Source organism: Somniosus microcephalus, chromosome 25, assembly GCF_052327205.1.
Source record: "Somniosus microcephalus isolate GS21.2 chromosome 25, FLI_Smic_1.0, whole genome shotgun sequence".
Lineage (NCBI taxonomy): Eukaryota > Metazoa > Chordata > Chondrichthyes > Squaliformes > Somniosidae > Somniosus > Somniosus microcephalus.
In genome coordinates this window covers 21,865,178-21,936,489 of record NC_141011.1, presented here as the reverse complement: position 1 = coordinate 21,936,489, position 71,312 = coordinate 21,865,178, and the positions used below count along the sequence as shown (strand labels likewise).

Here is a 71,312-nt window from a genome sequence, read left to right as displayed (position 1 = left end):
AGACACTCAATTTGTCACCTCAAATAGCTTACACTATTCACTTTTATGGGATGTGGGCGTTGCTGGCAAGGCCGGCATTTATTGCCCTCGAGAAGGTGGTGGTGAGCCACCTTCTTGAACCGCTGCAGTCCGTGTGGTGAAGGTACTCCCACAGTGCTGTTAGGGAGGGAGTTCCAGGATTTTGACCCAGCGACGATGAAGGATCAGTGATACATTTCTAAGTCAGGATGGTGTGTGGCTTGGAGGGGAACTTGGAGGTGGTGGTGTTCCCATGCGCCTGCTGCCCTTGTCCTAGGTGGAAGAGGTTGCGGGTTTGGGAGGTGCTGCCGAAGAAGCCTTGGCGAGTTGCTGCAGTGCATCTTGTAGATGGTACACACTGCAGTCACGGTACACGTTTAAGGTGGTCGATGGAGTGCCAATCAAGCGGGCTGCTTTTTCCTGGATGGTGTGGAGCTTCTTGAATGCTGTTGGAGCTGCACTCACCCAGGCAAGTGGAGAGTATTCAATCAAACTCCTTACTTGTGCCTCACTCCTTACTTATTACCACAACCGAAAGACTCCAAGCCCAAGTTCGGAAGATAAAACCTAGAACAATACCGCTGGCTGGTCTCAGATCACATGGACATTTCACACACCTCATTAACAATATTTTTCATACTTTTTATTCTAGCTTCATTTTCCTTTGTTACAGATCTGTAAGTCTTACTTCAAACCTATTTAAAATAATGAAAATCAATCAGGTGTAAACTTGAAAGATTATCTTGATAACAGCTGTCAACATGGATTCAGAAACGGAAGATTCGGCCTCATCAATCTCCTTGACTTCTGTGAGGAAGTTACATCCCAAGTGGTAATCCCTACGATGTGTTCTACCTAGACTTCCAGAGGGCAAAGTTCCATACTTTTAGTTAAGCTCAAAAATATGGGGATTCAGGGTAAATCTCAGGTACGCATTAAGAAATTGGCAATGGAGTAGAAAATGAGTACTTTTTAAGAAGAGTTACATCAGGTTGGGGTGGGTGGGGGGGCTGTAGAAAGAGTACCGAGGGAGATGTCCCAGAGATTGTTTTCAATTTACATCAATGATTTCGACTCAGAAACCCAATGCAAACTGGTTATATTTGCAGACAATACCAAACTAAGAGGGTTAGTGGAATCAGAGGAGACAGATCAGGAATTACAGAATGAGCTGGTCAAAATATGCAAGTGGGCGGAATACTAGACAATGACATTTAATACAGACAAATGTAAAACATTACATATTGGTAGGACAAATAGGTAATGCACGTACTCACTCCATGAATGGTATTGAAATAGCCAAGAGTGAAGTTGAAAAAGACCTAGGAGTTAAGTAGAACCAAAGTTCGACATGCTCAATCAATAAGAACATAAGAAATAGGAGCAGGAGTAGGCCATACGGCCCCTCGGGCCTGCTCCGCCATTCAATAGGATCATAGCTGATCTGAACCTAGACTCACGTCCACTTCCCTGCCCTCTCCCCGTAACCCCTAATTCCCTTATCTGCTAGGGAAATGTCTATCGCCATTTTAAATGTATTTAATACAGAGGAGCAATAGAAGGTTGAACTATAGCAGAAACAGTACAAGTCAGAGGAAGTCAAACTGCAGAGAGCTCTGGTCAGACCACACCAAGTACCATGTCTAGCTCTAGTCACTGGGAGACAAGGACATCCACGCGCTGGAGGCAGTGCAGAGAAAAACCACAAGGCTATCCCCAGTCTTAGAGGTCAGAGTTATGAAGACTGCAGAAACTTGGGCTCTTCAGCCTTGAAAGGAGGTCTGAGAAGTGACCTTACAGGTGTATACAATAGGAGAGACTGAATTAAACGGGGTAGAACAATTGATCGCAGGTTTAATCTAGCAAAAGGGAAAGTTAAGACCGACACCAGAAAGTCCTGACGAAAGGTCATCGACCTGAAACGTTAACTCTGTTTCTCTCTTCACAGATGCTGCCTGACCTGCTGAGTTTCTCCAGCATGTTCTGTTTTTATACCAGAAAGTCCTTCTTCATTAAGAGCGATTAGCATAAGGAATGAACTCCCACATACAGTAATGGAAGGGAAAAACCCTGCATAATTCAAGAACTAATAGGATACGGCAATGAAAAGACTCCACTCTCATCCTGGATGGATGAGCCGAGATGGGCTGAATTACCTCATTCATCCAAAATGATCTTATGAATGACCTCAAGTGGCTCCGACCACCATTTGTGGGAGACTTATAACCAAAAGCATTTCCCCAGATTGTTACACAGTCCAAAATACTCTCTCTCTCGCCCCCCCTCGCTCGCTCTCTCTCTCTCTCGCCCCCCCTCGCTCGCTCTCTCTCTCGCCCCCCCTCGCTCGCTCTCTCTCTCTCCCTCCCTCGCTCGCTCTCTCGCGCCCCCTCGCTCGCTCTCTCTCTCGCGCCCCCTCGCTCGCTCTCTCTCTCGCGCCCCCTCGCTCGCTCTCTCTCTCGCGCCCCCTCGCTCGCTCTCTCTCTCGCGCCCCCTCGCTCGCTCTCTCTCTCGCCCCCCCTCGCTCGCTCTCTCTCTCCCCCTCGCTCGCTCTCTCTCTCGCCCCCCCTCGCTCGCTCTCTCTCTCGCCCCCCCTCGCTCGCTCGCTCTCTCGCCCCCCCTCGCTCGCTCTCTCTCTCGCCCCCCCTCGCTCGCTCTCTCTCTCGCCCCCCCTCGCTCGCTCTCTCTCTCCCTCGCTCGCTCGCTCTCTCGCGCCCCCTCGCTCGCTCTCTCTCTCGCGCCCCCCTCGCTCGCTCTCTCTCTCGCGCCCCCTCGCTCGCTCTCTCTCGCCCCCCCTCGCTCGCTCTCTCTCTCGCCCCCCCTCGCTCGCTCTCTCTCTCGCCCCCCCCTCGCTCGCTCTCTCGCCCCCCCCTCGCTCGCTCTCTCTCTCGCCCCCCCCTCGCTCGCTCTCTCTCTCGCCCCCCCTCGCTCGCTCGCTCTCTCGCCCCCCCTCGCTCGCTCTCTCTCTCGCCCCCCCTCGCTCGCTCTCTCTCTCGCCCCCCCCCTCGCTCGCTCTCTCTCTCGCCCCCCCTCGCTCGCTCTCTCTCTCGCCCCCCCTCGCTCGCTCTCTCTCTCTCGCCCCCTCGCTCGCTCGCTCTCTCGCGCCCCCTCGCTCGCTCTCTCTCTCGCGCCCCCCTCGCTCGCTCTCTCTCTCGCCCCCCCTCGCTCGCTCTCTCTCTCGCCCCCCCGCGCCCCCTCGCTCGCTCTCTCTCGCCCCCCCTCGCTCGCTCTCTCTCTCGCCCCCCCTCGCTCGCTCTCTCTCTCGCCCCCCCTCGCTCGCTCTCTCGCCCCCCTCGCTCGCTCTCTCGCCCCCCCTCGCTCGCTCTCTCTCTCGCCCCCCCCTCGCTCGCTCTCTCTCTCGCCCCCCCTCGCTCGCTCGCTCTCTCGCCCCCCCTCGCTCGCTCTCTCTCTCGCCCCCCCTCGCTCGCTCTCTCTCTCGCCCCCCCCTCGCTCGCTCGCTCTCTCGCCCCCCCTCGCTCGCTCTCTCTCTCGCCCCCCCTCGCTCGCTCTCTCTCTCGCCCCCCCTCGCTCGCTCTCTCTCTCTCGCCCCCTCGCTCGCTCGCTCTCTCGCGCCCCCCTCGCTCGCTCTCTCTCTCGCGCCCCCTCGCTCGCTCTCTCTCTCGCCCCCCCTCGCTCGCTCTCTCTCTCGCCCCCCCTCGCTCGCTCTCTCTCTCGCCCCCCCTCGCTCGCTCGCTCTCTCGCCCCCCCTCGCTCGCTCTCTCTCTCGCCCCCCCTCGCTCGCTCTCTCTCGCCCCCCCTCGCTCGCTCGCGCTCTCGCCCCCCCTCGCTCGCTCTCTCTCTCTCGCCCCCCCTCGCTCGCTCTCTCTCTCGCCCCCTCGCTCGCTCTCTCGCGCCCCTCGCTCGCTCTCTCTCTCGCGCCCCCTCGCTCGCTCTCTCTCTCGCGCCCCCTCGCTCGCTCTCTCTCTCGCGCCCCCTCGCTCGCTCTCTCTCTCGCGCCCCCTCGCTCGCTCTCTCTCTCGCGCCCCCTCGCTCGCTCTCTCTCTCGCGCCCCCTCGCTCGCTCTCTCTCTCGCGCCCCCTCGCTCGCTCTCTCTCTCGCGCCCCCTCGCTCGCTCTCTCTCGCGCCCCTCGCTCGCTCTCTCTCGCGCCCCCTCGCTCGCTCTCTCTCTCGCGCCCCCTCGCTCGCTCTCTCTCTCGCGCCCCCTCGCTCGCTCTCTCTCTCGCGCCCCCTCGCTCGCTCTCTCTCTCGCGCCCCCTCGCTCGCTCTCTCTCTCGCGCCCCCTCGCTCGCTCTCTCTCTCGCGCCCCCTCGCTCGCTCTCTCGCGCCCCCTCGCTCGCTCTCTCTCGCGCCCCCTCGCTCGCTCTCTCTCGCGCCCCCTCGCTCGCTCTCTCTCGCGCCCCCTCGCTCGCTCTCTCTCTCGCGCCCCCTCGCTCGCTCTCTCTCTCGCGCCCCCTCGCTCGCTCGCTCTCTCGCCCCCTCGCTCGCTCGCTCTCTCGCCCCCTCGCTCGCTCGCTCTCTCGCCCCCCCGCTCGCTCGCTCTCGCGCCCCCGCTCGCTCGCTCTCGCGCGCCCCCTCGCTCGCTCTCGCGCGCCCCCCTCGCTCGCTCTCGCGCGCTCCCGCTCGCTCGCCCCCCTCGCGCTCGCTCTCGCGCGCCCCCTCGCGCGCCCCCTCGCGCTCGCTCTCGCGCGCCCCCTCGCGCGCTCCCGCTCGCTCGCCCCCTCGCGCTCGCTCTCGCGCGCCCCCTCGCGCTCGCTCTCGCGCGCCCCCTCGCTCGCTCTCGCGCGCCCCCTCGCTCGCTCTCGCGCGCCCCCTCGCTCGCTCTCGCCCTCGCTCGCTCTCGCGCGCCCCCCTCGCTCGCTCTCCCCCTCGCTCGCTCTCCCCCTCGCTCGCTCTCGCGCGCCCCCTCGCTCGCCCTCGCGCGCCCCCTCGCTCGCTCCCCCTCGCTCGCCCCCTCGCTCGCCCTCGCGCGCCCCCCTCGCGCGCCCCCTCGCTCGCCCTCTCGCTCGCCCTCGCGCGCCCCCTCGCTCGCTCCCCCTCGCTCGCCCTCGCGCGCCCCCTCGCTCGCTCCCCCTCGCTCGCCCCCGCGCTCGCCCCCTCGCTCGCCCTCGCGCGCCCCCTCGCTCGCCCTCAGCGCGCCCCCTCGCTCGCCCTCTCGCGCCCCCTCGCTCGCCCTCGCGCGCCCCCTCGCTCGCCCTCGCGCGCCCCCTCGCTCGCCCTCGCGCGCCCCCTCGCTCGCTCTCGCGCGCCCCCTCGCTCGCTCTCCCCCGCGCGCCCCCCTCGCTCTCTCGCGCGACCCCTCGCGCGCCCCCCCCTCGCTCTCGCGCGCCCCCCCGCGCGCCCCCCCCTCGCTCTCGCGCGCCCCCCCTCGCTCTCCCCCTCGCTCGCTCTCTCCTCCCCCTCGCTCGCTCTCTCCTCCCCCTCGCTCGCTCTCTCCTCCCCCTCGCTCGCTCTCTCCTCCCCCTCGCTCGCTCTCTCCTCCCCCTCGCTCGCTCTCTCCTCCCCCTCGCTCGCTCTCTCCTCCCCCTCGCTCGCTCTCTCCTCCCCCTCGCTCGCTCTCTCCTCCCCCTCGCTCGCTCTCTCCTCCCCCTCGCTCGCTCTCTCCTCCCCCTCGCTCGCTCTCTCCTCCCCCTCGCTCGCTCTCTCCTCCCCCTCGCTCGCTCTCTCTCTCCCCCTCGCTCGCTCTCTCTTTCCCCCTCGCTCGCTCTCTCTTTCCCCCTCGCTCGCTCTCTCCTCCCCCTCGCTCGCTCTCTCCTCCCCCTCGCTCGCTCTCTCCTCCCCCTCGCTCGCGCTCTCTCTCCCCCTCGCTCGCTCTCTCCTCCCCCTCGCTCGCGCTCTCTCTCCCCCTCGCGCTCTCTCTCTCTCTCCCCCTCGCTCTCTCTCTCTCTCTCCCCCTCGCTCTCTCTCTCTCTCTCCCCCTCGCTCTCTCTCTCTCTCTCCCCCTCGCTCTCTCTCTCTCTCTCCCCCTCGCTCTCTCTCTCCCCCTCGCTCTCTCTCTCCCCCTCGCTCTCTCTCTCCCCCTCGCGCTCTCTCTCCCCCTCGCTCTCTCTCTCCCCCTCGCGCTCTCTCTCCCCCTCGCGCTCTCTCTCTCCCCCTCGCTCTCTCTCTCCCCCCCTCGCTCTCTCTCTCCCCCCCTCGCTCTCTCTCTCCCCCCCTCGCTCTCTCTCTCTCCCCCCCTCGCTCGCTCTCTCTCCCCCCCCCTCGCTCTCTCTCTCCCCCCCCCCCTCGCTCTCTCCCCCCCACTCACGCTCTCTCTCCCCCCCCCCACTCATGCTCTCTCCCCCCCCACTCACGCTCTCTCCCCCCCCCACTCACGCTCTCTCTCCCCCCCACTCACGCTCTCTCTCCCCCCCCACTCACGCTCTCTCTCCCCCCCCCACTCACGCTCTCTCCCCCCCACTCACGCTCTCTCTCCCCCTCCCACTCACGCTCTCTCTCCCCCCCCCCACTCACGCTCTCTCTCCCCCCCCCACTCACGCTCTCTCTCCCCCCCCCCACTCACGCTCTCTCCCCCCCCCCACTCACGCTCTCTCCCCCCCCCACTCACGCTCTCTCTCCCCCCCACTCACGCTCTCTCTCCCCCCCCACTCACGCTCTCTCTCCCCCCCCACTCACGCTCTCTCTCCCCCCCCACTCACGCTCTCTCTCCCCCCCCACTCACGCTCTCTCTCCCCCCCACTCACGCTCTCTCTCCCCCCCCACTCACGCTCTCTCTCACCCCCACTCACGCTCTCTCTCCCCCCCCACTCACGCTCTCTCTCCCCCCCCCACTCACGCTCTCTCTCCCCCCCCCCACTCACTCTCTCCCCCCCACCCACTCACTCTCTCCCCCCCACTCACGCTCTCTCTCTCTCCCCCCCCACTCACGCTCTCTCTCCCCCCCCACTCACGCTCTCTCCCCCCCCCCACTCACGCTCTCTCTCCCCCCCCACTCACGCTCTCTCTCCCCCCCCACTCACGCTCTCTCTCCCCCCCCACTCACGCTCTCTCTCCCCCCCACTCACGCTCTCTCTCCCCCCCACTCACGCTCTCTCTCCCCCCCACTCACGCTCTCTCTCCCCCCCACTCACGCTCTCTCTCCCCCCCCACTCACGCTCTCTCTCCCCCCCCCACTCACGCTCTCTCTCCCCCCCCACTCACGCTCTCTCTCCCCCCCCACTCACTCTCTCCCCCCCCACCCACTCACTCTCTCCCCCCCACTCACGCTCTCTCTCTCTCCCCCCCCCCACTCACGCTCTCTCTCCCCCCCCACTCACGCTCTCTCCCCCCCCCACTCACGCTCTCTCCCCCCCCCCACTCACGCACTCTCTCCCCCCCCACTCACGCTCTCTCTCCCCCCCCACTCACGCGCTCTCTCTCCCCCCCCACTCACGCGCTCTCTCTCCCCCCCCACTCACGCGCTCTCTCTCCCCCCCCACTCACGCGCTCTCTCTCCCCCCCCACTCACGCTCTCTCCCTCCCCCCCCACTCACGCTTTCTCCCCCCCACTCACGCTCTCTCTCGCTCTCCCCCCCCAATCACGCTCTCTCTCCCCCCCCCCAATCACGCTCTCTCTCTCCCCCCCAATCACGCGCTCTCTCTCTCTCTCTCTCTCTCCCCCCCCACTCACACTCTCTCTCTCGCCCCCCCCGAAGTCAGTCTCTCTCTCCTCCCCCCCCCAAAAGTCTCTCTCTCCTCCCCCCCCAAAGTCTCTCTCTCCTCCCCCCCCCCAAAAGTCTCTCTCTCCTCCCCCCCCCCCCCAAGTCTCTCTCTCCTCCCCCCCCCAAAAGTCTCTCTCTCCTCCCCCCCCAAAAGTCTCTCTCTCCTCCCCCCCCAAAAGTCTCTCTCTCCTCCCCCCCCCAAAAGTCTCTCTCCCCTCCTCCCCCCCATCTCTCTCTCCTCCTCCCCCCCCCCCAAGTCTCTCTCTCCTCCTCCCCCCCGTCTCTCTCTCCTCCTCCCCCCCCCCCAAAGTCTGTCTCTCCTCCTCCCCCCCCCCAAGTCTGTCTCTCCTCCTCCCCCCCAAGTCTGTCTCTCCTCCTCCCCCCCAAGTCTGTCTCTCCTCCTCCCCCCCAAGTCTGTCTCTCCTCCTCCCCCCCCCCAAGTCTGTCTCTCCTCCTCCCCCCCAAGTCTGTCTCTCCTCCTCCCCCCCCCCCAAGTCTGTCTCTCCTCCTCCTCCCAAGTCTCTCTCTCTCCTCCTCCCCCCTCCCAAGTCTCTCTCTCCTCCTCCCCCCTCCCAAGTCTCTCTCTCTCTCTCCTCCCAGTCTCTCTCTTCTGGGCCGCACTCACCGAGCGGAGTTGTCTGCGCGCCGCCTCTACACACACGCTCCACACCTTCACCGCCAGCCACACGAAGCTGCGGAGTCCCATCAGGAAATACTTGCTGAGCATGGTGCGCTGCCGGGCCCAGGAGCAGGGGGCCGGGGTTAGGAGCCGGCGGCCAGGCCGCTCCGCTCCGGGCCGCGCTCCCCCCATCGCCGCGCCGGCCGCCGCCGCCATCTTCCCCAGCGCCCGCTTCAAGGGGCGGGCCCGGCCTCTTAAAGGCAACGTCCACTGCTGTCCGCCGACCCAGTCAGCCCAGCCCCCAGCACTGCCATCAAGCAGCTCAATCATTCCACTGCCCACAAACTTACTCAGAACTGTTCAGTCTCAGGGCTGAGCTCGCAAATCCACTTAACTACATGGCCCTGTTACCATATTTAAAGGTGCCTTCACACTGCAAGTCCAGCATCTGTTTTTTTTAAATTAAAACCTGATACTGGTCCACCCTTTGAGTGTACTCTTCTTGTGCATACCATAAACAAAAAACACTGTAACTAATAAAACATTAAATGAAATTTAACAACTTAAATTAAAATGTGGTTGTCGGTGGTGGTGATAATGCACTCCAGTCCCTCAGCATCAGTGTGGGTCTGGTGGTGCAAACAATAAACAAAAAAAACGTAACTTAACCAAAATGCATCGAATGAAACTTAACAAATTAAATTAAAATTTGGTTGTCGGGGGTGATGATGATGAGGCACTCCAGTCCCTGCGGTGCCCACCGGTCGCGGAAGGCCTCGAGTGTGCCGGCGGACATAGAAACATAGAAACATAGAAGATAGGAGCAGGAGTAGGCCATTCGGCCCCTCGAGCCTGCTCCGCCATTCAATGTGATCATGGCTGATCATCCAAATTCAGTACCCTGTCCCTGCTTTCTCTCCATACCCCTTGATCCCTTTAGCCTTAAGAAATATATCCAACTCCTTCTTGAATATATTTAATGAATTGGCCTCCACTGCCTTCTGTAGTAGAGAACTCCACAGGTTCACCACTCTCTGGGTGAAGAAATTCCTCCTCATTTCTGTCCTAAATGGCTTACCCCTTATCCTTAGACTGTGACCCCTGGTTCTGGACTCCCTGACCATCGGGAACATCCTTCCTGCATCTAGTCTGTCCAGTCCTGTCAGAATTTTATAAGTTTCAATGAGATCCCCTCTCATTCTTCTAAACTCCAGCGAGTATAAGCCCAATCGACCCAATCTCTCCTCATACGTCATTCCTGCCATCCCAGGTATCAGCCTGGTGAATCTTCGCTGAACTCCTTCCATGGCAAGGACACCGCCTGCTCCATCTCCAGGGCCACCCGGGCGTGAACGTGGCCCCGCGGAAGAGAGGCAGGGCAGTCAGGCCGAGCGATCAGCATCAGTGTGACATGTAAACAGAGAATGCTGGAAATACTCAGCAGGTCAGGCTGAATCTGTGGAGAGAGAATCATTGAGGTCATCGACCTGAAACCTTAACTCTGCTCCTACAGCTGTGATCTCATTGAATGGCAGCACAGGCTCGAGGGGCAGAACGGCCTGCTCCTGTTCCTATGTTTTTTTTTCTCTCTCCACGGACGCTGCCTGACCTGAGTGTTTTCAGCATATTTTTGTTTTTATTTCAGATTTGCAGCCTCCGCGGTATGTTTTGTTTTAGCATCGCGTGTGAGACGGTTTCGGCTTCCCGCCGACACTGAACTTGTTCGGTACAAAGCAGATCTTTAAGGCCTGAACACAAAAGTGAAGCAATGTGAAGCTTCTCTGGGGGAGTCTGACTCTGCTTCTCTCTGGTGTCGGATCAGGCCCCAACACCAGATTCTGACTGCATTTAGACTATAACTGCAGTGTAGGTGCGAACTTACAGCTGTAGTGTAACGGTGCCCTTAAAGTGATTTGCATCCAATCGGTCACATTGTCAATCCAAAAATAGATCATTGATGCTTCTGTAACAAGTGGTACCTGACAAGTCTGTACATCTGGTCTTGAACCTTTTGCAATAACAGTCAGAGATTTACAGTGCACGATTAATATCTAACAATTCAATTCCTTAAAATACACACCAGGCATTGACATAGTTAGAGAGCACAACAGTGAAGTTCCACTAGCACCATTGCCACTCCCTGGAATCAGTCCCCAAGGTCACCCACAAACCCAGTCACTCAGTCAAGCTCACCCACTACCACAAGGTACCATGTTTACTATGCTGTGTACACTGTGTTTTATCTATGTAACATATGTCAACCTGTTTTACTCAAAGGAGGATTTGGAATATAAACTCTCCCACTTGAACTTTGAAAGGAGTTCTGCCAACTTTTAAAATATTTCTTAACTGAAATATTTTAATTTTCAGAGTGAGCCTGATCATATTGAATCACAATCATCTAACATATAAATATCAAGGTCTAATATTATCCAAACAATTCCAAAATTATTTATGCTTTTATTAAAAAATTAGTTACCATATTCTTCTTCAAATATTCTCAAAATTAGCCCAGTGGCAGCACTCTCACCTCTGAGTCAGAAGGCTGTGGGTTCAAGCCCCTCTCCAGAGACTTCAGCACATAGTCTAGGGTGACACTCCAGTGCAGTACTGAGGGAGTGCTGCATTGTTAAGTGCAGCACCTCCTCAGCACTGCACGCAACAGATTGTTGAGACGTTAAACCGAGGCTTTGTCTGCATGTTCAAGTGCAGGTTAAAGATCCCATGCCATTATTCGAAGACGAGCAGGAGAGTTCTCCCAGCGTCCTGGCTAAAATGTATCCAGGAACAAACAGCACAGAAAAACAGATTATCTGGCCATTTAGCTCATACTGTTTGTGGCTCCTTGCTGTGAGTAAACTGGCTGCCACATTTGCCTGCAAAACAACAGTAACTACTCTTCAAAAATAATCAATTGTCGGCAAAGTGCCTTGGAACCTCCTGAGGATCTGCAAGGTGCTATATGAATGCAACTTCTTTCTTTATGTACAGTATTACAATACGACACTGATCAAATTAGTGATTACATATTCAAAACAGTTTAACGAATAAATAAATTGCATGCATTTAGTAACATTTGAAAATAAACTTATACAGAATTCTTTCCTGCCTTACCAACAATTTTCTCCACTCCTTTCCTAAAGGTGCTGACCCATTGTGTGGTATCTACTGATATCTCATTGAAGGAGCTATTCTCCCTCTGTGAGCCTAGACAGTGAATATCAACAGGATGTTTAGTTGTGGGGGCCATCAAAGTTCATGCACGCAATTTCCAACAGGGCACTCTAGACACTGACTAGGAGGGGAATCCCTGGTTGATTTTTCCCTTGCCTGCCCAAGGCCAGTGAGACTCATTGGAACGTCATTACTCTTCATAGAATCATAGGGGGAAAAATGCGGTTGCTTTGCACCTCCCATTAGCGCCCTAAGAGGGTGCTAACGGGGCGCAAAGCAACTAGCGCCCGGGCGCCGGCAACGCCTTCCGTGAAATTCAGTGGGAGGTTAGCGGCAGCGGTAACCGGTAGCACCCCGCGGCGCTGCACCGCCGGCAATGACGTCATCACCATGATCTTCGGTAGCGCCCCCTGACTTACCACCAGACGCCATGTCCGACGGGGTCAGGGGGGCCTACCTGCGGCCGGGGCGGCGCTATTTAAAGGCGAGGTGCGGGGCGGACATTTTTGTTGTTGGCTGCCTGCCAGCACCTGCCTCCGCTCCCGTCCCCGGCCTCCTTACCCGCCCCCCCTGCGGAGTACCGGCTGCGCTCCATGAGCCCGGCACTTCTCTTGCGTGCCGGGCTCGTTTGCCGGCACTCCCGATCCCCGGGGGCCCAGCTGGGCCCCGGGTCGTGCTGCGCAAGGTCCCTACCCTTTAAGAAGGGGAGGAAGGCCTGCAATACCGCGGCGCGACGTGCCGCTGCGCCACGCTTCCAGTAGCGTCCCGCTTCCCTCTTGGGGCGCTACCGCTCAATTTCCGTTGCGGGGACGCTAATTTTTACGGGGCGCTAAAAGTAGCGCCCCAGTGAAGTTAGCACCCCAAAGGGGGCGCGAATCAATTTTAAGCTCATAGAATCTTACAGCACAGTAGGAGGCCATTTATCCAATTACTGTAGTCCCACTCCCCTCCTCTTTCCCGATAGCAGTGCAATTTTTTTCTTTTCAAGTATTTACCCAGTTCCCTTTTGAAAGTTCCTATTGACTTGGCCTCCACCACCCTTTCAGGCAGTGCATTCCAGATCACAACAACTCGCTGCGTAAAAAAAAAATCTTCTCCTCTTCCCCCCTGTTTCTTTTGCCAATTATCTTAAATCTGTGTCCTCTGGCTACCGGCCCGCCTGTCAGTGGAAACCTTATTTACTTTATCAAAACCGTGTCGTCCCAGCTGAAAACAGCGAACTAATTGTGGAACCCTCCTTGTCGATCTGGCTCCTTTTCACTCAGGGCAATGCATTGGCCTACTGAGAACTGAGGGCCGTCAGCAGTCGCCATCCTAGTGCTTTTTGGCAAAGTGAAGTGAAAGGAATATGGGCACTGATTGACTTGTGCACTGCAAGTGTAAGTGCTTTACCCAATAAAGAAAAGCATTAGTATCTAAGTGGATGATCAACCTTTGACTGTAATGACATCTGCTCAGCCTTGAGTGCATGACTGCAGTGTGCTATTACTGTTCCATTGGGTGCCCTATCCACAATATAAAACTGAGCGAAAGGGTAGGAACAAAATGCTGGTGTTTTTCATTCCCATCCGTTTGAAAATATCTTGTGGGCATGGTTTGTTATTTTATTCAAGGGCTGGTTTGCTTCCTGATTAGTTGGCAGTGTTCCAGGCTTTCTTTGAAATTCAGCTTCGGAGTTGGTTAAAAAAAAAGCACATACATTTTCAAGGCTGAGGAATGAACCTCCACAGAGCTCCAGGGAGCAAGGAAGGACAGTCTTCCCCCACCAATGGTCTGGCGTAATAGACCCCCCCTCCCCCGTCACCACCCACACCAGTGTGCCCACCCACCAACTTGGAAATAAAATGGAGGCCCAAGAGAAAGGGTACAGCCCATTACAAAGTATTTACAGCACAGAAACAGGCCATTCAGCCCAACAGGTCCATGCCGGTGTTTATGCTCCACACGAGCCTCCTCCCACCCCTCTTCACCTAACCCCATCAACATATCTTTCTATTCCTTTCTCCCTCATGTACTTAACTAGCTTCCCCTTGAATGCAACTATACTATTCACTGAGACAGCGAGTTCCACATTCCAACCACTCTGTGGGTAAAGACATTTCTCCTGATTCCCTATTTGATTTATTAGTGACTATCATATATTTATGACCCCTAGTTCTGGTCTCGCCCACAAGTGGAAACATCTTCTCTACGTCTACCCTATCGAACCCTTTCATAATCTTGAAGACCTCTATCAGGTCACCCCTCAGTCTTCTCTTTTCTAGAGAAAAGAGCCCCGGCCTGTTCAATCTTTCCTGATAGGTAAAACCTCTCAGTTCTGGTATCATTCTAGTAAATCTTATTTGCACCTTCTCCAGTATGTCTATATCCATCTAGAATTTTTTAATTCTTCTTTCCTTTTTTTTTGCAGGCACACCTGAAGATGCTTGCTGAGATACAGTTCCATGGACACCAACAGTCCTCCAGCAATTCTCATAGACAGTGAGTGTTAGACAATGAGTGTTGGCAGGTTATTCAACTGTGTTCAACATCACAGCCAAGCCCGCTCCAGCCCTCACCTGATACCTGCACAGGGTTTACTATATAATGGAAACCCTGGCTGATTTCCCCACTCCCAGCTCAGAAATTCTGGGCCTAATTGCAGCACTGCTGTATCAGCTGAGATCAATCAGCTCACCATGATGAGATCTGGGGCGGGGGGCTCTTGTCTGTAAGACAGTCCATTTGCCAATGGAGCTATCTGGTAACAGGCTCTAAAACGATTATACTTATTTTGACAGGCCTTATCCATTCAACAGGACCCATCCCTACAGGACCAGGGAGGAGGCACCCTTCTTTAAACCAGCAAATATATACTTTTGTTTAAGATATGGGGAATAGAATAGTACTGTTCTAATGAATAATCTTCAGTTGAAATCATAACCTATTTTTCTCTTTCAGATGTTGACCAATTGTGTATTTTCTGTTTTTACAACTTGGGATTGTTACGATAAAGCTCCTTCTATTCACCCAATGACCTGGTGAATTCCAAACTCAGAAAAGCACACTTACTCCACTAGTGTGACATTTTCTCTCCATATGAGACTGCTAACCTAGTACCAGTTTTGTGCCAAATCCTAGTTAGAGCCAATTAACACTGAATTATGGACAGTTTTAGGCTATGCATTTGTGTGCAGCAGGATCTGGGCTGAGATTCCTCAAACGGGTTGCAATTAAAACCTTTACAGTTATTGAGGAAAAGAGTCTTTCATCACATCAGGAGTCAGGCACAAAGATGACAGAATGGTGAGCTAACTTCCAGCTTAGTGTGTAACACTGTTCACACCTTATTAGTTTTCACATGTATCATGCCATTGATAGTATGAAATTGTATATTTACATCGATGGTGAAATGAATAGCAAGAACTTGGATTTATGCAAGGCCTTAGAGAGAGTGCAGAAAAGATTCACGAGAATGATTCCGGGGATGAGGGACTTCAGTTACGTGGATAGACTGGAGAAGCTGGGGTTGTTCTCCTTAGAGCAGAGAAGGTTGAGAGGAGATTTGATGGAGGTGTTCAAAATCATGAGGGGTCTGGACAGAGTAGATAGAGAGAAACTGTTCCCATTGGCGGCAGGGTCGAGAACCAGAGGACACAGATTTAAGGTGATTGGCAGAAGAAACAAAGGCGACGTGAGGAAAAACTTTTTTACTCAGCGAGTGGTTAGGATCTGGAATGCACTGCCTGAGAGGGTGGTGGAGGCAGATTCAATCACGGCTTTCAAAAGGGAGTTGGATAAGTACCTGAAGGAAAAAAAAATTCAGAGCTACGGGGAAAAGGCGGGGGAGTGGGACTAGCTGAAGGCTCGATGGGCTGAATGGCCTCCTTCTGTGCTGTAACCATTCTATGGCCACGATTTTGCCGGCGCTCAGAGTTTGGGTTCGGAGGCGGGTCCGCTGTCAAAATCGAAACGATTGACAGCGGGTTGGGAACCTGCTCCGAACCCGTCTCCATGTAAGTTTCCAAAGTGTTGGGTCTTAGATTTCAGAACAGACCCGACACCAAGCGGCGGGGGAGGCATTTAAGATAGTTAAATGCTTGTTAAGTGCTTGTTTACTATTACTTTGCCAGCCTTTTTAACAGGGTTAAGGCCGTTCGGAGATCACATCAGGTAAATAGGTCGGGTTTTCTATGTCTCCCCATTGCTGTAAATAGGTGACAGCTGCAAAAGTGGTATGAAAGCTACCATTTCACAGCTGGTCACTTCGCAATGTCAGAAGCTTGAGCCTTCAGGACTTGGAAGACACTTTTGAGCTGTATGCAGTTTGGAAGTGTTTGGATTAACTCTATCCACTGTCACCTCCTTGGAGCAAGCTCTCTCACCATTGACAGATCACTTCTGTCATCTCAACTTCAGCTGCCATCTATTCCAGCAACATCGGTGCTGTTAAGTATGTGTATTGTATTGAACAATTAACACAAAGACTTAAACGTATAACTCAAACAGGTCTTTACTGGTTGGAGGTAGGGACTGCACGTAGGTCTTTACTTCATGCCCACAGGCGGGAACTGAGGGGAGATCAGTACCCACAGTACTATTTATACCCCTATGGCCAGGAGTGGTACTGCGTATCACTACGCCCTACAAGTAGTGCAGTCCTGTCCATAGGTTCAAGTAGCACACATATTGCATACACAACATTCCTCCCTTCTTAGCTTTACAGCCATCTCCCCATTTAACATAACGTAATAACATATATACATATATAACTTCAGGTTTACATAACAGAATAACATAGATACATAGATAACTTCATGTCAAAACAGATCACAAATTCAGTCTCTGCGGAAAACAGTTCACAGATTCAATCTCTGTGGTGTAGTCGGTTCACGTTGCTGGAGTGACTCATTCAATAGTCCTTCCATGGATTTAACAGTTTGAACTTCCGAACTGAATTGGCTCCGTTCGGAGGGACCACGTGTGTGATCTGGTAGAGGTAATAATGGTTCAGATGGGTCATCTTCTGTTTCGACTTTTCCTTTTCTGCTTCTTGGAGACTCTCTGGGCTCCACTGTCAGCTGCCAGCTGCATGCGCAGTTCCTCCTTCTCTTCCTTCTTTTTCCGTAGTAGAGCCACCTTCTCCCGATGTTCCGTAGACTTTCGGTGCTCCTCCATGATTTCTGTATGGTGGGAGTCGAAGTTACAAGTTGGGCAGGACAGGACATAGTAATATTCGGTGTCGTCCTGATCTAGGCCAGTGAGAGGGTCTTCTATTTCCTCCATACCCAGCTGGGCGTTAGCCAGCTTTTGTTCCAAGTCCAGACATCTTTCCTGAAGAGACTTCTTCATGCGTACCTCTTCATCCAGCTTTTTCTGGGCTTTCAGCAAGTCGTTTACTAATGACCTCATTTGAGATTTTACTACTTCAACTTCTTTTGGAGATTGATTGATCGGACTATTCAATCCCTCTACCGGAGCAGCTGTTTCAGCGGTCTGTTGTTCTACGTTGACGTGAGTCAGCGTACTTTTGGCATCCAAGGGCTGCTCTGTTGCAGTCATCTCAGTCTGTGTTGCCACCTCAGCTCTTCCAATAACCTTTGAGAGCTCCGAACCCCTTTCGTTTGAATATTGAAGTTCATGTTCAAGTTTTTCCCATTTCAGAGTCCTGTCCTTCAGCATATGCAGGAGTTGGCTGACCGTTAACTCCTCTGACATCAGACGTTTTGTGTGCTCCTGCTCCATTTTCTCCATCAGCTGCTTCTGTTGTCTTTCCAGATTCTCCAACTCTATATCAAAGAACTCTTTCGTTGCATTCAACTCTTGCTCAAAACGGCGAAGCATTTGTTCTAATTGCTGTTGTAGTTTGAAATGGAGTTGAGTTCGAGCCCGGTGTCCCTCAGAAATGGGCACATCAGTAGACTTGCCAGACTCAGAATCCACAGTTAAACTATGTTGTTGTTGCTCAGTGGAATTCTGTGCTGAAACTTTGTCTTTTGCACCTGAGTTGGGCTTACCATCATCCGTTCCAGAGTCTGGGCCGACTATCTTCACCGAGTTCTCACTCGTTATTGTTTGTAGGAAATGCCAGTCCATATTCATTTTCCTAATCCACTCCCGTCCTAGTAGTGGAGGACCTCCTTCAGATATCACATATAAGTCCATTATTTGACTGTCTTTGCCCTTGTGGACCACTGCAACCTCTATTTTCCCGATGGGGTACACTCTTTGCCCCGTGTATGTTTTCAATATAATCCCCGTATCCTGTAGGGGAATATGTTGGAATAACTTTCCGTAATCTTTCTTATTTATGACCGTCAATGCCGATCCAGTGTCCAATTCCAGTTTTACTTGGACTCCTTCTATCTGAAGAGTGACCCAAATTGTCTGGAGGTCTGCACCCTTACCAGCGTTGAGTACTCTTAAGCTAGCCAGTTCATTACAGCTTAAGCTAGCCAGTTCATTACTGCTAGCGTCTGAATCGGACTCCTGTTCGGTCACCTTGTGTACCTTTGCGTATTTTCCTTGCGGTGACTTCTTGTTGCTGGTCTTCTTCCCTGACCTGCATACTCTAGCTATATGTCCAAGCCTACCACAAGTTCTACATTCTTGGTTTTTAAACCAACACTGGTTCTGATCATGCGTTGTCTTTCCACAACGATAACATTTGCCAGAACTCACACCCAATTTGTGTGCACTGAGCTCCGGTGACCGTAGCTGCATTACTGCCGTGCCTCTCGCTGTGGCTTCGTGTGCTGCTGCCATAGTGACCGCCTTCTCAAGCGTCAGCTCATTCTCCTCGAGCAGTCGCTTTTGTGTATCCTGTTTAAATAAACCACACACAAATTTGTCTCGTAGTGCATCTGTCAGTCCCGTTCCAAACTGGCAATATTTCGCTAATTTACGCAATTCCAGCAAATATTCAGCATTGCTTTCATGCTGTAGCTGCCTTCTGTCATAAAATTTAAATCGTTCCGCTAGCATCAGCGGCGTGGGGTTTAGATGATCTTTCAGGACAGTAACAATCTCATCGAACGTCTTATCCGCCGGTTCATCTGGTGATAACAGGTGTTTCAATTGCCCGTATGTCTTCGCACCCATTAAATTTAATAATGTTAGAGCTTTATCTTGGTCACGAATTTTATTGGCCTTACAATAATTTTTTACTCTTTCAACATATATGGCCCAATCTTCGAGGTCACTATCAAAGGTGCTAATATTCCCGTGTTTAGGCATTGTAGATTTGCAATTTCTCAGATTTTATTTTCTTTACTTGTTATCAAAGATGGCGGCTTCCCGCTCTTGCCGTCGTCCTCCGCCCACAAAATGGCGGTTTTCCCGCGCTTGGCGGTCTTCACCCGTCCCCCGACGCCGTCTCCCTTCAGCCCCCGAGTGTGGCCCTTATCTTCGCCGCGATCGCCCGAGTGCGGCCCTTATCAGCGGATGCGATCGCTGGATCGCGAAGTGGCTCCCGACCGAAGCGGCTCTCGCACCTTGAGCTTCTGCAGCCGCCGCGCCTTTCAGTCCGAGTGCGGCCCTTATCTTTGGTCCCGATCGCTGGCCCGCGCTGCGCCTCGCACTTGAAGCGGCTCCCGGCCTCTGGCTCACCCGCTCGCGCGGCTCTTGCTCGCTCCCTCCCGGGCTCTGGCTTACCCATGAGGTTATGGAGGCTTCAGGGTCCTAATGCCTGTCGCTTCCAGTCGCTGGAAGCTGTCAGGATTTCTGCTGCCCTTCAGTTTTGAGTGGGGTGTTGAGGATTGAAACCTCTCTTCAACGTCCTGTCTTTGGACGAAGCCGCCGTGGACTAACTGCCGCAGGGTTCGAACCGACTCGTCGCCAGTGTTAAGTATGTGTATTGTATTGAACAATTAACACAAAGACTTAAACGTATAACTCAAACAGGTCTTTACTGGTTGGAGGTAGGGACTGCACGTAGGTCTTTACTTCATGCCCACAGGCGGGAACTGAGGGGAGATCAGTACCCACAGTACTATTTATACCCCTATGGCCAGGAGTGGTACTGCGTATCACTACGCCCTACAAGTAGTGCAGTCCTGTCCATAGGTTCAAGTAGCACACATATTGCATACACAACAGGTGCCCTTGAAAAAAATCTCACCTTGGTCCTCTGAATCCCTCCACGATCAGCCCCAGCACCAACATCACCAGGCACACCAACATCAACAACAATACCAACCTTCTCCGCAATCACCTGATGCTGCACTGGACACAGGGCATCAGCACCTGACAAAGTTGCTGCCCGGGAGGCCAGGGATGACATCACCATGGCCAGATTTACTTCACTTGACACTGTACACCCTGGCTGCCACATGATGCGCTAGGTTGGCACCACCCCACACCAGCACCATAAAGCATCCCTACAAAGTCCAAGCCATTCCTTTCACACTCATCACAATTGGGGGGTGGGGGGCGGGGAAAGTTCACTGGAACTCACTAAGACACTTGCAAAGGTGAGCACAGATCTGTCCAATAAGGTAAAGTGTTGAAAATATAGATTTCAATGTTTGAGAACACATTAACAGAAACTTCACATGAACATTGGCTAAACCACCGAGGTGTCTACCCTTGTGTGTTGTTAGTTGGTATGCTTGCAGTAGGATGAGGGTGAGTGTGAGGAGTGGCTAGTGAGATGGGGAAGTGATAATGTAAATAGAGAGGGATGGGTGGAGGTGCAAGGTAAGTTGTTGTGAGTAAAGATGTACAGGAGTAGGGTAGGGCAGGCAGAGTGATGTAGATGTGATGAGAGGCACAGCAGGATGAGGTTGAGTGTGTCTTGGCAGTAACGTTTCGTGATCTGCTCAGATCATTGAAAGGCATATGCCACTGCAGCCTGGTCCTCCTGATGACATCCCTGCTTGTGCCCTCCTGTGCAATTTGCAACCAGGCTGCGTTGATCTCCTGGGGAGGTCTCTTCTGCCCATGGGAAGGGAAGAGAACCTCCCTGCGTGCTTTGACTCCCTCCATAAGCATATGGAGGGAGTCATGGGAGAGCCTGGGTGCAGCCGTGCACCCCTGTGCAGTGCTTGTCAGTGTTTGCAGCACCTCAATGCTGTAGAACACTGACAGCAGAACTGTCAAGATCAATTTAGGCATGGCCCCTTTAAGGAAACCGGCTGTTGACGCGTCATCAAATGACGTCACCAGATCCGCTTCCTATTAATTGGCTGGGAACCTCGCAGGGCGGGCTTAACAAGCCCAATCAACGGAAAATCACTTGGTGAGTGCAGGCTGCAGTAGACAGCGGGCTGGGACCGCGACACCGACCCCGGCCGCCCCAGGTCCGCCTCGGTCAGCGAAATCGCGGCCTATGATTCTATGATTCTATGATATGTAGCACTTTTCCCAACCTCAGGCTATTCCAAAGTGCGTAACAGCCAATAAATTACTTCTAAACTGTAGTCACTGATGTTATGTAGGCAAACACAACAGCCAATTTGCATACAGCAAGGTCCCATAAACAGGAAATGAGATCAATGACCAGCTAATTGTTTTAACTACCTTACAACAGTGACTAGACTTCAAAAACTGCTTAATTGGCTGTAGAGCGCTTTAGGACGTCCTGAGGTCGTGAAAAGATAATTGTAATGTATACAACATTGAAGGGACTACTTTGTTTTGCGCATGTACATCCTTAGTTGCGAGCGTATATAACAGACGCGTATCGATTTGTATAGTCAGTGCCGAAGTTCCAGTTAACCAGTAAAGATCACTTGAAGTTACTCTCAGTCTCTGCTGCTTTATTATTTTATAGCTGGAGTGCCCGGCGGTGCCGAGGCTTTTTCGAGGGCATGTTGTTGTTGGAAGAGAGAGAGCGACTGGGGGGGAAGAGAGAGAGCGACTGGGGGGGAAGAGAGAGAGCGACTGGGGGGGAAGAGAGAGCGACTGGGGGGGGAGAGGGAGAGCGACTGGGGGGGGAGAGAGAGAGCGACTGGGGGGGAAGAGAGAGAGCGACTGGGGGGGAAGAGAGAGAGAGCGAGCGACTGGGGGGGAGAGAGAGAGAGCGAGCGACTGGTGGGGAGAGAGAGAGAGTGAGCGACTGGGGGGAGAGAGAGAGAGCGAGCGACTGGGGGGGAAGAGAGAGAGAGAGAGCGAGCGACTGGGGGAAGAGAGAGAGAGCGAGCGACTGGGGGGGAAGAGAGAGAGAGCGAGCGACTGGGGGGGAGAGAGAGAGAGCGAGCGACTGGTGGGGAGAGAGAGAGAGTGAGCGACTGGGGGGAAGAGAGAGAGAGAGAGCGAGCGACTGGGGGGGAAGAGAGAGAGAGAGAGCGAGCGACTGGGGGGAAGAGAGAGAGAGCGAGCGACTGGGGGGGAAGAGAGAGAGAGCGAGCGACTGGGGGGAAGAGAGAGCGACTGAGGGGGGGAGGGGGTGGGGGAGGGGGAGGGGGGCTGGGGGGTGGGGGAGGGGTGGGGGGAGGGGGTGGGGGGGAGGGGAGGGGAGGGGGAGGGAGGGGAGGGGGAGTGGAGTGGAAGGGGGAAGGGGGGGCGGAAGGGGGTGGGGAAGGGGGGAAGGGAGAGGGAAGGGGAGGGGAGGGGAGGGGGGAGGGGGAGGGGAGGGGAGGGGGAGAATGGGGGGGAGGGGAGGGGGGAATGGGGGGAGGGGAGGGGGGTGGGGAGGGAGGGGGTGTGGGGGGGAGGGGGGAGAGGAGGGGGGGAGGGGGGAGGGGAGGGGGGAGAGGGGGGAGGGGAGGGGGGTGTGGGGGGAGAAAGGGAGTGGGGGAGCTAGCAGACCCAATGGCTCCGCGGAGCTCCTTGCCGCCCCACGCACTGACATGGCTCAGCCCGAGCCCTGCCCTCCCGAGCACCGGCCTCCGGAGCCCCGCCCTCCCGCTCTCCGGAGCCCCGCCCTCCCGCTCCCCGGAGCCCCGCCCTCCCGCTGCGCTCTCCCGAGCCCCGAGCCCCGCGCGCGCGCCCTCCCCAGCTCCGCCTTCCCGAGCCCCGCCCCCCGCCCGAGCCAGCTTCAAGACCAGAGAGACGCCGCCGCGCAACCTACCGCGTGAGGCCCGGCCGGACGCAAGTCGCGCTCCGGGCGGAAGATGACGCGGACGCTGACTCCCGCCCCGCCCGCCTTTACTAAGATGGCGGCGGGTGGCGACGCTCGGCTCAGGCCCGCCCCCTCCAGCCTTCACAAAGATGGCAGCAATCGCTGGCCTTTTGTCGATCGCGACAGGAGGCGCCTAGCTCGGGTGTGGCTGGTCAACAGACGCCCAGGCTTTGAGACCTGGAAAAACGGTGAAAGGTAGGAAAATTATAGAGGTTAGACTAGAGATTTACAAATTAATTAACTTTTTTTAAAAACAATTTGTCTTTTAAAAGCAACTTTTTTTTTGCTGGCAATGTAGATTTGAAAAGAAACACGCAGAAAGCGGGAAAAAGAAATGAAAAGTTTGGAATCAAGATGGCGGTGACTCACCTCGGTTCAGAACGATAAGGCCCGCCCACACACGCACCGATTGGTGGACCGTCAGGTCACCGAAGCGTAGGATTGGTCAATCGTCCCGTCACTCGACTGTAGGAGGGCCCGCCCGCACGCGCCAGGAACCCGCCCCCGCCACGCACCGATTGGTCGACCGTTGGGTCGCTCGACCGTACGATTGGTCGACCTCGACGTCACTCGATGCTCATGAGCGGATAATGAGCGGAATGTTGAACGTTTTTTGGATACCACGGGTGCAATTTTTGTCTGGCCGAAACGTAAATACGCTTATGATGGTTCTGGAATCGTAAGCTTTCTTTCGATGTAACACACGTGTAGGTACGCTCTATAACTTTCGAGTTTATTCAATACAGACAGACAGACGGAATGACAGACAGAAGAACCGCTTTATATATATAGATAGATGTAGTTGTGTATAGCGGTACAAACACAACAATAATATAAATGCAAGTCTTTCTTTTAGTACTGTTGGTTGATGGATGAATGAATGAACTAGGACACCCGGCTCTTCTTCAAATAATGGCAATAATGGGATCTTTTACATCCAGTTAAACAGGCAGATGGGCCTCAGTTTAACATCCCGTTCAACAGATGGCAGCGCTGACTATGCAGCACTTTCCCAGCACTACAGCGGAGTGTCAGCCTAGATTATGCGATCAAATCCTCGAGTGGGACTTAGTTCCTCCCCACAACCTTCTGACTCCCAGGTGAGAGTGCTGTTACTGAGCCAAGCTGACACCTCAATGAATGCATGATATATGTACAATTACTTGCACGTACAGACCAGGAGCAGAGCGAGAGGGAGTCGAATCCCAGGTGAACAGGTGTGATATGTGGCAGTAAGGTGAGGTTGGGAAAAGGATGGGTGTGAGGAGGAGGTGCTGGAAGTGCACTATGACAGTGTAGGGAGATTAGTGAACCAATCAATGAGATTCAGTTATCAGAATGATGAACATGGTTAATGCAGATGTGCAGAGGTAGTTTTCAGGAACGAAGTAACCACAGTGATCAAATTTTTTGTTCTATTAATCCAGTTTATTCAGTTCTAATTTAATGGTTAGGATGTGTTGAATTGCTGTTGTCCCACCTTTCAATTACTGGCCATTGTCTAAAAATGAAAGGTATAAGAGGAGATATTAGTAATAATGATAAAAGGTAGAGACATGCACAGAACAGCAGGCTGGAGGGCTAATGCTCTGTGTTTTTACCTCTACTAAGCTTGGATCATAAAGCAGCTGAGGCTCAGAGTGTAGGCCTGTAACCTGTGCTTGGGCCCCACTGATGCTGCTAAGAACCGAATGCCAGCAGCCCATGGGAGCCTTTCCTTCAGCTCCTCCCGGCATCCATGGGGAAAAAATTTGGGTGGAAAAATTCGGTTGCTTTGCGCCTCCCGTTAGCGCCATAAGAGGGCGTTAACGAGGGCGCTAATGGGGCGCAAAGCAACTAGCACCCGGGCGCGGTGCCGCCAATGCCTCCCACGAAATTCAGCGAGAGGTTAGCGGTGGCGCTAACCGTTAGCGTCCCGTGGCGCTGCGCCACCGGCGATGACGTCATCGCCATGCGCATGCCCCACTTGCTACCCGGCCACAATCTTCGGTAGCGCCCCCTGACTTACCGCTGGACACTATGTCCGACGGGGTCAGGGAGGCCTACCTGCGGCTGGGGCGGCGCTATTTAAAGGCGAAGTGCCAGGCGGCCATTCTTGTTGCTGGCCACCTGCCAGCACCTGCCTCCGCTGCCGTCCCCGGTCTCCTGACCCGCCCACCCCCCCCCCCCGCGGAGTGCCAGCTGAGCTCCATGAGCCCAGCACTTCTCTTGAGTGCCGGGCTCTTTTGCCGGCACTCCGATCCCTGGTGGCCCAGCTGGGCCCCGGGTCGCGCTGCGCAAGGCCCTTCCCCTTTAAGAAGGGGAGGAAGGCCTGCAATACTGCGGCACGTAGCGCCGCAATATTCCCTTGCAGCGCCCCAAGAGGGAGGCAGGGCACTTCCAGTAGCGCCCTTTTTCCCTCTTGGGGCGCTACCACTCAATTTCGGCCGCGGGGGCACTAATTTTTCCGGGGCGCTAAAGGTAGCGAAGTTAGCGCCCCAAAGGGGGCGCGACTCAATTTTTCCCCCTTGGCCTCTGTTCGGTAGCTGAGCACATTGGCAATGCTGAGATTAGGAACTCAACAGAACGGACGATGCAACCCCTGTTCCGCCATTCCATAACGCAGCGCATTGTGATGCTCTACAGGATGAAATAGCCCGCTGACACTCACTAGCTAGGCTCATATATGAAGGATGACCACTTGGAATGAAGCTGCCAATACCAATGGAATACCCAGCACGACTCTATGCCTTCAGGAGTAAATGAGAGAAAAGCAGAGAAAACTGGGGGAAAAAACCCAAAACTAAACAGAAAATTTCCCACATTAGTGACGACTTCCCAACAGTCTTATTGTATTGAAAGCATAACACAATGGCAGTGTCGATGCCTCTGTTATATTTTTGGATCTTTTCTATCTTTCTTGCTTTGAGTTTATCATCTCTCATATCTGAGACCAATCCCATAGGTGAGTTCCAACTCCCGGTGCCTTTGAGAGTTTCTTCACTAGCCGTGATAGCTAGATAAGCTTTTGGCATTGTGCCCAAGACAGTGAACATAACAATCATTCAGTTAATTATTTTAGCAACTGGAATTATCCTGGGCCTCCACAGGATCGCTCTCCCATCTTTGACAAGTGGTAGAGCATGACATCAACAGGCCCCGTTTTAGGTTTAAACTATTAAATGAATTTGCTTTTCTTGACTTCTTGTATTTCTTACTACTTTGGGAGCTATGCTAGTCTGCAGTATAGCTATTGGATGTTCCAAACTTCAAGTTTTAATAGCCCCAGTTCCTTAAATATCCCTAAACACAGTTGATGTAAGAAAACTACTAGGCACTTGGTCTAAGCGTTAAACAAAGCTTTAATCAACTGTTTTACAACGTGGAGGCCTAGTTGTGTCCTTCACTAGTTCCTGTTAAGAATGTCCTGCGCAAGCTGGGCCCATGCCTGAGTATTTATACTCTCCCTGGACAGCGCCACCCGCAGGCCGCTCAGTTGATTCATGTCAACAGTTATCTGGACTCTGGATCGACGAACTGTCAACCACACTTGAAAATAATTGGCTGTTCAACACATAACTAAAAAAGAACTGCACAGGGCGTGTTGGCTCAAAAGTAGCTTGACTCTTCCCACAAGCTTTGCAGACAACCAATCCAACCCACAATATTTGTACTGAATGAAGGTTGGAACGAGATTCTGACTGTAGCTAGATTTTGTTTAAACTCCTTGGGGGCTAAATTCGGTTGATTTGCGTCTCCCGTTAGCACCCTAAGTGGGCGCAAATCAACTAGCGCCTGGGCGCTGCGCCGCTAACGCCTCCCACAAAATTCAGCAGGAGGTTTGCGGTGGCCATTTTGTTGCTGGCCGCCTGCCAGCACCTGCCCCCGTTGCTGTCCCCGGCCCCCGTGAAGCCCCCCCCCCTCGCCCCACGGGGTGCCGGCTGCTCTCCGTGAGCCCGGCACTCCTCTTGAGTGCCGGGCTCGTTTGTCGGCACTTCCGATCCCTGGTGGCCCAGCTGGGCGCCGGGATGCGCTGCGCCAGGCCCCTCCCCTTTAATAAGGGGAGGAAGGCCTGCAGTACCGCGGCACGTAGCGCCGTGATATAGGCTCACAGTGCCCCAAGAGGGACGCGGGGTGCTTCCAGTAGCACCCCACCTCCCTCTCGGGGTGCTACCAGGGAAAATCGGCCGCGGGGGCACTATCTTTTTTGGGGCGCTACCCAATTTTTGATTAGTGACTGAATTAAAGGAGTCTCCACGAAGCTAAAACAAGCCAGAATGGCATAATTTTTGTCACAGTCTGCCCATGTTTAATATTTTACTCACCGAATCTATCCAGGAGTTGAAGGCTGATACTCGGGTGAAGACAGTGGGTTTCTTTAGGGTATTGCAGCCCCAACTTGACCCAAAGTTGACAACACCATAAACATACCACAATCCATCAGCACCTCGGCAGTTCAAAGGACCACCAGAGTCTCCCTGAATTAAGAGAAGGATAGAATAGGTCATCCAGTAGCAATATTGGGGATAATAGAGTCATAGTCATAGAGTCATAGAGTTATACAGCACAGAAAGAGGCCCTTCGGCCCATCGTGTCCACGCTGGCCATCAAGCCCAGTTTATTCTAATCCCATTTTCCAGCACTTGGTCCGTAGCCTTGTGTGCTATGGCATTTCAAGTGCTCATCTAAATGCTTCTTGAATGTTGTGAGGATTCCTGCCTCTACCACCCTTTCAGGCAGTGAGTTCCAGATTCCAACCACCCTTTGGGTGAAAATGATTTTCCTCAAATCCCCTCTAAACCTCCTGCCCCTTACCTTGAAACTATGCCCCCTGGTTATTGACCCCTCTACTAAGGGGAAAAGTTCCTTTCTATCTACCCTATCTATGCCCCTCATAATTTTGTACACCTCAATCAGGTCCCCCCTCAGCCTTCTCTGCTCTAAGGAAAACAACCCCAGCCTGTCCAGTCTCTCTTCATAGCTGAAGCGCTCCAGCCCAGGTAACATCCTGGTGAATCTCCTCTGCACCCTCTCCAATGCAATCACATCCTTCCTATAGTGTGGCGATCAGAACTGCACTCAGTATTCCAGCTGTGGCCTAACTAGCGTTTTTTTACAGCTCCATCATAACCTCCCTGCTCTTATATTCTATGCCTTGGCTAATGACGGCAAGTATCCCATAAGCCTTTTTAACCACTTTATCTACCTGTCCTGCTGCCTTCAGGGATCTATGTACATGCACACCAAGGTCCCTCTGATCCTTTGTCCTTCCTAGGGTCCTACCATTCATTGTGTATTCCCTTGCCTTGTTAGTTCTCCCAAAATGCAACACCTCACATTTTTCAGGGTTAAATTCCATTTGCCACTGTTCTGCCCATCTGACCAACCCGTCTATATCATCCTGTAGCCTGAGGCTTCCCTCCTCGCTACTTACCACTCCACCAATATTCGTGTTATCTGCGAACTTACTGCTCATACCTCCTACATTCATATCTAAATCATTAATGTACTCTACAAACAGCAAGGGACCCATCTCCGATCCCTGCGGTACACCACTGGATACAGGCTTCCAGTCACAAAAACAACCTTCGACCATCACCCTCTGCCTCCTGCCACTAAGCCAATTTTGGATCCAATGTGCCAAATTGCCCTGGATCCCATGGGCTCTTACCTTCTTGACCAGTCTCCCATGCGGGACTTTGTCAAAAGCCTTACTGAAGTCCATGTAGACTACATCAACTGCACTACCCTCATCCACACACCTAGACACCCCCTCGGAAAATTCAATCAAATTGGTTAGACATGATCTCCCCCTGACAAAACCATGCTGACTATCCTTGATTAATCCTTGCCTCTCCAAGTGGAGACTAATTCTATCATTACTAAACCCTTCCTAAACTGTAGCTTGAACCAAGACTTAATAAGACCATGCAAGTCCAGTACAGGCCTATCCTTTTACCTCTTTGCCGATATTTGAAATTTCAGAGATGGGGAATATTCCTCATGTCATTAACTCAGACCCTGTGTCCTTTCACAAACATGTATGGCAGGATCGGAAGGTACAGTTGACCTTTCAGCTCTTGGACCTGGGTTCAGATCCAACCCAGATAGAAATAGAGTAGGAGACTGTGAGATGAGTCCTGGGGGGAAAAATTCGTATCGACCATTTTGGGGCGCTAACATCGCTCAGGCGTAAACATTAGCGCCTGGTGCTAATTATCGCCGGCGACTGCGAAATTCAGTTTTAGCGCCCCTAGAGGGAAGTGGAGCGCTAAATCAAGTGCTACACACTCCTCCTAGGGCGCTAACGTCGGGGAGCGGGGCGCTACCTCAGAGCGCTACTCAAGTTCAGGCGCTGTCAATTAGAGAGTCCTCAGACAGACTGGCGCCTTCCAGTTCTTTAAGGGGAGGTTCAATCATGCTGCACAGCCTCACCCTGATCATTGCTGCTTGTGACCTGGGCCTGCAAGAAGGTGCAATTCATCAACCACAAATCTCATGGCTGAGCAGAGGCCCAGGGAGAGAGCTCGTCGGTTCAGTGACCAGGCATTGGAGGCTCTGGTCGCGGCCGTGGAACGCTGATGGGCAGTGCTGTTCCCAGATGACAGGCGCTGAGGCAGGGATCGAAAATGAATTTCCGGTCCGGGGCGATGCGCGGATGGATGACGTCCCGATCTCCGGCCGCAGGAGATCATGGCGGTAGTGCTTAACGCCACCGCAAACAGCCAGGTGAATTTTGCCGGCAGCGCTAAAATTGCCATGCCCGAGTGGTAATTGGTTAGCGCCCCATTAGTGCCCCCCGGAGGCGCTAACGGGAGACGCTGACCAACCGCATTTCTCCCCCTAAGGATGCAGGCAGGAGATAAATATGGGGTGTTTGGAGCTTAGAGGCAACATTAGAAAAGTGTTCAGAGGAGCAATGGCCATAGTAGTAGCGATAAAATAGAGAAAGGCAGGAAAGGTTGCAAGAGAAAGAAAGAGATTTGATGCTAGCACCTCAATGCTGTCAAACACTGACAATTCAGCTGTCAAAAAATTATGGGGCCTGTCCCTTTAAGAAAACCGGCAGATGAAGCGTCATGCACTGACGTCATCTGACACCGGCTTTCCCTTAATTGGCCGGCAAGCCCGCAGGGCGGGCTTAACAAGGCCAATCAAGGGAAAATAGCGTTTGTTCGTCAGACGTTGTTGGGGGCGGGACTAGAACCCGGAAACCAGCAGTCCCGCCCCCAACGCGCCTCCTCAGGTAAGATCGTGGCCCATGACATCACCTCAGCCATTACTGGATGACTAAGAAAGGAGCATCAGCAGGGTTAGTATAACTCCTCATTGCCACTGGCTTGTGTCTCAGGAGATCTTAATTGTCTCATCGTAGTTACATTAAAGAAGGAAGAAAGAAAGACTTGTATTTATATAGCGCCTTTCATGACCTCAGGACATCCCAAAGTGCTTTACAGCCACTGGAGTATTTTTGAAGTGTAGTCACTGTTGTAATGTAGGAAATGCAGCAGCCAATTTGCGCACAGCAAGCTCCCACAAACAACAAAGTGATAATTTTGTTTTTATTAATTCTTGGGATGCGAGCGTCGCTGGCAAAGCCAGCATTTATTGCCCATCCCTAATTGCCCTTGAGAATGTGGAGGTGAGCCACCTTCTTGAACCGCTGCAGTCCATGAGGTGTTTTCCTTGTGGTTTGATACAAATGAGTGGCTTGCGAGGCCATTTCAGAGGGCAGTTAAGAGTTAACCACACATTGTTGTGGGTCTGGAGTCACATAAAGGCCAGACCGGGTAAGGACGGCAGATTGCCTTCCCTTAAGGACATTCGTGAACCAGATGGGTTTTTGCAACAATCAGGTAGATTCATGGTCACCATTACTGATACCAGCTTTTTAACTTCCAGATTTATTTAAATAACTGAATTTAAATTCCACAGCTGCCATGGTGGGACTTGAATTCATGTCTCAGGATGCAATGAAGGTTCACCAGACTGATTCCTGGGATGGGGGGATTGTCCTATGGGGAGAGATTGAGTAGACTAGGCCTATATTCTCTGGAGTTTAGAAGAGGTGATCTCATTGAAACATACAAAATTCTTACAGGGCTTGACAGGGTAGATACAGGGAAGATGTTTCCCCTCATGGGGAGTCTAGAACCAGGGGTCACAGTCTCAGAATAAGGGGTCGGCCATTTAGGACTGAGATGAGGAGAAATTTTTTCACTCAGTGGGTTGTGAATCTTTGGAATTCTCTACCCCAGAGGGCTGTGGAGGCTCAGTCGTTGAGTATATTCAAGACAGAGATCGATAGATTTTTGAATATTAAGGGAATCAAGGGATATGGGGATAGTGCAGGAAAGTGGAGATGCGGTAGAAGATCAGCCATGATCTTATTGAATGGCGGAGCTGGCTCGAAGGGCCGAATGGCCGACTCCTGCTCCTATTTCTTGGGCCAGAAATTAGGATCGGGAGCTTGCCGCGCGTGCAAGCCCCCGATGTGCACTCACCCGGCGCGCCGACATCTGAAGCCTGGGCCTGCTTGCATTTCCTGTCACTGGCCCGGTTCAGATGTCGGCGCGATGTGCTTACCTGATCCAGCGGCGTAGTTAGTGCGATGTGCCGGCTGGGATCAGGTGAGCACTGTGCAGCCAATCAGGGGAGGGGAAACTTCATTCATGAGTTTGATAGTAAAGACTGTCAAACTCATGAAAAGTACGGGCGCCCAAAAGACTAGTTTAACTTTAATTAAAATTTTAAAAAACATCCCAATAATTAAATAAACTATAAATAACTTAAAAAAACTATTTAAAACAATTAATAAAATTTTTGAAAAAAATAATTTTTTACGAAATCGGGTCTAAAAATAAACTTACCTTACTGTAAAGTCCTTATAAACAATGAATCTGTGGAAAAAATGTAATAATTTTAAATAATAGACCACTTACCTTCAAGAATCCACTCCTTACGCCTCCTTTTTTCATTTCTAAAATGTTCAGGCCCTTGCACACGCGCAAACCTGTCAAAAAGAAGGAAGTTCAACGCGTGCGCGCAGAGTCCTGCGCGTACGCGTTGGACCTCTTAACCCCTTGGTTCGATGGAGAGGAAATGCCGGTTTCCCGCGCATGCGCTGTGCATGCTGAAATCCGGCACTTCCAACGGGCCCACGCGTGAGTACCCCGTCCATACTCACGTGTTGGGACCGGAATTACTGGCCCATAATGTTCTTATTAGTCCAGGCCTCTGTGTTTCTAGTCCAGTAACATAACCACTATGCTACTGTTCCCATAAATGACCAGATAATCTGTTTTAGTGATGTTGGTTGAAGGATAAATATTGGCCAGGACACCTGGGAGAACGCCCCTGTACTTCTTCGAGGTAGTGCCATGGAATCTTTTACATCTACTTGAGAGGGTAAACAGGGCCTTGGTTTAATGCCTCATCCGAAAGACGTCACCTTTGACAGTGCAGCATTCCCTCAGTACTGCACTGGAGTGTTAAGCTATATTTTGTGCTGAAGTGATTGGAGTGGGACTGGAGCCCACAACCTTCTGGCTCAGAGGCGAAACTGCTGCCCACTAACCCACAACTTAAAAAATGATCCGGTTCCCAGAACTGTGAGCCCGTCTTCTCTCGAGGCACAAGTCCACACAAAGCATTTTAAACGGAATTATGTAGAAATTACGTACATTACATCCAGACATCTCATACCCTCCAGCGCAAACCATGGTGGTCTTCACAGTGTTAGCCCACCAGTCACTTTGCTTGCAGGTCTGATGGTCAACAACTGGCAGAAGAGCCTGTTGCAGCTTCGTTGCGAGTGGGCCACCAGCTGTGGAATTCCGGATATAAATATTAATTCATTAGGTTAAATAGAATCTGTAATACACAACACAGTGGTCGGAGGAGTGTAATACTTAAAGCTTGGGTATGGAGCAAAGATTGAGATGCATACACTGTGACATAATAAAACTCACTACGTGCTTGGTTTGAGTATAAAGCAAGGCTTTAATCAACTTGTTTCAGAACATGGAAGTCTAGTTGTATTTCACTAGTTCCTTGTCTTACAAAATGTCCCTGACAAGCTGGGGCCCACGCCCGAGTACTTATACTCCTTGGACGGCGCCACCAGCTGGCCGTCCAGCATTATTTCATAAGTAGTTTCTTGATGATGAGATTTATAAGACACTGCACACACACTCTTGATAGCTCTACACACTTCGATTATGCATATTCCAGTATATTGCAACAAGACTGTGTTTGCATGCTAGTATGTAAGTAGCAATAACCACATCATTGACTAGATTAAAAGGCTTTAATAGGACTTGGGTAATAGTAGGATGCTTCCAAGAGAAAGTGAGAGCATTCTATTATTCTGACTAGTTCAAGGTTCCCATGTGAAGAATGGCCATTATTATTATAGAGATCAGCCATGATCTAATTGAATGGCGGAGCAGATTCGAGGGACTGAATGGCCTACTCCTGTTCCTATGTTCTGAATCTGTACTTGGTATAAGGTCGTCCATGGAAATGAAATTCCTTACTTTGGGGAAGATTTCCTTCGCAATACTGGATGCCTGTCATTCATAAACAGATCTATGACCTTGCTACATATAAGGGTAGATTTTACAAACTTCTATTCCCAGCACAGAGCTTTGCACTGGGAGTGTATATCGGGAATGGAAGTCATGGTGCCACGCAGGATATTCCATCCATTACGCTGGGATTATTCCCAATACGCGCCTGAATCCCCAATATGTATTCCCAGGGCACAAAGCTCTGCGCTGGGATCACAAATTCATGAAATCCACCCTTTAGAACACAGAGGAAAATGGTGTGCAGCTTTCCCATTTGATCTAAATGGCACAAGTGAGAAGATGTGAGTGAATGCAAGTATTCTTGCCTTGGCCGATTATGCTCTGTGTAGTGGATTCAGCTTAGCTGAGTTACTGTAAGTTTCAGGCTGTAGCTTTGAATTGCCAATTGTGCACTACAGTCATCCTGTTGTTAAAGCCATGTATTACAGAACTGATTTTCCACCAGGCGCATCTGAATCAAGTCCATAGTGTTACAGCCTGTTCTTTAACTCTCCCCTCAGTCCTAAAGTTGCTGGTTCATTTTGGGATACAGTTTCAGAGCTTTGGGTGCCATGCTGTAACTCAACCAAGTGGCCGTCGTTCACATGTGAACTGTGGTCATATCAGAAAGAAAGAAAAAAAAAACTTCCAATTATATAGCACCTTATCAGTCCTCAGGACATCCGCCAGCACCTTCACAGCCAATGATTTACTGTTTAGATTTACTTGCCATAGAGGGAGTGCAGCGAAGGTTCACCAGACTGATTCCTGGGATGGCAGGACTGTCGTATGAGGAGAGATTGGGCCGACTAGGCCTGTATTCATTAGAGTTTAGAAGAATGAGAGGGGATCTCATTGAAACGTATAAAATTCTGACAGGGCTAGACAGACTGGAGGCAGGGAGGATGTCTCCCCTGGCTGGGTGGAGGGGGGGTGGGCGGTGGGGGTGGTGGTGGTCTAGAACCAGGGGTCACAGTCTCAGGATACATGTGGGTAGGACATTTAGGACTGAGATGAGGAGAAATTTCTTCACTTAGAGGGTGGTGAACCTATGGAATTCCCTACCACAGAAGGCTGTGGAGGCCAAGTCACTGAATATGTTTAAGAAGGAGATAGATAGATTTCTAGACACAAGGGGCATCAAGGGGTATGGGGAGAGAGCGGGAAAATGGTATTGAGAGGATCAGCCATGATCATATTGAATGGTGGAGCAGGCTCGAAGGGCCAAATGGCCGACTCCTGCTCCTATTGTTCTATGTTTCTATGTTGGACTTTTCACTGTTGCGATGTGGGTAATCGTGGAGGCAGTATAACTGAGTTCCATCGTGACCTTAGCCTACATCCACATACATGTACTTTCTAACATGGGTCACTGAACAATGGGAACTATGGATGATTTTCACCCTTCCTGACCCAAAGGCACTGAACTAAGTTGTAGCACCTTTACTGCTACCCTACTAGACCTAAGTTAACTCAGCACAGACTGAGGATCAAACTGGGGCCTTCTTGGTCTAAAGAGCTCAGTATTGCAATGGGAAGTGGTTTACCCACTAAACCATTGTGCAATTCACTAATATTAGTTTGCTAAGATTCTCGTAATGTGAAGGTAAAGGTAGACAGAGCATCTTTTCCACAAAACATAGGCCCCTTAAATTTCAAAATATCACCCTGTATACATAGAATTACGCATTTGATTCGACATATGAGATGTGTTTCTAGAATGACTTTGCTGGAGGCCAGTCTAGTAACTTTAGTACTGGACTTACAATTAGTGAAGTCAAAGGAATCTCGGCCTCGACTGCCATTCACATTTCTATTCACAAGGCAGTTGAGGCCAATTCATTAAATATATTCAAGAAGGAGTTAGATATATTTCCTAAGGCTAAAGGGATCAAGGGGTATGGGGAGAAAGCAGGGCCAGGGTACTGAATTTGGATGATCAGCCATGATCTCATTAAATGGCGGAACAGGCTCAAGGGGCCGAATGGCCTACTCCTGCTCCTATCTTCTATGTTTCTATGTTTCTCTTCAATGGTTGCATTTCGTGAGTTCTTGGCTGAGCCTGTAAAGGCAGCACTGGTGGGGAGTGGGGCCTTCCACCTGAGTGGCAGCAAAATCCTACTGGGAGCGGGCCTACTCTGCAGAAGGGTTCTTCCCGGTGACTAAGTGCCATGGATGGTCCCTGCCCATAACCCAGCCAATTGCAGAGCTTTGGGTGAATCAGCGAGTATGATAGCAGAAGACATTAATGGGTTAAGGCAACAAAGGAGAAAGAATGACAAAAAAAAACCCTCACTGGAACAAAATAATTCTCAGGCAAATGCACCAACATCATCAATGTGATTTTATGTTCCTCCCTGCTAGAAAAGCATCACAAAGATTTAAATAGAAGTGCGGGATACTTACTGTACAGTCTGCCCCATCCAGTCACGTAACAGGGATAGTTATTTTCAAAGATCTCACCAGGTGGAGGAATACAGGCAGGCTTGATCTTGTCATTCAAGGTTGCAGGTTTGGAAAGCTTGATCAAAGCAATGTCATTCCTAAAATGAGAACGTTTGCAGGGAGTTGTTAGGCAATCAGGCTTGTTTAGTGAAGGCTGCGCTCGATTCAAAGGAAAGGTTAAATGCAGCGAGTACATCTTTTGCTGCGTTGCTTGTACGCTGCGGAGCCGAGGCCTGCGGGTCAGCAGGCTGGTGGGTTGAGGGTGTGGAGAAGGGGCCAAGCGACTGGCAAGGGCTGAGGCCCCCCCCCCCCCCCCTTGAGAGCAGGAGTCTCAGGGAGCGAGCAACAGTATTGGGGAAGGCAGGCTACAGCTGGGGCGGTTGTAATGTGGTGAGGCAGCTGGGAAGCTTATGAAGGAAAGAGGGTTTTAATCAACTGTTGAAATGATTCAGGACTCGTTATCTATTCTTCCATATGTCCTTGGAACATTTTACTATGTTAAAGGTGCTATAGAATTGCAAGTTGTTGTTGTTGTTTTTTTTCCTGGGCTTGCTGTCAACACAGACAAGAGAACTGTAACGCGGGCTGAAAAAGGAGCTGAAGATTTTCTCCTACTATCTGATTCGGAAAGGGGACTGATTTCTTTCCCCTATGTATGTGATTGGTTCAGTGTTTCTACTATGGAAAGTAACCAATCAGAAAGCTTGGACAGCAGCCTGCAGTCAAACAGACATTATAAACATAAAATAAGAACATAAGAATTAGGAGCAGGAGTCAGCCATTTGGCCCCTGAGCCTGCTCCACCATTCAATAAGATCATGGCTGATCTTCGACCTCATCTCCACTTTCCTGCACTACCCCCATATCCCTTGATTCCCTTAATATTCAAAACTCTATCGATCTCTGTCTTGAATATACTCAACGACTGAGCCTCCACAGCCCTCTGGGGTAGAGAATTCCAAAGATTCACCACCCTCTGAGTGAAGAAATTTCTCCTCATCTCAATCCTAAATGGCCGACCCCTTATTCTGAGACTGTGACCCCTGGTTCTAGACTCCCCAGCCAGGGGAAACATCCTCCCTGCATCTACCCTGTCAAGCCCTGTAAGAATTTTGTATGTTTCAATGAGATCACCTCTCATTCTTCTAAACTCCAGCGAATATAGGCCTAGTCTACTCAATCTCTCCTCATAGGACAATCCCCCCATCCCAGGAACCAGTCTGGTGAACCTTCGTTGCACTCCCTCTATGGCAAGTATATCCTTCCTTAGGTAAGGAGACCAAAACTGTACACAATACTCCAGGTGTGGTCTCACCAGGGCCCTATATAAATTGATAGATATGCAGAAAGACTGGATCACAGCTGCACTGTGTTCCACAGAGTATTTAACCATCTTTGTCCACACCCATCCCTGCAATCTTCAATCCCATCCTGGTCAGATAGTTTTTGTGAAAGAATTAATCAGAACTGTTTTTGCTGGGAGTCTGTGACACATATGAAAATATCTCTAGTTTAATGTCAAAAAATAAAGTATGAGAGTATAACTTTAAGTCAAAACAAGTTATTCTAACTTTGTATAACTGGAGAAGCCATATTTGAATACTAGGGGAGATTTGCCAGGTACACATAGTGGGAAATTGAGAGCCTTTATTTTCCATCCAAATCTCTTGTATTGGGGCAATTTGGGGCATTCTATTTTCAAAAAGGGATGGATGGATTGAGAGGGTTCAGGAACATGCAGCAAGAATGATTCCTGCACTCAGGTGGGGCTCTAAGTTATAACAGAGAAGAAGTTCATAGAACTGACCTTACTTTCATTAGAAAAGAGAAATGGACATCATGGTCCAGGAGACACGAGTGATGCAGCCATAAAAAGGCTATTTAAATTAGACTGTAAGTGCAGAACCTAATGGAGTGAGTATAAAATTAACAAGCTTCAAGTGAAACAAGGTAGTAGAAAAAATGATTTTACCCTCATAGAGTAGTGAATGTGTGGAAATAACTCCCAGTAACAGCAGGTAACGCTGTCAATTATGTGGCCAGATATCTGGTAGGATGGGGCTAAACCTTTCAGTGATGAGTATGGGCAGAGTTATTTAAATGCCCCATAGAGGGGATTTGAGGAGAAATTTCTTCACCCAGAGGGTTGTGGGGGTCTGGAACTCACTGCCTGAAAGGGTGGTAGAGGCAGGAACCCTAACCACATTTAAAAAGTACTTGGATGTGCACTTGGGATGCTGTAACCTGCAGGGCTACGGACCAAGAGCTGGGAAGTGGGATTAGGCTGGATAGCTCTTTGTTGGCCGGCGCGGTCACGATGGGCCGAAATGGCCTCCTTCCGTGCTGTAACTTTCTATGATTCTATGAATAGAATGCCCCCATTGTTGCTGAGTCAATAACTTTCAGAAATAAGGGGTGGTTCCATGATCCAGTGCCTGCTGGATGGAAGCATCTCAGGAGGTTGCCGTACTCAATGGGCAGAATTAACGGATGGAAAGCACAGGTTGGGCACCTGCATTTTCCCAACATACACTCCCTGTGAGCGGGTCATGGATTCGTCCCATCAATGTTAAAACTGCAAGTCAGTTAGACAGTTCTGGGCAGACAGACTGAAAGAACAAGCTCAGCACCTTACCCACAGGACAAGCAACTAGGGTTCCACTGAGGGTGAACGAAGATCTTGGCAGCGGCTATAGTTTCTTCCGAACTGTCATCCACATTCCTGTCATACTCCCCGAGCACCACACGGTAGGACCGGCCTGACCTTTGAAGGTAAGATGTAATATTAACGTAGTGCAGAGAAGCTCGTTGATAAAGATATCGGGTTACATTTTCATCTTTAGATCTCTTGGCGTAGAGCGTCAGAAATCTGGGGTGGTGGGAATCTCATGGTCGAATTACCAGCATGCAAAGCTCTGTGCCAGGAGTGTGAAAGACAAAAATACCCTCTTAAGGTTCGAAATTGATGTTGCTGATAATGGTTCCCAAACACTTACAGCATTTGTATGATATTTTTCTGTCTGCAGGTTTAACTGAGGCAATAACCTGGGTGAAGGTCTCCAGTAAAGTAGTGGACAGAAACATGTCACACAAATACATTAAGCCTATATTGGAAACATTATTTTGCAAAAGTTTTTTTCTCTCAGAATAGGCACTCACTGGATGCAGTGCCCCGCCGTCACTACCCAGTCACTGTCAATGAGGCTTCCTCCACAGTTGTGGGAATAATACGATCCTCGATCCACTTCCAAGGAAATCTATCAACAAGGACAACGAAGATTATTCTGGAGAGAGAGACAGCGTACCCACAGAAGTCAGTCACCATTATACACAGCCATCTATTGGGTCCCCGTTTCCATTGTCAAACAGCTATCTCCATCCGAGGACAGACACTCAAACAGTGGGGCAAGCTCTGTTCGGTCCCTGCCATCTCCTGTTACCTCCCCTTCCTAATACAGTACTTGGAAGGATTAAAGATTGAGTGAACCCTATCAGGATTCAAACCCAGGGCCTCCTGAGCCAGAGTTTGACGCTCAACTAGCTGAGTTTCCCAAAAGCGATCTACAACCTAAAGAGCATTTTTCTTTGTTTTTCCAACCAAATTTTATCTCCTTCTCTCCACTTCTCCTTTCCTGAAGATGCTGTTTCTTGCTGGGGTCCATGGGCTTCAGCAGGACTTTAATACTTTGCCCAAGGGGTGAGCTTAGGTAGTGAGCATTGGAGGCCTATTCGATTGTAGAGGGCATCAACAACAACAACATCAACTTGCATTGATATAGCGCCTTTAACATAGTTAAATATCCCAAGGCGCTTCACAGGAGCATTATCAAACAAAATTTGACACCGAGCCACGTAAGGAGAATAGGAGTGATGGGCTCGGGTCTGGAGCGGCAGCCAAAACGAGCACGCGAATGGACACGGTGCAGCAAAGGGAGGTGCCAGCCCAGGCGCCATCTTGAATTCCAGCATCGAGTCTAATCATTGGCTGTAAAGCGCTTTTGGGATGTCCTGAGGTCATGAAAGGCCCCATATAAATGCAAGTCTTTCTTTCTTTTAAACCTTTGCACGCCCAAAACAAACAAACACACTTTCCAGGAGTGGTCACTGGATAGCGATCCACAGTGGCAACCCCCGGTGATTTCTATTCCCTCCCTGACTCAGGGGCCGTAAGATCAATTGCAGCACTTCCACTGCTGCCCTACCTGAAATCAGCTAACCCATCAGAGACTGGGGATTGAACCCGAGACCTTATGGCCTGCATGGCACAGTACCACACCGAGCAATATATTTACCAGTAGGACATGGGGAAAGCTAAGAGTATTCTTTTTCTGTCTGCGATGCCGTTCCACCTGTAACTCACCTGCCAGGGCCAGCTGTATGGCCTTGCATCTATTCCATTGACTACCCTTGTATATGCTGGGTAGCTGGGATTTCCACAGGCATTGGCTGAAAAGACAAAGGGTGGCGATTGGACCTTAACGAAGTATATAAGATATATTGAACAGTTTAGAGGAGGTAAAATTTGAGCATTACTTCAAGGTAGAGCATGGCAGTAGGATAAAGGGCACAGGTTTAATCTGGTTCAAAGGGAAATTTAGGAGTGATGTCGGGCAGAATTTCTTCACACAAGATGTTTTCAACATTTGGAACAGACTTTTGGGGAGAGCAGTGGAGGCGACAACCTTTGTCTCGTTCCGAGAGTCAGTTTTGTATTGTGATGGGTGGATGGGGGAGCTGTAGCTTTCTCCTTCTGAACAAAGGAGCGAAGGTGGGCCAAATGGCCTTTTTTGTTCACATTTATCTCGTGATTTCTTTAGCATTCGGTAGCAGTACTCAAAAGCACCAAGAAAATGCATTCCATGTACACTGTAATTCAAGTATGAAATCAAATTACATTGCCCCCTTGTATCACACAGTAACCCTTCTATATCACAGAATCACAGAAACCCCACAGTGCAGATAGAGGCCATTTCGGCCCATCGAGCCTGCACCGATGCATATCCCACCCGATCCCCGTAACCCCTACACCAACACATATCCCACCCTATCCCCGTAACCCCACGTATTTAATCCCCCTAACACTAAGGGTCAATTTATCATAGCCAATCAACCTAACTCGCACATCTTTGGACTGTGGGAGGAAACCGGAGCACCCGGAGGAAACCCACGCAAACACGGGGAGAATGTGCAAACTCCACACAGACAGTCGCCCGAGGCCGGATTCGAACCTGGGTCCCTGGCGCTGTGAGGCAACAGTGCTTCTGACTGCACTTTCCACCTTCTTTTTGCAGTAACTTATGTTGGGGGGCGGGGGTGGGGGGAGGGTGGGCAGTCTGCAGGTGGTAGGTGGAAACATTTCAGCGGAGCAGCCTGTTGGAAGCTGTGCTTTTTGGATGCCTCTATCTCCAACAGGAGTCCAACATTGTTGTTGATTTGTGTGTTTGCTGCCAACTGTGGCACTGCTGTTTAAAGGATATGGCAAATATAAACACCAGCCACCCGTCGGCATCTGTGCCACGATCAGCACTGGCACTGGATTAGCAACAGGCTGGTTGTCGACCTTCTCAGCGGATTTATACCACAGGAATCATAGAATCATAGAAATTTACGGCACAGAAGGAGGCCATTCGACCCGTCGTGTCCGTGCTGGCCGAAAAAGGGCTATCCCGCCTAATCCCACTTTCCAGCTCTTGGTCCGTAGCCTTGTAGGTTACAGCACTTCAAGAGCATATCCAAGTACTTTTGAAATGTGATAAGTGTTTCTGCCTCTTCCACCCTTTCAGGCAGTGAGTTCCAGACCCCCACTACCCTCTGGGTGAAAAAAGTTCTCCTCAACTCCCCTCTAATCCTTCTACCAATTACTTTAAATCCATGCCCCCTGGTTATTGACCTCTCTGCTAAGGGAAATAGGTCCTTCCTATGCACTCTATCTAGGCCCCTCATAATTTTATACACCTCAATCAAGTCCCCCCTCAGCCTTCTCTGTTCCAAAGAAAACAACCCCAGCCTATCCAGTCATTTCCTCATATTATTAAGGACGTGGTAATAGGGCACTTAGAGAATTATAATAGGACTGGGCAAAGTCAACATGGATTTATGAAAGGGAAATCGTGTTTGACAAATCTGTTAGAGTTTTTTGAGGTTGTAACTAGCAGAATAGATAAAGGTGTGTGGTGTATTTGGATTTTCAGAAGGCATTCGATAAGGTGCCACACAAGCAGTTATTAAACAAAATTAGGGCTCATGGGATTAGGGGTAATATACTAGCATGGATTGAGGATTGGTTAACGGACAGAAACAGAGTAGGAATAACAGGGTCATTTTCGGATTGGCAGGCTGTAACTAGTGGGGTACTGCAATGATCAGTGCTTGGGGCTCAGCTATTCACAATCTACATGTGGTAAACCACTTTTATCGTTCACTATCGTTACACTATAGTTATCACTGTTGTATTGTTCTCACTGTTCTCACTGTTGTATCACTATACGAGGTCGCCTCTTGTCGCGCTGTTATACCTGGGCTGACCACCTCCGACTCCACCCATGGCTCCACCTACCTGCCCAGGTATAAAGGTAGTCGACTGGCTGGTATTCCTCCTTGTTGGACCCGATCACCCACGAGGGTGGGCTCTGTTATTTAGTCAATAAAAACCTTTAGTTACGTTCCTAACTCGTCGCTTTTTATTGGACGAATTGATAGGTATATCAATTTTATTGACTAAATTTTAAAGATGTCTACTACTGGCCAGCCAGAAGCCCTCCCAGAAGCACAGCCACAGCAGCTTTCAGACACCAGCCACACCAGCCGGCTTGGCTGCAAGCCCTCAAACCACCGTACCTGGATCTAAACCCACAGGCAGCAAACTCAGCCCTCAACTTCAAACACTGGCTGGACTGCTTCGAATCCTACCTGGAAGAATCCGGCGTCCCTCAGAGATCCAAACTAAGAGTTCTGAACGCCCAAGCGAGCCCGAGAGTATACGCACTCATCCAGGACACGACTACATACGAGGCCGCTATCAACCTACTGAAACAGCAGTACCGGAGCCCGGTAAATTACATGTACACCAGGCACCTCCTAAGATCCCGCCCGCAACAGCCAGGAGAGTCTGTAGCTGAATTTTTACGGGCGCTAAGAGCACTCGGCAGGAACTGTGACTTTAAAGCGGTGACGGCTGTTGAAAATACGGAAGATAATATCCGCGATGCCTTTGTGAAAGGCCTACGGTCCGACTACTCACGGCAAAGACTGCTTGAAGCTAAAGACCTCGACCTGGACAAAGCTGAAGCCCTCGCTCTCTCCCTAGAGGTGGCCCATCAGGACCAGGAGGCGTTTTCCAGGTACTGCTCGCGACCCTGGGACTCGGGCCCGACCCCTACCGCAATACCCTTCGCAGCGCCGCCCCCGGGACCTACCTCAGCGTCGGCGTCCCGGACCCGACCGGGACCGCCCCCCCGGTACCGGCTCCGACATCGGGCACCCGCGATCGGGCCGCCGGCTGCTTCTTTTGCGGCCAGGAGAAGCACCCGAGGTCGCGCTGCCCAGCCAGGAACTCTACCTGCTCAACCTGCAGGAAGAAAGGCCACTTCTCTAAGGCCTGCAGGAGCGGATCTTCAGAGGCCAGCAGTGCCTCATGCGAACTGTGGGGGCGGCCATCTTCTTTCAAGGCAACTGAGGCCAGCATCCCCACACGTGAGTCATGGGGGCGGCCATCTTTGATCAAGGCAACCGACCCCAATAGTGCCTCATGTGAGTTATGGGGGCAGCCATCTTCTCCGCCATTTTGTCCTACCTCGTGGGAGACGCCATTTTACCCACCACGCCCGACTGCCACCGGGCCCCCGGACCCGACGACCGCCTCGCCCGCAGACGACAACGACTCGCTTACCTACACACTAGCCTCCGTCACTCTGGATCAAGCCCGCCCACACCACCTGTCCAAGTCGATGATGGACATCAAAGTAAACGGCCACGCCACGACCTGCCTGTTCGACAGCGGAAGCACGGAGAGCTTCATCCACCCAGACACGGTGAGCCACTACTCCCTCCCTGTCCTGCCAACGCGCAACCGAATCTCGATGGCATCAAGGTCCCACGCCACGGACATTAGCGGCTACTGTGTTGTGACCTTGTCGGTTAAGGGTACGGAGTATAAAAATTTTAAACTCCTCGTCCTCCCCCAGCTCTGCGCTGCCGTCCTACTAGGGCTGGACTTCCAATCCCACCTCCAAAGTGTAACCCTAGCCTACGGTGGACCCCTCCCCCCACTCACAGTCGACAACCAGCGAATGTTAAACCGCCCACCGCGTAACACCTGCAGCCTATCCACCCTCAAGGTGCCGCCACCTTCCCTGTTCGCTAACCTCACCCCCGACTGCAAACCCGTCGCTACCAAGAGCAGGCGGTACAGCGCTGGGGACAGAGCCTTCATTAGCTCTGAGGTGCGGCGCCTCCTGAAAGAGGGCATTATTGAGGGGAGCAACAGCCCCTGGCGTGCCCAGGTCGTGGTCGTTAAGACCGGCGATAAAAATCGCCTGGTCATCGACTACAGCCAGACCATAAACAGATACACCCAGCTGGACGCATACCCCCTTCCCCGCATATCTGACATGGTCAATCAGATTGCACAATACCGCGTATTCTCGACCATCGACTTTAAGTCGGCCTACCACCAACTCCCTATCCACCCCGAGGACCGCCAGTACACTGCCTTCGAGGCGAATGGGCGCCTATACCACTTCCTTAGGGTCCCCTTCGGTGTCACCAACGGGGTCTCGGTCTTCCAAAGGGAGATGGACCGGATGGTTGACCAGAACGGACTGCAGGCCACATTCCCCTATCTAGATAACATCACCATCTGCGGCCGCGACCGGCAGGACCATGACGTGAATCTGGAGAAATTCCTCCGTACGGCCCAACGGCTGAACCTCACCTACAATAAGGAGAAATGCGTGTTTAACACCTCGCGCCTTGCCATCCTTGGCTGTGTAGTAGAGAACGGACTCATCGGCCCCGACCCCGAAAGAATGCGCCCCCTCATGGAGCTACCCCTCCCCCACTGCCCTAAGGCACTTAAGAGAACCCTGGGGCTCTTCGCCTACTATGCCCAATGGGTGCCCAATTATGCGGACAAAGCCAGACCCCTCATGAAGTCCACATCCTTCCCCCTCACGGAGGAAGCGTGCGCGGCCTTCTCCCTCATCAAGGGAGACATAGCCAAGGCCACAATGCACGCAGTGGATGAGTCCATCCCCTTCCAAGTGGAGAGCGATGCATCCGACTTCGCCCTAGCCGCTACCCTTAACCAGGAGGGGAGGCCGGTGGCCTTCTTCTCAAGGACCCTACAGGGCCCCGAGATCCGACACTCATCGGTCGAGAAGGAAGCCCAGGCAATTGTGAAGGCGGTACGGCGCTGGAGGCATTACCTGGCAGGCAAACGATTTACCCTCCTCACCGACCAACGTTCGGTTGCTTTCATGTTTAATAACAAGCTGAGGGGCAAAATCAAGAATGACAAGATCTTGAGGTGGAGAATCGAGCTATCCACCTACGATTATGATATCTTGTACCGGCCAGGTAAGCTGAACGAACCCCCTGATGCTCTTTCATGAATTACATGCGCCAGCGCGCATATTGATAGACTTCAGACCCTCCACAACGACCTCTGCCACCCCGGGGTCACCAGACTTTACCATTTCATTAAGGCCCGCAACCTGACCTACTCCATCGAGGAGGTCAGGACCATGACCGGGAACTGCCAGACCTGCACCGAGTGCAAACCGCACTTCTATAGGCCGGACAGAGCAAGCCTGATCAAGGCCACCCGCCCCTTCGAGCGCCTGAGCATCGACTTTAAGGGGCCTCTACCGTCATCTGACCGCAATGTGTACTTCCTCAACATCGTTGATGAGTACTCCCGCTTCCCTTTTGCCTTCCCCTGCCCAGACATGACCAGTACCACGGTCATCAAGTGCCTGAACGACCTCTTCGCCTTGTTCGGGTTCCCGAACTATATACATAGTGACCGGGGCTCCTCCTTCATGAGCGAGGAACTCCGTCAGTTCCTACTAGCGAGAGGTATTGCAGCAAGTAGGACCACCAGCTACAACCCCCGAGGGAACGGCCAGGTGGAAAGAGAGAACGCGACGGTATGGAAGGCCGTCCTCTTGGCCTTAAAGTCTAAGGGCCTCCCAACCTCCCGCTGGCAGGAAGTCCTCCCGACAGCGCTGCACTCCATCCAGTCACTACTTTGCACTGCCGTTAACGCCACCCCCCATGAACGAATGTTTGTTTTCCCCAGGAAGTCGACTACGGGAACCACTCTACCAACCTGGCTGACCTCTCCGGGGCCCGTCTTGCTGCGAAAGCACATGTGGGCCCATAAAACGGACCCCCTGGTCGAGAGGGTGAACCTCCTGCACGCCAACCCCCAGTACGCCTACGTGGCTTACCCAGACGGGCGGGAGGACACTGTCTCCTTACGAGACCTCGCACCCTCGGGCACTCCGGAGACACCACCTTTACCCCCCCCCACCACCCCCCCAATTCCAGCCCAGGTAGACGGCATGCCGGAACCCCACGAGCCTTCGCCGACCACGCAGACACCAGCATTAACACCGGATAATGCAGCACCGCCGCTGCGATGATCGGAGAGGCTTACGAGGCCTCCGGACAGACTGACATACCAGAACTGGTAGTACACTTCACCCCGCCGGACTCAAATCTAAACAAGGGGTGAATGTGGTAAACCACTTTTATCGTTCACTATCGTTACACTATAGTTATCACTGTTGTATTGTTATCACTGTTCTCACTGTTGTATCACTATACGAGGTCGCCTCTTGTCGCGCTGTTATACCTGGGCTGACCACCTCCGACTCCGCCCATGGCTCCACCTACCTGCCCAGGTATAAAGGTAGTCGACTGGCTGGTATTCCTCCTTGTTGGACCCGATCACCCACGAGGGTGGGCTCTGTTATTTAGTCAATAAAAACCTTTAGTTACGTTCCTAACTCGTCGCTTTTTATTGGACGAATTGATAGGTATATCACTACATCAATGATTTGGATGAGGGGACCAAATGTAATATATCCAAGTTTGCTGATGATACAAAGCTGGGTGGAAATGTAAGTTGTGAGAAGGATGCAAAGAGGCTTCAAGAGGATATAGACAGGCTAAGTGAATGGGCAAGAACATGGCAAATGGAATATAATGTGGAGAAATGTGAAGTTATCCCCACTTTGGTAGGAAAAATAGAAAAGCAAAGAATTTTTTAAATGGTGAGAGATTGGGAAATGTTGGTGTTCAGAGGGACCTGGGTGTCCTTGTACTCGAATCACTGAAAGTTAACATGCAGGTACAGCAAGCAATTAGGAAAGCAAATGGTACGTTGGCCTTTATTACAAGAGGATTTGAGTATAAGAGTAAAGACGTCTAACTGCAATTATATCGGGCCCTGGTGAGACTACACCTGGAGTAGTGTGTACAGTTTTGGTCTCCTTACCTAAGGAAGGATATACTTGCCATAGAGGGAGTGCAATGAAGGTTCACCAGACTGATTACTGGGATGGGGGGATTATCCTATGAGGAGAGATTGAGTAGACTAGGCCTATATTCTCTAGAGTTTAGAAGAATGAGAGGTGATCTCATTGAAACATACAAAATTCTTACAGGGCTTGACAGGGTAGATGCAGGGAGGATGTTTCCCCTCATGGGGAGTCTAGAACCAGGGGTCACAGTCTCAGAATAAGGGGTCGGCCATTTAGGACTGAGATGAGGAGAAATTTCTTCACTCAGAGGGTGGTGAATCTTTGGAATTCTCTACCCCAGAGGGCTGTGTCGTTGAGTATATTCAGGACAGAGATCGATAGATTTTTGGATATTAAGGGAATCAAGAGATATGGGGATAGTGCAGGAAAGTGGAGATGAGGTAGAAGATCAGCCATGATCTTATTGAATGGTGGAGCAGGCTCGAGGGGCTGAATGGCCGACTCCTGCTCCTATTTCTTATGTTCTTATGTTCTTAGTTCTCTTTAACAGATAAATTACAATGTCAGAATATTTTATGCTCAATTGGACGCAAGAACACCTTAAACATCAGGGCCTAGAAATTCAGTTTGGGCCCGCCAGCTGGTTTGCGCCCAAAAGTTAGCGCTGGGCGGGGAGCCATTTGCGACCGTCAGAAATTCAGTTTTTGCCCCCCAAGTCGGAACCGGGTGCTATTCCAGGGTGTGGCCGCCCCCGCTTGGGGTGCTGAAACTGAATTTCAGCGCTGTAGGCGCCGCTGCGCCACCCGATGTGGTGCGGCAGGCTGCGGTACTGCAGGCCTCCTCCTTCTCTTAAGGTGGAGGTGCCTGCAATGGGGAGATCGCCGCTGGATTGTGCCGGCAAATGAGCCCGGTACCACGGAGAAGTGCCGGGCTCGCGGAAAGCAGCCGGCAATGCCGCGGGGGGGGGGGGGGTGGTGGAGGAGGCCGGGGAAGGAGGTGCGGGCAGGTGGCCGCCGAAAAAGTGGCCGGCCGCACCTCCACCTTTATGCGCCCCACTAAGGCTGCAGTAAGGCCCTGGTCTCCGGATGTAAGTAGCGGCCGCCACGGAGGAGGTGGCGGCAACTGAATATGGGATTCGGGCTGGCATTGGGGCGGAACCGGGGCACTGCGCACACCGATGACGTCATCGGTGCCGGCGCAGCGCTACCGGCTACCGCCGCCATTACCGCAGCGCTGAATATCAGCGCAAACTCCTCTATTGGCGCAAAAGCCCTCTTTGGGCGAAAACTGGGCGCAAAGCCAACCGAATTTCTAGGCCCAGGTGACTTACCGCTGGCCACAAGCAGAAGGATGAGTAGGGCTTCCATTATTCTCCTCAGGTACCGATGAAATAAATGAACAGCAAGCATTTTATATCAACTCAGACAGTACAGTACAAGGTTAATCATTAACTTTCCAGAATATGAAAATATGCTTTAAAATTACTGATACACACTTTATCATACTAAACATTGATACCGTCCCTTCAGATTTGTGTCAAGGTTACACTATTTTTGTTTACTGTATAAACCTATGGACAAGGTACTTTTACGAAGCGTTGCACCAGATATTGGCAGTGAAAAAATACCTGCCAAATCCTGTTCAAAATGGCCCAATGATTATCTTAAAAATTATATTTTAAAAGTATTAGATTAGTTGTAAACATGTTAGGGTTAAGACAGTTGTGACTTTTTAGGTTGAGGCTAATTTGAAATTGTGAGTGATAATATTTATTCTTTTTTCATTCCAGTTCCTCACCGAATCCCCCACCATCAACATCCTGGGGGTCACCATTGACCAGAAACTTAACTGGACCAGCCACATAAATACTGTGGCAACAAGAGCAGCTCAGAGGCTGGGTGTTTTGCGGCGAGTGCCTCACCTCCTGACTCCCCAAAGCCTTTCCACTATCTACAAGGCACAAGTAAGGAGTGTGATGGAAGACTCTCCACTTGCCTGGATGAGTGCAGCTCCAACAACACTCAAGAAGCTCAACAACATCCAGGACAAAGCAGCCCGCTTGATTGGCACCCCCTCTACCAACTTAAACATTCACTCCCTCCACCACCGACATACCGGGGCTGCAATGTGTACCATCTACAAGATGCACTGCAGCAACTCGCCAACGCTTCTTCGGCAGCACCTCCCAAACCCGCGACCTCTTCCACCTAGAAGGTCAGGGGCAGCAGACGCATGGGAACACCACCACCTCCAAGTTCCCCTCCAAGTCACACACCATCCTGACTTAGAAGTATATCACCGATCCTTCATCGTCGCTGGGTCAAAATCCTGGAACTCCCTCCCTAACAGCACTGTGGGAGCACCTTCACCACACGGACTGTAAGCGGTTTTTGATCCGAGCCCAATTGCTAGACGGATGGTTCGAATCGCCCCCACCTTATGAAAGTTCTAGACCCGGGAATTATTATTCAGAGTGTAAATGAAATAAGTCACGGACAGGAATGCTTCGGTGAAAAATCAAACTTGTATTTATTTGGTCTAACATACACTGGCTAAAACATGCACTACTAAACGAAATCACTGTCCCTGTGGAGAATAAAACCCAGATTACAAACAACATACATACAGTACACAACTGGGGACTATAACAAGCAGTAATTCCCTTGTTGCTATGGTGGACTCTAACTCCACCCCTACCAACGAATTACCCAGTCGCATAAACCCCTTCGCCTGGCTGAACCATCCGAAGCTCCCACCCTTGGAATAGCCCAAAAACTTCACTTCTGAGAGTCCTTACAGCTCACCCAGCTCGCCTGGGGTACCGGGTTACCGGCTTGGGGCACTCGAGACAATGCTTACCCCCACACGCAGTCGGTTTCGATCGCTCCGCTCGGCGGCTTCTCTGGTACTTCTTGTTAGGTCGATCTTGTTGGAGCGGGAGCGAGAGAGAGAGAGAAAGAATGGTGGCAAAGAATCTATCATTATGGGAGTCTGACTACCCCTATCTTTTCCCACCAATCTTTAAAATCCTTTTGTTTCTAAGCACTCCGGTGCTTAATCAGTGATGGGTCATCATCGGACCCCTGAGTACTCCGTGATCGGATTAATGGCCCTAAATCTGGGACATATCTTTCAGTCTTTGTGTTGGGAAAAACCGGCTCCTCTTCGGCTGGCTGAAGCTAGTGGGTTCATTGTTCTGCTTCTCTTCTGAGATGGAGGTGAGAAGTGCTTTTGCATATTGGAGTGGCTTTCTAACAGGTTCAAGTTCAATGGCCCCCTTCCTTTTCCCAGGACTGTCGGACGAACCCATACATTCTGGATGACCGACAGTTCTTTTGTCACAGCCAACTGCCATGCGTTCTCTGGAGTTTTAACAAACCAGTCCCCCACGCATCTGCACAGGGCGATCCCACCACAGGGAAAACACCCTTAGCCCATAAAGTCCACAAAAATATTCTCGACTGAGTCCATTCCTCAAACAGAGACTTTGCGATCTCTTCAGGACTGCAGCTGTTCAAGAAGGCGGCTCACCACCATCTTCTCAAGGGCAGTTAGGGATGGGCAATAAATGCCGGCCTTGCCAGCGACGCCCACATCGCATAAAAAAACAAATAAAAAAAAGTTCTCCTTTTTTCTCGAAGACATTGATCCTTTGCAGGGACGCAGGTCCAAAGGCACTGGTAGTCCTCTAGTCCATGGTTCAAGTGGCTAACCTTTAGATGCGAGCCGAGACAGTGAGTGTCGGCTGACTTTTGGATTGTGGAGAATTCCCTGTTCTTCTGAGAATCGTGCCATTTACATTCATGAGAGCAGGTAGGTAGGGCCTCAATTTAATGTTCAATCCAAGAAATGACATCTCCGACAGTGCAGCGCTCCCTCCCTATTGTACTGAAGTGTCAGTCAAGATTATGTGCTCAAGTCCTGGAGCGGGGTTTGAACCCAGGACGTTCTGTCTCAGAGGCACAAATGCTACAAACTGAGCTAAAATGTTGCATACTGAAGAATTCTAAAATGAATAGCAAGTAATGTGTTGTCCCTCCAATCTTCTCCTTCTCTCCAAGGCTGTGTCATGCTCAACTGTGATATAAGTGACTCTTATCTAAAGTATACAAGCAAATCAAATAAAGGTGCAGAAAGACCTCAATGTTCTCAAAGAAAGAGAAAAATGTGGGATGGAAAGTAACAGGAGACATCTGTGTCAGAGTAATTTAACCCAAAATAAGTAACACATGTGCCAGCTACTTCCATTATCCGAATAAAATAAATTGGATTAACAGCTGTCAGAAAAGAGTATTGACATAGAAACATAGAAACATAGAAGATAGGGGCAGGAGTAGGCCATTCGGCCCCTCGAGCCTGCTCCGCCATTCAATGAGATCATGACTGATCATCCAAACTCAGTACCCTATCCCTGCCTTCTCCCCATATCCCTTGATCCCTTTAGCCTTAAGAAATATATCCAACTCCTTCTTGAATATATTTAATGAATTGGCCTCAACTGCCTTCTGTGGTAGAGAATTCCACAGGTTCACCACTCTCTGGGTGAAGAAATTCCTCCTCATCTCTGTCCTAAATGGCTTACCCCTTATCCTTAGACTGTGACCCCTGGTTCTGGATTCCCCGGCCATCGGGAGCATCCTTCCTGCATCTAGTCTGTCTAGTCCTGTTAGAATTTTATAAGTTTCAATGAGATCCCCTCTCATGCTTCTAAACTCCAGCGAGTATAAGCCCAATCGACCCAATCTCTCCTCATACGTCATTCTTGCCATCCCAGGTATCAGTCTGACAATCATAGAGATGTTAATAAATCTATTTGATGCACATGGGAGTTCGGAATAGATCACGATGATCACAGGGGATGGAAGCTTTGTGAAGCTGTCAAACACTGACATTCTCTGTAGTTTGATGAGTTCTTGAATTCAAGACCTCATCAAACCTCTTTCTTTTGCACAAATTAGATTGTTGTTGCATTGGAGAATCTGTCATCTCTGCCGCGGAGATGCGAGACTCTCTGCATACCCAAGGATTGAAGCCTGCAGGAAGAAACAAAGGTAAGTACACTTTTTCTAATACAAAAAGAAAATACTGCAGATGCTGGAAATCTGAAATAAAAACAGAAAATGCTGGAGAAACTCAGCAGGTCAGGCAGCATCTGTGAAGAGAGAAACAGAGTTAACGTTTCAGGTCGAGACCTTTCGTCAGAACTGGAAAAAAGCAGGAAATGGAAAGGTCTCGACCTGAAACGTTAACTCTGTTTCTCTCTTCACAGATGCTGCCTGACCTGCTGAGTATCTCCAGCATTTTCTGATTTTATTTTACACTTTTTCTATCACTTTCCACTTACCTCAGATACTCACCTCTCCACACTTGCACCCATCACTTACCTTCACAGCACACCTTTGCACTTCTCCAACCCCCGCAAACCCACTACTCGCCTTGGTGACCCTGGCGGGGTTCGGAGCCTTTGGGAAGCTCGCACTTTTGTGGGTAAAATGGGGATAATCCTCTTATCTGCCTGTTAACTACCTGTCAAAGTGGCACTAATCCCCTTCCCGCCTCCAAGGAGACGGGACCCAGCGCGGGACGGCTACCCGCCTCCTGGCAAGATGGCACGGGGACGGTTGGAGGCGGGTTGGGCACCCGCCCCCAACTTCTGCCATTTTCCCAGCAGTCCTGCCTTCACACCCGCCTCCCCAGGGCTGGCAAGATCACGCCCATTAATTCAAACTAGGGTCCTACGCTTCTTGCAGGACCCGTTTTCCATATTCGATCATCCCAGCATTTCACTCACCTTGTGCTGAACTTACACAGCACAACATGGTGCTGACTAGCAGGCTGGACCTCTCACCAGCTCTATTTAAAGGGATCATGCAGTACTTACAGAGTAGTTGCTGGTTTATCATTTCAGGCTGCTGGTTAATTTCTGGACATTTCTTGGTGTGCTTTATCGCTTACATTGTCTAAACAGAGAAAGATTTTGCTGGTTTGTGCCTTTTCCTTTTTTTTCTCTCTCCCACATGGCAACTGTCTCTCACTCTGCCAGCGCACTTCACACTTCATCTAGAGCCATTGTTTGTTTCTTTACCTGTCCTATTACCATCTCGTCTCACCTTGAATATCTCTTCATGTCTCTTCTTTCATCCCATCCCCCATTCCCCAGCCCCTAAACTGCCTTTTAATCTGTTTCATTTCCTGCCTTTTTTACTCAGTTCTGACGAAGGGTTTGGACCTGAAGCATTGACTCTATTTCTCTCTCCACGGATGTTGCCTGGCCTGCTGAGTTTTTCCAGTGTCTTCTGTTGTTATTTAAGATTTTGCTGGTGTTGCACGGTTTATGGCTGTCTCAGAAATAGTCTGGCTGCAGTCGTGGGTGGTCTCATAGGGCTGCCTTTGGGGTTGGAGAACGAGGGGGAGCAGCAAGGAAGACACCACAGAGCAGGAGGAGGAAGAGGGCACTGCGCAGGAGGCCACACCCAGAGCGGGTATTCAGGGAGCACTTCTCCTACATCAACATCACTCACCAGCAATGTCTCTCTGGCACCTTTGCTTCACTAAGGAGGCTGTCACCCAGATATGTCACCCCGTTGCAGTGACAACTCGAGCCACTTACCAGACCATGGACAACACTGCCTGTGTCTGTCCAGGTCACTGTGGCCCTTCTAAACCAGGCATACTTACAATACTAAGATGAGGCTAGTTGCCCAATGATGTTTTCCTAATGACAATCATTGCCATCAAGTGCCATTCGGAAATGAGTCCGGATACGTTGACAGTTAAAAAAAAATTAAAATCGTTGGCCCAAACAGCCCCCTCCCCCGACAGAGTGGCAAGATGTTGTTCCAATGTTCTTGACCTTCTACTGCGTGAATGCTCTGGGAGTGCTGTAAATGACACGGGTGCCCCCTCCCATATATATACATGACCCTTTTCCCAGGATTGGGGACAGGGCCAATGCCAGGCCAGACTGGCGGACACATTTGGCAGCAACAAGTCTCCAGGGATTTCAGGGCCATTGGGCTGGATTTTCTCAGCCCCCGAGGAGGTGGGCATGGAGGCGGGACTGCCGGTAAAGTAGCAGAAAGTGGGGGCGGATGGCAAATCCGCCCCCATCCCGCCTCCGTGCCCTTTTGCCAGGAGGTGGGAAGATGTGCTGCTTCGGGTCCCGTCTCCTGGAGGTGGGAAAGGGATTAAATCCTTTTAACTGCCTGTTAACAGGTAGTTAACAGGCAGAAAAAAAGGATTAGTGCCATTTTACCTTCTCAGGTGAAGGCTTCCCGACCTCGGAGAACCCCGCCGGGTTGGAGGAGACATGTGTAGTGTATGTACCCGTCTACCTTTAAGAGAACTATTGTATGTAACCGTTCACCTTTAAGAGAACTACTTTAGGTGTGGCACTACTTGTTTGGCTTCTGTATACTGTAATACCGACGGTGACCACACCGGTATATAAGTGTTGTGGCATGATTCCTTGGGCAGATTCGCCCTGACCTTCGAATAGTAAAGACCTGTTTGTTTGTTATTCCTGAAGTCTGTGTCGTTATTAACTGTACAACCCACAGACTTTACAGTGGCGACGAGTCCGATCGTACCCTGCGGCAAGACTACCAAAGCAACTAAAGAGCGTCGAAGAGAGGCAACCGCTCTCGTCGTTCTGCTGGAAGAAAACACGAGGCTGCAGCAGGAGGAAGGAGGAAGACTTCAGCAACAAAAGCTTCCATCAGCAACAGGCACTGACTACCCTTCTGCCACGGTGCGGAGTGAGCCGATTAGCAGGGAACAAGGCGGCCGCGGAGACTGTGAGTAGGGGAAAGTGTAAAGAATATCCGGAGGATAAGGGCTGTGCACTCGACCACGGTCAAGGGGGAGCGGAGCCGGTCAGAAAGTCGGGTCCAACGGCGTTGTGAGACAGCCGGACCGCGATCGGCGGGAAAAAGCCGGGCAGTGACCGAAGCCACGAAGCATTGAGACCGGGAGCTGGCGCGGGAAGAGAGAAACTCAGCCGCAGCCGGGGAGGGAAGCACCGGACTGCGTGAGGGCTGGGAGGCGAACGGGAACAGAGCGTGTGGGAGAGGCAGAGCCGACCAAAGGAGGCTGCGCGAGAGCCAGTCCAGCGGCTGAACTGTCCTCCACCAACGGGGTACCCAGCGCCGGTAGAGCCGAGTGTGCGGGAGAGAGAGAGACAGAGCCGAGCAAGGGGGAGAGAGACTGCGCGAGAGCCAGTCCAGCGGCTGAATTGTCCTCCACCAACGGGGTACCCAGCGCCGGTAGAACCGAACGTGCGGGAGAGAGAAAGACAGAGCCGAGTAAGGGGAGCTGTGCGAGAGCCAGCCCAGCGGCTGAACCTGTCCGTTGTGGGGAAAGCGTACCCCTTCCACCAGGGAAGAAACGCGGGAAGCCACCATTAGGCGGCGAAGACGACAGAAGCGGGAAACCGCCATTGAAGTGGGCGGGGAGAGAAGGAAAGAGCGGGAAACCGCCATTTTCGCGGGAAAAGCCGCCATCTTAGGAAAAAATAAATAAATAAATAAAAATTGTGTTGTACCCAAGGAAAGGAAGATGCCTAAGCGGGGGGACATCAACGATTTTAATTCTGAGATAGAAGACTGGGCCACGTATGTGGAATGTATTGAGATACATTGTAAGGCTAACAAAATAGCTAAGGATGAAAAAGCTTTAACCTTACTTAACATGATGGGTGCGAAAACATTCGGGTTGTTGAAGCATCTTCTCTCACCAGCTAAACCGGCGGATCAGACTTTCGATGATATTGTAGCAGTGCTGAAGGATCACTTGAACCCCACACCGTTGATACTGGCTGAACGATCCAAATTCTATGCAAGAACGCAGAAGAAAGACGAAAGCAACACGGAATACTTGGTCGAACTGCGTAGGCTAGTGGAACACTGCCAGTTCGGAGGGAATCTGACAGAGGCACTGCGAGACAAGTTCGTATGTGGATTGTCCAAAGAAGGGACGCAAAAGCGACTACTGGAAGAGAACGACCTCACACTAGACAGGGCTGTTCTTATAGCTGCATCGCACGAAGCCGCAGCAAAAGGAACGGCAGAAATGCAGCTGAAGGCGGTGGCACTCGGGGTGGACCAAATTACCTCGAATACAACAAAATGCTATCGTTGTGGGAAGACAACGCACGACCAGAATCAATGCTGGTTTAAGAACCAAGAATGTAGGAAATGTGGCAAACTGGGTCACATCACAAAGGTATGCCGGTCAGGGAAGAAGACCAACAACCAAAGGAAGCCACCACAAGAAAAGTACAACAAGGTACACAAGGTGGCTGAGAAGAGTTCAGACGAACAGAATTCAGACTCAGACCCAAACAGCCAGGAGCTGGGTAGTCTGAGAATTCACAATGTGAGTAAGGAAGCTGACCTACAAACTATCTGGGTCATACTAAAAATAGCTGGAGTCCAAGTAAGAATGGAGTTGGACACTGGATCAGCTCTATCAGTCATAAATCGAAGGGACTACCACCGGCTATTCTCTCACATACCCTTAAGAAATACCAAGTTCGTATTGCAGACATACACAGGGCATAAGGTATACCCCATGGGGAAGATAAGAGTCAAGGTGAGAGATAGGGGTAAAGAACACCCAAGAATGAACTTGTACGTATTATCTGAGGGAGGACCACCACTTCTAGGATGAGAGTGGATCAAGAAAATAGACATGGAATGGCACTATCTAAAAGCCATAATGAGTGAGGACTCGGTGCAAGCTATCAGCTCAGATTCTGAAACGGATGATGATAAGACCAACTCAAATATGGAAGACAAGGCTAAAATGAACTTGCCGACTATGGTGGAGAAAACGAAGACATGCATAAAGGCTTATGCTACCGAGAAGAATAAAGCTTCAGAGCAGAACTCCAGTTTGACAGAGAATTCTGAGCCTGTTCAAGTTAAGGACTTATCCACGACGGAAGAACACCGAACTCGGACTCAAACTTATTTCAAAGTACGACAACAATTAGAACAGTTGAGTTACCGTCTCGTACAAGAGATGAAAACAATGGAAAAGTTCTGGGACACCGAATGGGAGAACCTGGAAAGACAGCAGAGGCAGCTAGCTCAAGCAGAGAGCGACCATAGAGCCATCGTGACCAAGTACCGATCACATCTCCCTTATGATGTTCAGGAGTTAGAATATTTGCATGATCTAGAGATACAGCATAAAGGCAAACCACGCTACACTGAGGATTTTGTTCTGCAATTGGAGACGGAGCTAGTGCAGGCAAGGTTAAGAGAAGCTGAATCGCAGTGTGCACTTAAAGATATGCAGAAAAAAATCTTGGACATGGAAAAGAGAAACGCTTCTTTACCTGATGTGAATAATGTGGCCATGTTGCAAGAGGAGCTTATAGGGGCGAAACTGAAAGAAGCTAAGCAAAGGATGTTGGAACTTGAAACACAGAACCAAATCAGCAGTAACCAGCTATGTCGAGCAGAGAAGGAGTGCTATGGTCTACGTGAGACGGTGCAATATCTCTCAGCCCAGAATAAGGGACTACTCACTCAGTTAAATGAAAGTAAATGGAAAATGGCTGAGATAGACTGCAAGAATAAAGAAGATTTGATGGCAGTGAGACTTCGAGAGGCAGATAGCATAGCAGCCTTGGCTGAACTCCAACAGGAAATTGCGAAAGAAGCAAATGAAGAGGAATCTTCAGGAAGCCAGGATGTTATTCCAGTTCTTCTCTACGACTCCTTACAAGCAGAGTGTGAGAAGTTGAAAGAACAGTATGAACAGGCCCAGGCTACAATTCTGGAGGGGGTTAACTCGGCAACCTCCGAAAAGCTAGTTTCAGTAGAAGCATATGAACAACTAAAGGTTGAACATGAGCAAGAAGTCCAAAGGCTGCAGGAAATTCTTGATGAGCTCAAGGCCAAGACAGACTCATCGGTAGAAGTTCCATCCATAGATGAGAAATTAGAGGTGAAAGACATGGCAGAACATGAAAGACAAGATGTCCAAGAACTCATAAAAATATTGAAGGAAACCCAAGACAAATATGAGGCGGCAATGACCGAGGTTCAACAACTTGAAGAACAGATTCAACTGGGAATCCTTTCAGTGGAAGAAAAGGGAACTGTAAGAAACACAGAGACTGTAAGAATGGTCCCTGAACATGAGCTAGAGAGCATCAGGGCGCAACTTTTCCGAGCGCTGAAAGCCAAAGTACAAGAGGAACAGAAGGTGGAAGCATTGGAGGAAAAGGTGGATGAAATGGAGAAGACTCTGATCCACAGTGTTCCCGTGGAAGAGTTAACGGTCAGCCAACTCCTTCATATGCTGAGGGAAAAGACTCTGCAATGGGAACAATCTGAACACGAGCTTCAATCTTCAACGGGAAGGAGTTCGGAGCTCTCAAAAGTTTGGGAAATAGCTGAGGTTGCAAAACAGACTTTACTGGGATGCCAAAAGTACGCTGAATCACGTCTATGTGAACAACAGAATGTTGAAACAGCTGCTCCAGTAGAAGGATTGAATAGCCCGATCAATCAATCCCCGAGGGAAGGGGAAGTATTGAAATCACAAATGAGGTCATTAGTGAAGGATTTGCAGGAAACCCAGGAAGAGCGGGATGAAGATGAATGCATGAAGAAGTCTTTTCAAGAAAGATGTCTAGGGAAGGAACCACAGTCAGCTAACGTCCAGATGGGTAAGGAGGAAGTAGAAGGCCCTCTCGCTGGCCTAACTCAGGACGAACCCGAATATTACCATGACCTGTTGAGTGACACTGAATATTACGAGGATGTGGTCTGCCCAGTTTGTGATGAAAACTCCCAAAGTGCCGAAATCAGGATGAAGCACTTAAAGTCGAAGGAACATAGAGAGTTGGTGGCGCTACTGCTGGCAGCTGATAAGGGAGCCCCGAGAGTCTCCAAAAAGCAGAAAAGAAAAAGAAGAAGCAGAAGATGATAACTATCGCAAATATTATCACTTCTACCAGATCATGCGTGGACCCTACGAAAGGAGTTAAATCAGTTGGGAAGTAGGAAAATATCAAGGCAACCCAGTTGTTGTAAAAGTCAGCACTGCTGGTTAGCAGGACGAAAGTTCAAGTTGTTACGTCAAGAAAAGGATATGGAGGAGTCACGCTAGCAATGTGAACCATCTACACCAAAGAGATGTTGTTCGGACCGAGTCAAGATCAGAGACTGAATCTGGGAACTGTTTCCCACCGAGACTATGTCTGTAAATTGTTTTATATGAAGTTGAAGATATGTTATGTTTAATGGGGACTCTGTATGTAATAAGCTAAAAAGGGAGGATTGTAGTGTATGTACCCGTCTACCTTTAAGAGAACTATTGTATGTAACCGTTCACCTTTAAGAGAACTACTTTAGGTGTGGCACTACTTGTTTGGCTTCTGTATACTGTAATACCGACGGTGACCACACCGGTATATAAGTGTTGTGGCATGATTCCTTGGGCAGATTCGCCCTGACCTTCGAATAGTAAAGACCTGTTTGTTTGTTATTCCTGAAGTCTGTGTCGTTATTAACTGTACAACCCACAGACTTTACAACATGAAGGAGGTCTGCAGGGGTCGGAGGCACCTAAGAGTAAGGTGTAGAGGTTTAATAATGGGTGCAAGTGTGGAGTGGTAAGTATGGAAAGTGAGTGCTAAGTGTTAAAAAGTTTAGTTTTAGACCCGATTTTTAAAAAATTTATTTTTTTCAAAAATTTGATTAATTGTTTAAAATATTTTTTTAAACTTATTTATAGTTAATATAATCAGTGGGATGTTTTTTAAAATTTCATTTAAAGTTTAAGTAGTGTTTTGGCAGCCCATACTTTTCATGAGTTTGACAGTTCTTACTCTCAAACTCATGAATGAAGTTTCCCCTCCCCTGATTGGCTGCACAGTGCTCACCTGATCCCAGCCAGCACATCGCACTAACTACGCCGCTGGATCAGGTAAGCACAGCGCGCCGACATCTGAACCGGGCCAGTGACAGGAAATGCAAGTAGGCCCAGGCTTCAGATGTCGGCGCGTCGGGTGAGTGCACATCGGGGGCTTGCACGCGCGGCAAGCTCCCGATCCTAATTTCAGGGCCATTAAGAGGTATTCAAAACGAGACGAGATGGTGATAGGACTAGTGGAGACAAAAGATGGCTCTAGATTAGGTGTGAAATGCGTTGGCAGAATGGGAGACAGCTGCCATGTAGGAGAGGAAAAAAAAGAGGTGTGAGGGGGGCGGGCCAAAACAAAGGTGTGGATAAAAAATAAGTAAAAATGTAATGGGGGCCGAGGTTATAATCTGAAATTGTTGAACTCAATATTGAGTCCGGAAGGCTGTAATGTGTAAAACCTCCAAGGACAAGTTTTTCTCTTTGTCAGCTGCAATAGTTTCCACTGCCTATGCTCAAGGCTTACTGGGTAGTTTTTTGGTCAAGTAAATACATACATGTCCTTGGTACAGTTGATTAGTTTGGTTGAGCTCTTGTAGATCTTTGTGTGGTGAATCAACCCACCCGGCCGCAGTACAGCTGCTTAGTCTCACAGTCCTTTATATCCTCTGGGTCAGTCATATGGCCGGGCTGATATCTATTTGTCCTGTACGTGATGTTTTCCCTGTTCGTCCACTCTTGGTGCATCATGCTGTACCAGCTGTCTCGGCAATTAGGGTTTTGACCAAGTCTCAAAATGATGTTCCGCTCTTGTCTCAAATACAATCATATCTTCTTTCAACACCTACCCACAGGATTCAGTGTTAGCAAACTCAATCAATAGCAGTGATTAAATGTAAGAGACATCATCAAGGACGCTTTGGAGTTCCATAGCTTTCTTATTGAAGAATCCATAAAGTGAACAGGCCTTTGTAGTTCCTAGGCACTTATCACAAAGAGGAGCATAAGATCTAATCAACAGTTAAAACCTCCAAGGACAAGTTTTTCTCTTTGTTAGCTGCAATAGTTTCCACTGCCAATGCTCAAGGCTTACTGGGTAGTTTTTTGGTCAAGTAAACCAGACATTTAAATGGAGTCCACATCCATATTACAAATACATGATTGTGTATGGTTTCTTCATTCCCTGCCCCTCCAGAAAACGGTACGAGTTATACATACACTCCTTCAAGTACATAAGAACATAACCGGCTGAGTGAAGAAACTTCTCTTCATCTCAATCCTAAATGGCCAACCCCTTATCCTAAGAGTATGACCCCTAGTTCTAGACTCTCCAGCCAGGGGAAACAACCTGAAATGAAGAGTAGGTTGCCTTTCAAAAGCTAGGCTTTATTAACCTTAAAAAACCAGCAGTACATATTAAACACCCAGTCTCCACCAAACTGTGGAGAACTGACTTTAAGATGGCCACCACCGGTCACATGACATCAACTAACCAATAAGTTTACAGCATATATCTCAAGGCAGGAAAACAGGCAACCAATTACAATGCTTCTTATAAAACAAGAATAATCACCACACAACCTCTCAGCATCTACCCTGTCAAGCACTCGAAGAATTTTATACATTTCAGTGAGATCACCTCTCATTCTTCTAAACTCCAGAGAATAATGGGCCATTCTACTCAATCTCTCCTCATAGGACAGCCTTCTTATCCCAAGAATCAATCTAATGAACCTTCGTTGCACTGCCTCTAGGACAAGTACATCCTTCCTTAGGTAAGGAGACCAAAATTGTACACAGTACTCCAGGTGTGGTCTCACCAAAGCCCTATATAGTTTCAGCAAGACTTCTTTACTCTTGCACTCCAACCCCTTTGCAATAAAGGCCAACATACCATTTGCCTTCCTAATTGCTTCCTGTATCTGCATGCTAACTTTCTGTAATTTGTGTACAAAGGCACCCAAATCTCTCGGAATACCAACATTTACTAGTCTCTGACCTTTTAAAAAATATTCTGCTTTTCCATTCTTCCTACCAAAGTGGGTAATTTCACACTTCCCCTCATTATACTCCATCTGCCACCTTCTTGCCCAATCACTTTACCAGTCTATATCCCTTTGCAGCCTCTTTTGTGTCCTCCTCACAGCTTACTTTCCTACTTAGCTTTGTATCATCAGCAAACTTGGATATATTCATCAGATCTTCTGAATCTTTGGCAGGAGGAGGGGTGCGGGGGGGTGGGGTGGGTGGGAGGGGGGAGGGAGCGAGGAAGTGTCTAGCCATGATGCTCTAGCCATCATATTTCTATCATGGCGTGGGGCTGGCTTGATGGATCAGCTGGTCTTTTCCTGCCCATCAATTTCGTATGTTCGGAAATCCCTGACTTTCCTTCTCCTTCCTTCCTTTCCCAATGGTTCCTCAAGCTTCACTCCTCGGACCGTCACATATCCAACTACATACTCCCATTCCAACCATTCCAAGAGAAACTCACGCACATATAAAATCTTCTAAATATTTTTATTATATGATTGATAGACAAAATACTCCATACAAATATGCTCAAAATCTTGTGCAGATTGTATACATAAGAACATAAGAAATAGGAGCAGGAATAGGCCAATCGGCCCCTCGAGCCTGCTCCACCATTCAATAAGATCATGGCTGATCTGATCCTAACCTCAAATCTTCTATCACTCTCCATCCCACCCGAACCCATGTGATCTCCCGGGAGAGGCGAAAAACCAGATAAAAAACCAATGGCCAATTTGGGAGAAAAAATCTGGGAAATTCCTCTCCGACCCATCTAGGCGATCGAAACTCGTCCAGGAGATCACTCTGTCCCTATATTTTCTACAGTACTTACCTTCTGTAAAGGCGATCTCCACCCCAGCCAGGAACAGGAATAAAACCATCTCCTGAAATCTAACACAGAATTAGAACACAAGAAGTAGGAGCAGAACCAGGCTACACAGCCCCTGGACCCGCTCCACTACCCACAGGGCCATGACCATTCCGAACCTAGGCTCATGTCCAATTTCCTGCCCGCTCCCCGTAACCCTTAATTCCCTTTACTTCTAGGAAACTATCTATTTCTGTTTTAAATTTATTTAATGATGTATAAAAAATATTAATCCTGTAAAAGCCTTGTCTTTCGTGCAAACTTCCTGTAAGTGCCACGGTGACCTCCTGTGACACTTTCCCCATCATAGATAAAACCTGTTAGAAAACAACATATCCTCCAACACATTACGCGCAACGCCACAGGAGATTTGCTAGTAGAGGGGAAATGCTTGAGGGCATTCTACAGGATTATATAAATAAGCATTTAAAGATCACAGGGAGCGTAGGGAGTACGCAGCATGGTTTTAGATGGAGAGCGTCATATGTTACAGACCTATTGGAATTCCTTGAGGAGGCAACAACGCTAGTGGGTGGAAGTAATTCATTAGGTGTATTTGTGACATTTGTTATTATTTTCAGTGCGTAATAAACTTGAAAAGGCTTAAGAGCTTCAAAATATGCAGTTCGTATTTTGTCATTTTAATATGTAGCGTGCAGCTGGCAATCATAAACATTTTCAGGTCAGGGTCGAGGAACTTCCTATACTTAAGTACAGGTACAAAAGAACACCCATATTAATACAATAGTCTACTTGGATTTGGGCAACCTTCCTCCAGTGACGATTAGGGAAGGTTAAAGCTCATGGAATAGTTGACAAATTGTCGAGATGGATTGAGAACTGGCTATACGTAGAAATGTTCTAATATAAAATAAAAACAGAAAATGCTGGAAATACTCAGCAGGTCAGGCAGCATCTGTAGAGGGCTCAATTTTACCAGGCCTGAGGAGGCGGGTTTGGTGGCGTGTGAGTTGTCAAAATCGCAAAAAAATGGCGGGTGGGCCCGATCCCGCCTCCATCCCGCCTCTGAGCAATTTTCCCACTTTCGTGTTTTCAGACCCCGTTTCCATCCCGCTTCCAAGAGGCGGCATAGGCCCTTAAGGTCCTTAACAACCACTTAATTGCCTCTATAATCCCATTTTGAGAGGCCTTTCTGATTTTTAGACATTTCCCCCATCCTACACGCCTCCTCTGGAACACGCCAGGTAATCCTGGCGGCCTCACTAGTGGATTGCTTACTCACAGCTGCAGCTCCACCATTAAAAAGGAGTTTTCACCAATGATCACTTGCAGGTGGCAGAACTTTGTTGTCTCAGGTCTGGGGGAGCTTTTAGCAGGCATACTCATTGTTGTGGAAGTTTGGAGCCTGACACCCATCTCCAGTGTGACCTCCTGGGAAACCCCTCTCCCCACCTTGACTTCCTCAACTGAGGCATATACCAGAAGCATGGGAACCATTTATTTCCTTTCCTCCTGGACATCAGATTCTGACAAAGACCAGCCGTGGCAGCAGCAGACCCATGAGCAACAGCAGCACCAACAGCAGCAGCAACAACAGGAGCGACAAGCTGCTGCTCACTCACCTGAAGCTGCACAGGCCAGAAAGAGCCAGCGCGCGACCACATTGCTGGCCGGGATGCAAGGGACGCACTCATGTTGGCCAGATTTGCTTAGCCTGCACAATCAAACACTTTTGCCTCGCACCTTCTTACCAGACCATTGGCAATGGACAAGAACCTGTGGAATCCTATTACTCTGACCACCATACTGACAATTGCAAGTCACCCTAAGCCCTCAATGTGGAAGTCCCATTTGCGAAATGACACAGGCCACAACATCAACAGTTTGCCATCAAATCTGTTTATGATACCATGACAAGGATGGCTGGTCAAAAAATAATACATCACAACACCCAAGTGACAACCCTTGTGACTACTTGTGCTTTATCTTTCTCTTACACGTGCTCCTACGTGGTGCTTGATACGCTTATCAATTACTTCATAAAAGGTGATGAGTCGAAGAAGAGATGACGAGTCGAAAGAAGAGATGAATAAGGCTTTTATTAGCTAAGAAGAGACCATGCTTCTTCGTGAGTGACTGAACAAGTCTGAACGAAACCCACACAGTGGTGGGTGGAGTCAGCTGAGGCATGCCTCCATACACAGCGCCACCCAGAGGTGGCAATATACAATACAGTGGTTTACCACATTCACCCCTTGTTTAATGTGAAGTCCGGCGGGGTGAAGGGTACTACAAGTTAAGTCTATCAGGAGGCCTTGTCTGACGTCCTGATCGTCGTGGTGGCGGCGGTTCTGTTACAGCATCCGACGTCGGGTCTGGTGTCTGGGTGGTTGGCGAAGATTCCTGGGGCTTTGGCATGCCGTCTGCAAGGGTTTGGTTGGGAGGGGTGGTGGGGGATAACAGTGGTAAGGGGGATAACGGTGGTAAGGGGGATAACGGTGGTAATTCAGGGGTACCCGAGGGTGCGAGATCTCGTATGGAGACCGTGTCCTCCCGCCCGTCTGGGTATGTCACCCAGGCATACTGGGGGTTGGCGTGTAGGAGGTGCACCCGCTCGACCAGGGGGTCCGTTTTATGCGTCATCACGTGCCTCCGCAGTAGGACGGGCCCAGGAGAAGTCAACCATGCCGGTAGCGAGGTTCCCGATGTAGACTTCCGGGGGAAAACGAACATTTTCTCATGAGGGGTCGCATTAGTGGCAGTACAAAGCAGTGACCGAATGGAGTGGAGCGCTGCAGGGAGGACCTCCTGCCAGCGGGAGGTCGGAAGGCCCTTAGATTTTAGTGCTAAGAGGACTGCCTTCCAAACCGTCGCGTTCTCCCTTTCCACCTGGCCGTTCCCCCGGGGGTTGTAACTGGTGGTCCTGCTCGTGGCGATACCTCTTGTTAGCAGGTACTGCCGAAGTTCGTCGCTCATGAACGATGAGCCCCTGTCGCTATGTATATAGCTGGGGAACCCGAACAGAGCGAAGATGTCATTCAGACACTTGATGACCGTGGTACTGGTCATGTCTGGGCAAGGGATGGCAAAGGGGAAACGGGAGTACTCATCAACTATGTTGAGGAAGTACACATTGCGGTCAGCGGAGGGGAGGGGCCCTTTAAAATCGACGCTCAGGCGTTCGAAGGGGCGGGTGGCCTTGATCAGGCTTGCTCTGTCCGGCCTATAGAAGTGCGGTTTGCACTCGGCGCAGATTTGGCAGCTCTTGGTCATGGTCCTGACCTCCTCGATGGAGTAGGGCAGGTTACGGGATTTGATAAAATGGAAAAACCTGGTGACCCCCGGGTGGCAGAGGTCATTGTGGAGGGACTGCAGCCTATCACTCTGCGCGTTGGCGCATGTACCACGTGATAGGGCATCTGGGAGCTCATTGAGTTTCCCTGGCCGATACAAGATATCATAATTGTAGGTGGAGAGTTCGATTCTCCACCTCAAGATCTTGTCGTTCTTGATTTTACCCCTCTGCTTATTATTAAACATAAAAGCTACTGAACGCTGGTCAGTGAGCAGGGTAAATCGTTTCCCGGCCAGGTAATGCCTCCAGTGACGCACCGCTTCTACAATAGCCTGGGCCTCCTTTTCGACGGAGGAGTGTCTCGTCTCGGGGCCCTGGAGGGTCCTTGAGAAAAAGGCCACGGGTCTGCCCGCCTGGTTAAGGGTCGCGGCTAGGGCGAAGTCGGAGGCATCGCTCTCCACTTGGAAGGGGATGGACTCATCCACCGCGTGCATTGCGGCCTTCGCGATATCGTTCTTGATAAGAGTGAAGGCTGCACACGCCTCTGGTGTCAGGGGGAAGGAGGTGGCTTTGATGAGGGGCCTGGCTTTGTCTGCATAGAGGGGCACCCACTGGGCGTAGTAGGAGAAAAACCCCAGGCATCTCTTCAGTGCTTTTTGGCAGTGGGGAAGGGGTAGCTCCATTAGGGGGCGCATTCTGTCGGGGTCGGGCCCGATGACTCCGTTCTCCACCACGCAGCCGAGGATGGCCAGGCGCTTGGTGTGAAACATACATTTTTCCTTATTGTACGTTAGGTTCAGCCGTTGGGCCGTACGGAGGAAATTTGCTAGATTAACGTCGTGGTCCTGCTGGTCGTGGCCGCAGATGGTGACGTTATCCAAATAGGGGAAGGTTGCCCGCAGCGCGTTCTGGTCAACCATTCGGTCCATCTCCCTTTGGAAGACCGAAACCCCGTTGGTGACGCCGAAGGGGACCCTAAGGAAGTGGTAGAGGCGGCCGTTTGCCTCGAAGGCAGTATACTGGCGGTCCTCATGGCGGATGGGCAGCTGGTGGTACGCTGACTTAAGGTCGATGGTGGAGAATACTTTGTATTGCGCAATCTGATTGACCATATCAGATATGCGAGGGAGGGGGTACGCGTCCAGCTGGGTGTACCGGTTTATGGTTTGGCTGTAGTCGATTACCATGCGGCGTTTTGCAGTGGTTTTAACGACTACAACCTGGGCTCGCCAGGGGCTAGTGCTACTTTCGATAATGCCCTCCTTCAAGAGCCGCTCCACCTCAGAGCTGATAAAAGCTCTGTCCCCGGCACTGTACCGCCTGCTTTTGGTAGCGATGGGTTTACAGTCGCGGGTGAGGTTAGCGAACAGGGGAGGGGGGGGGACTTTTAATGTGGAAAGGCTGCAGGTGGTTTGCAGCGGGCGATTTAAAAGTTGTTGGTTGCAGACTGTGAGTGGGGGGAGGGGTCCACCGTATGCTAGTGTGACACTCTTAAGGTGGCACTGAAAATCCAACCCTAGCAGGACGGCAGCGCAAAGACGGGGCAGGACTAGCAGTTTAAATTTTTTATATTCAGTGCCCCCTACTGACAGGGTCACCACACAGTAGCCGCTGATGTCCATTGACTGGGACTTGGACGCCATAGAAATGCGATGGTGCGTTGGCAGAATCGTGAGGGAGTGGCTACGTACCGTGTCGGGGTGGACGAAACTCTCTGTGCTCCCGCTGTCGATCAGGCAACTGGTGGCGCGGCCATTTACCGCGATATCCATCATGGAGCTGGATAGATGGTGAGGGAGGGCTTGATCCAGCGTCACGGAGGCCAGTATGTGGCTTAGTGAGTCACTATAGTCATCCGCCGAGACGGTGGTCGGTTCCGGTGACGAAATGGCGGTTGAGTGCGTTGGATACGATGGCGGCGGATGCCATGCGGCCGGGGGTACACAAAATGGCGGATAAGATGGCTGCTCCCACGGCCCGCACGCTGCGCTGCTGGCTGGCTTCCCCTTGCAGGCGTTAGCGTAATGGCCTTTCTTCCCGCAGCCCGAGCAGGTAGCTGTCTTAGCTGGGCAGTGCGCTCTGGGATGTTTTAACTGGCCACAGAAATAGCATTTTTGGGCCTGGTTACTGGGCATCGAAGCAGTTCTTACCGGAGGCTGCTGTCTCGGTTGGGTCGCTGCAGCGGTTGGTGCCGGGGGCGGCGGTCCCGTGTCCCACGGTTTCGATTGCCATGTCTCGGCGCCGTTACGGGGGTATGCCTCGAGGTTTCGGTGGGCCTCCTCTAACGAGAGCGCAAGGGCAATGGCCGTCTTCAGGTCGGGTTCCTTGCTTTCTAGCAGTCTCTGCCGGGTGTGGTCTGACTGGAGGCCCCTGACGAAGGCATCACAGGCGAGTCCCTGCGCGTGCTCCACAGCCGTTACCGCTTTACAATCGCAGTCTCTGCAGAGTGCCAGTAGCGCCCGTGCAAATGCCCCTACCGATTCTCCCGGTTGCTGCCTGCGGGATCCCAAGAGGTGTCGGGCGTAAATTGTGTTCACTGGGCGCGTATATTGCCCTTTTAGTAGCTCGAGGGCCGCCACATACGTATTAGAGTCCCGGATTAGCATATATACTTGATGGCTCACCTGGGCGGTCAAAATTTTCAGTTTGTGATCCTCCTCTGTAACCTGTGAGATTGCGAGGAAGGATTCAAAGCAGCTCAGCCAGTGTTCAAACTTGGCTGATGCACCCACATCTTGAGGGTCGAGGTCCAGGCGTGGTGGTCTGAGGGCTCTCAGCAATGTCTGCTGTATCCGTTGCTGTTGTTGCTCCTCAGGTGTCGCCATTTAACTTTTAGCTAATAAAATTGATACGCTTATCAATTACTTCATAAAAGGTGATGAGTCGAAGAAGAGATGACGAGTCGAAAGAAGAGATGAATAAGGCTTTTATTAGCTAAGAAGAGACCATGCTTCTTCGTGAGTTACTGAACAAGTCTGAACGAAACCCACACAGTGGTGGGTGGAGTCAGCTGAGGCATGCCTCCATACACAGCGCCACCCAGAGGTGGCAATATACAATACAGTGGTTTACCACAGTGCTTCCCCTGTGTCTTCAGCAGATGTGGAGGCCCCTTGCTCACTTTCTTGCTGCTCCTGTCTCGACACCTTTGGCGGGCGTCCTCTGGGGTTACAAACCTGTGAGGGCTCGGCAACAGTCTGCTGCTCCTGCGGCTGTGCAGGTGCTGAGACGCCCATCTCAGTTGGGTGAGGACTCTGGTGGGGCTCTGACCGAGGGCTTTGCAGTGGCATGGTTGTGTGAGCGCTTGGCGAGGAGCCCCCACTTCCTTGTTCTCTGTCACCAACATCCCTCTCATGGTTCAGCCCCACTTCAGAGCTAGCAAGTGGCTTGACAGCACCTTGCTGCACTGCAGGGAGGCCATGAGGACCCGTTTCTGCACTGGAAGTCCTATTCCAGAGGTCTGGTTTGTATGCTCAATAGCTGATCATCGCTCCTCAAGAGATGTCATTCTATTCTGAACAATGACCATGTTTTCAAGACCCTGGCGACTAAGCTCCTCCGTGGCCGTAGCCATCCTCTCCTCTACCGTAGCCACCCTCTCCTCTACGGTAGCCAGCCTAACCACGGAGGTAGCCATCCTTTCCATGGAGGTTGCCATCCTTTCCGCGGTGATGCGTTCATGCGCCAATGCCTCCACAAAGGCTCTGCTCATGTTCGCGATGGACTCCTCCATTCGCTCCACACTCGCAGCGACCCTGGAGACAAAACCTGCCAGAGACTCCTGCACCTGTTCCTGGAGTTCCAGCACCGCTCTCCTTCTGGATGGACCCAGAGGCACAGGGTCGACATGTAGCTGAGCCGAGCTGGGAGTGTCCTGCGTCCTCCAACGAGGACTCTCCACTGCTGTCCCTGTCTCCACCATTTGCTGATGCTCACTTGTGAGCTGTGATATACCAGGTGACAACACTACTCTATCTTGCGAAGGTCCCACCGAGGTGTGAGTGTCTGCGCTGGTGCTGGGTGCACTTATTTCTGCTGACGCTGCGCCCTCAGAGGTTGCAGATTCCTCTGAGGAGTCTGGCATCTTAGGCTCTTCCTCCTGCACACTGGGAACGGGGGCTCTCGATGGTCCTGTGGGGGAGTCAAGGAAAGAGTTAGAGATGTGAGGCCAAGGTTACATGCACATTGAATAGTGCAGATGATCAAAAGTCAATCTGTTAGAGCATCAGAATCATTATCAGTGACTCATGCAATGTCAATGAGAGAGATGCCAAACTATTCTGTCACCAGCTTGCTGCGTTGCGCCCGTCTGTCTGTCCCCCACTTGGGAATCGTCCTCGATCCTGGCAATTTCCAGGGCCGCCTCCTCCCAGGCGGTGAGCTGGGCTACTGAGGGTGGCCCTCCTCCTGTCCTCGCTCTTTCCCTCTTATTGTGGGCTCTCTTTTCCTGCAATGAGGGACACAAGTGGAGTTTGAGTGAGAATGAAGGAGTGAGTGTAGAGAATCCATAGCATAGATGCTTAGAAGGAGACAAAGGGCTCTCCCTGTGTGTTGTAAGTTGCTGTCATTGCATAACAATGATAGGGAGTGTGAGGCTGCATGGTCGAATAGTTAAGTGAATGTGACCATAGAGAGAGAGGGAATGGGTAAGGGTGCAGGGATGTAAGTGTCAAGTGGGATGTGGAGGAAGAGGTTGACAAAGCAGAGTGTTGGTGAGGAGAGGCGATGGGGATCAGACTGAGGGTGATGGGAAAGTCATACTCACTTTTCCTGTGCGGAGAAGGTCATGGAACCTCTTCCTGCATTGCAGCCAGGTTCTGCGGCTCATCGAGATGGAGCTGACCTCCAGGGCCACTTCCAGCCACACAGCTTTAGTCTGCTGGGGAGGGTTTTTTTCCCTGAGGAAGGGAAGAGCACCTCCTTATTGGATCTTGCTCCCTCCACCAGAGCTTGGAGGGAGGGCTCATCGAAGCATGGAGCACACTTTGGCCTACTGGTGGACATAGTCAACCAATGAAGTGCTTACTACAATCGCCATAAAGTTTAAAGTCTCCAGAAGAAGCAAGGCTGCTTGCAGGCCTTAAATCCAGCAGCATTGATGACGTCATCGGAGGCGACTTTCTGGATGAAAAGACTTATTGGGCCAGGGGTTCCCACACACTGGAAATCAACTGCCCAATTAGGGGAAAATCGCACTTTCCCCCAAATTCACTTCGGAGTCAGGGTCCTGACACGAATGCCACCTGACACGCCCCAGCCCGACCCCAATGGCAAAATCGAGCCCGTTTCAGGTCGATGACCCTTTGTCAGAACTGGAAAAAGTTGGAGAGGTAAAAGGTTTTTAAGC

General features: G+C 50.8%; 2 protein-coding genes across 2 annotated transcripts in view; both read right to left on the bottom strand.

Moving 5' to 3' along the window:
• The window catches only part of LOC147100528 (CTD nuclear envelope phosphatase 1-like), a 46,462-nt gene extending 37,977 nt beyond the window's left edge, over window positions 1-8,485 (bottom strand). Inside the window, exon 1 of the mRNA XM_085966870.1 lies at window positions 8,239-8,485. Coding sequence (XP_085822996.1) covers window positions 8,239-8,448 — 210 coding nt within the window. The 5' untranslated portion in view covers window positions 8,449-8,485. The remainder of the gene's footprint in view (window positions 1-8,238) is intronic.
• A 15,445-nt stretch (window positions 8,486-23,930) lies between these two features.
• On the bottom strand, window positions 23,931-48,298 carry LOC147100527 (proproteinase E-like). The gene is made up of 8 exons (XM_085967569.1): window positions 48,262-48,298; window positions 39,803-39,888; window positions 38,602-38,699; window positions 38,078-38,206; window positions 35,404-35,540; window positions 32,110-32,252; window positions 26,752-26,904; window positions 23,931-23,948 (listed from the first exon to the last, which is right to left on the bottom strand). Exons 1-8 carry the CDS (start codon window positions 48,296-48,298, stop codon window positions 23,931-23,933), a joined length of 801 nt encoding a protein of 266 aa, XP_085823695.1.
• Between the last annotated feature and the right edge of the window lie 23,014 nt (window positions 48,299-71,312).

Bases quoted from the DNA above. Each gene is read 5' to 3' on its own strand.
- LOC147100527 (XM_085967569.1), bottom strand. From the start codon at position 48,298: ATGGAAGCCCTACTCATCCTTCTGCTTGTGGCCAGCG. The intron at 38,700-39,802 runs GTGAGTTACAGG...CCTTGTTGATAG, and splicing joins CATACAGCTGGCCCTGGCAG to ATTTCCTTGGAAGTGGATCG. The intron at 35,541-38,077 runs GTAAGGTGCTGA...TTCTCATTTTAG, and splicing joins CCTAGTTGCTTGTCCTGTGG to GAATGACATTGCTTTGATCA.